Here is a 72,089-nt window from a genome sequence, read left to right as displayed (position 1 = left end):
GTCAAGAGGTGGAAGTCACAAGGGAAGAGCACAAGAGCGTAGACATCGCAATGGCTAAGTGTGGGGAGATCCCCCTTCCCAAGCCACCATCACCTAACATAACATTCAAGTGGGTAAAATTTCTATCCCTAAGCTTCACTTTCTCACTTGAATATGGTTTGATTGAAAATGATGGTCAACTTAGAGCTCTTTGTGGAATTAAGACTAAGAGGGAGTGGTGTAATGGTTGGAAAAAGAATGTTAGGCTCATTAAGGTTAAACCCTCAAGGCATAAATACTATGGTTGGAGGAATGCTAAATTGTATGGGTATAGAAGGAGAATTTGGTGCATAAAGGAGAATTCTATATGCCTATCACCCAAGTTGAATCATGATGATCAACTAGAAGATGGGTGTGAAAATAAGATATGGGATCCCGGATCACAACATGAAGACCAATTTTGGGAGCTCATATCTTGGGGAGAACCTCACCCAAGTTTGGTGAAGATGGTTGGAAACTCTATCAACCAATTGAGAGGCAAAGATCCTTAGAGATTCAAGGATGAGTACAAACATAAGCCACCATGACAATAAGCTCCTCAAAATGTCCAACTTAAGGACTTAAACTAAAAGTGCTAGGTGGGAGACACCCCACCATGGTAAACTCTTTCCATTCTCTTTTAGTTTTGTTTAATAAGTGATTTGAGTTGCCATTGTAGGTAGATTTTCATTTCATATTGAGTTGTTGGTAAAGATTGGTTGTTAGTATGTTATATTCATTAGTAGTAGATGAATAAATCCTAAAATCAAATTGCATTTTTGTGAATTGTTTGATATTTGATTGAATAAAGAAGAGTTTTGGACATTATAGGGAGCTCTTGGGTATTTTTCTGCTTTTTGGGCAAAAAAAAAACGACCATCGGCGCGCTAGCACGCTGTGCGCGCGCGCGCACATTGCACTTCCGCAACTTCTGGTACAAAAACCAGAGAGTTGTGCACGCGTTGTGCCAGCATTGTGCTGGGAGCACAAGCTCATCCACGCGTAAGCGCGCTGTGCGCGCGCGCGGATCGTCCCAACCTCATCGACGCGTAAGCGCGCTGTGCACGCGCGCGGATTTGCTCCCTGCTTTTCTCCTTCCTCCTTTCTCATTCTTTCCTCTTCTCTTCTTCTTTCTTTCTCATTTTTTTCTTCTTCCTCTCTTAAAAGATTTTTTTCTTTTCTCTTTTAAGAAAAAAAATTTAATAAAAAAAATATAATAATAGATAAATAAATAAATAAATAAATAAAATACTAAAAAAATTATTAAAAGTATAAAAAAAATTTTCTCTTCTTCCATTTCCTTTTGTCTATTACATTTGCATACTTTTATTCTTTGCATTTTAATTTTGTTTCTATAATTTGTTCTCATTTTATTTTCTAAATTTCTCATTTTAATAATGGTGTTGAATTCTCTCACTCAATTGTTGAGAATTTCTTGCATTTGTTTTGGTGCTTCATGACTTGTTACATTAATTGTAATATTTGTCAACACACAAGATTAGTGCTTTAGTCCTTCCTAATTCATTACCCTTTGTTTTTTTTCTTGTACCGCTTCATCATTGAGTTAGGATAGAATTAAATGGTTTCATGCGTATCACTAATCTTGTTTGTGTCAATTCTTATTTGATCTTGATGCTCAATATACTCTCCATGCTTTAACTTTACTCTTGCATCAAGTATCAGTTGATATGCCTTTTGCTTATATTGATTTCTCACTCACATGTTGTAGCTACCATGTAGTAGGGAATCATACTCTTATTTGGCATTAGTCCCCGCCTATGTTCTATTTGCCTTGATATCTTTGTTATAGGCTTAATTTTCTTTCCTTTTCTTTCCTTTTAGGTTGGCCACCAATAAGGGAAAAAGGAAAAGTTTTTAAATGGGGCAACAAACAAGTCATCCGCACAACCTTTTGAAGGAGCTCATCAATTGTAGCAACCCATCCACCTTGCTCTTCTTTGCATGCACCGAGGACGGTGCAATCTTCAAGTGTGGGGAGGTCGTTCGACCGATCTCCATGGGTAAAAATTTCCTTTTCAACACCAAATTTTTTATTTTCTTTGTTAGATTAGCTATTGCATTGCATGATAGGTTGCATGTTAGTTAGAATTTGTACATATTTTTACCACTTCTTTCTTATTAGGACTACTTGGTTAGGGTGATGATTTCCTTTCCAAGAAACTGTTTTAGGGCACCCTACCAATTTGAAAAAGAAAATTTGTGGAACTTGCTTGAAAGAATTTATTTTGGAACATGGATTTTGAGCTAAGAACACAAGCTAGTAAGCTTTGAGCCTTGTTTTGTGGCTACATCCTATAGTCACTTATTTTCCTTCTTGTGTGCAATTGTTTTCTTTCTATGATTGTAATCTTTGATTTGTTTGAATCTATATGTCCCATTATTCCTTGTATTCATGCATTTATATGATTGAGGTCATCATTTCATTAGCTCACTTATCCAGATAGCCTTACCTTTTACTCTCCTTTGTTAGCCGATTTTGAGCCTACGCTTAACCCACTTGTTCTTTAATTTAGCACATTACAAGCCTTAAAGCGGAAAACAATGAATGTCCTTTATTTGGATCTTTGATTGGCTTAGGCTAGTGAGTGTGAGTGTCATTCAAGAGTGGGAAAACTTTGGGACATTGGTTGGGATAAAAGGGTGTTTGTGTTTTGTATTTTTTATATTGGAGAATTGGGTACATACTCATGTATTGATTAAATGTATAGACCTTATGCATTGATGTTCTTGTATATAGTTTGAAAGAAAAAGAAAAAAATAAAAAAAAAGAAATAAAAGTGAGAAAGAAAAAAAAAAGGAAAAGAAAAAAATGTATATAGAAAAAGAAAGAAAAAAAAGAAAAGCAATAAAGGGGACAAAATGCCCCAAATTGAAGCTCAATAAGAATCAATGCATAAGTGTTGTGGAATGAAAAGAAAATGCATGAGTATGTGAAAAAGTGAGGAATGGGTAGTTAGATTAGTACTTAATTGTATAGGTCATTATATAGGTTAGGTGGAAAAGTTTAAGTTAATCAAAGATTCAAATCCTAAGTCCACTAGCCATATATGATCCTACCTTGACCCTAGCCCCATTACAACCTAAAGAAAAGACCTCATGATACATGTATGCATGCATTGAATAATTGTTGATTGTTAGAAGATAAAAAAATCTTGGAAAGCATGATTAGGGGAGAATTGAGAGAATCAACCCCAAACACCGAGCGACTAGAGTGCAAACACTTCCGGTGAGGGTTCGATGCTCAATTCCTTGATTCCCAGCTTTCATGAGCGTTCTTCTCGCAAGTCTACTTGAACATCATTTTGATATTCGAATTGGTAGGATTCATGAATCATTATATGATCTTGGCCCTACGTGTGCATGTATGACTTGGAGGATTGATTTATTTTTAACCAAGTAGGTAAAACCATTTCGCATTTAGTTGCATATAGTTTAGGTTGCATATAGTTTATTTGCATTGAATAAATGTTGATCCCTTTGCTTCTCTCTTGGCTTAAGCATGAGGACATGCTTGGTTTAAGTGTGGGGAGGTTGATAAACCCCATTTGTAGGGTTTATCTTGTATTGATTTTAGGGAATTTTATAACCTTTTACCCACATTTTTCCATTGAAATAGCATGGTTTTATAACTTCTCCTTTAATTGTGCTTAAGAGTGAAAACATGCTTTTTAGGTCTTAAAATAGCTAAATCTAATTCTCCTTGATTCCATTAGATGCCTTGATATGTTTGTTAAGTGATTTAAGGTTTAGGGGGTAAAGATTGGATCAAGGGAATGAAGAAAGAAGCATGAAAAGTTGGAGAACTCGTGAAGAAATGAAAGAACCGGAAAGCTGTCAAGCCGACCCCTTCGCACCTAAACGACCATAACTTGAGCTACAGAGGTCCAAATGATGCGGTTCCAGTTGGGTTGGAAAGCTAACATCCGGGGCTTCGAAATGATATAAATTTTGCCATATGTTGCTTCGCATTCAGGGGCGCGTGCACGTGCGCGCGCGCCGATTCTGTCTATGGCCCACTTTAATGAAATCGTCCCCAGCGGTTTTAGGAGCCTTGTGGGCCCAATCCAACTCATTTCTGATGCTATTTAAGTCAAGTATTGAAGGGGAATCAAGATACTTTAGATACTTGTCATCATTAGTCATAGTTTAGTTTTAGAAGTAGTTAGAGTTAGAGAGAGAAGCTCTCTCTTCTCTCTAGAATTAGGATTAGGAATTAGGGTTAGATTAGGATCTTATAGTTCTAGGTTTAATTCAAGTCTCCATCTACTTCTACCTTCAATTGATGATTGCTACAATTTGGTTCTTCTCTCTATCCCTATTCTCTTGTTGTAGTTTCTCTTATTTTGTTTCTAGGTTTTGTAATTGAGATATTCTTGTTCTCTTTACTTTCTTTCAATAATGCAATTTGAGGTAATTCATGATAATTGTGATTTCCTTGATTGTTGTTGTTAATTCTTTGTATTCAATTGTAGTTAGAATTCATTCTTGTTGTGATTTGCTATACTTTTCTTTTGTGCCTTCCAAGTGTTTGATTAAATGCTTGGAAGAATGTTAGACTAGAATTTCATGTTCTTGGTTTGAGAAGGTAACTTAGGATTTCTTGAGCCACTAGTGTCCAATTGATTGATAGTTGATAGTCATTAACTCTAGCCTTCATTAATCTAATTAGTGGAAAGCTAGGATTTATGGACTAGGATTGATATAACTCACTTGACTTTCCTTTGTTAATTGATTTAAGGATGACTAAGTGGGATTAATCCTTGCAACTACCATACTTGTGGCTAGTGATAATGATAAAGACCCTTGACAACCAAACCTTGCCAAAACCATTTTGTTAATAAAGTTTTCTTACCATTTACTATTCATATTTCTCATCCAAAACCCCAAAATAAACAAGGCCATAACCAATAACAAGAACACTACCCTGCAAGTCCTTTGAGAGACGACCCGAGGTTTAAATACTTCAGTTTATAGATTTTAGGGGTTTGTACTTGTGACAAACAAATTTTTGTATGAAAGGATTATTGTTGGTTTAGAGACTATACTTTACAACGAGATTTCATTAGTGAAATTCTAAACCGTCCAAAATCCAATCATCAGTCCACCACACCAACCACCATATCAACCACACCCAGAACCACCACCTCAATATACACCATTTCCATATCCTTATCAAGAGGAACCACCTCCGTGTTATGAACCTTTTCTCCCAACAAATGAACCCTCCTATCCACCCTAAACCTCCATGGAGAAAGCATTTGCCGATCTAAACTCTGCTATACAAGTTCTCACCGCCCAAATCGGACCACCAAATACCCCCAATATTCAACCCTCAAGCTCCACTGCACTTCTATCTCAACCACATAATGATCCACCCATCCCATCACCACCATCCATGGAAGAGCACCAACATCCATCAATCCAAGAGCAACATGATCCCATTGATACTATTGACATGGAACAACAGAATGAGGATCATCTTCGCGAATCCATACTTCATAAGGAGCTAGAGGAGGCACTAAAGGTAAAGGTAGTAGAGACACTTGAAGTTGACAACGCGATTGAAGAACTAGTGAAAGAAAACAACAAGGAGGATTTTATACTTGAAGGTGAAGAAATAGTCGAGCAGGAAATCATCAAGGATGAATACGATTTCATACTTAAACACCTGGATCAAGCAATAAATCGATTACCTTTCTGATGTTCGGACATTCAAGGAAATCCCATGGCTTCATGTGGAGATTCTACTGAAGAACGTAGCAGGAAGGAGAAGTTAGGCACTCCGGTGGATAGTGAGTAGCACGATTTGGTATTGGAACAAGTGGAGGAAGCCGGAATTATTGAAGAAAAAGAGGAGGCAGTGATTGAAGACTTAGGAGATGTTGAACCTCCATGGAAAAGTCAAGTTAAGAGCCTCCTTCAAAGACGTTTGAAACTGATGTTGAGGAGGGTGTACAACCTCCAAGGCATCTCATGGTTGAAGACTTTAAAGGGGATGATCAAGAGATGGATTCAATCATTGATGAATTCTTATATACATTTGAATCCTCTTCCGTTGGATTTGACATGGAGATTAAAGAAGAAGAAGCACAACCTCCCATGCCCTTGGTAAACAATGAAGAAGAGATTGAATTGGAAGAAAGCCACCAAGAGAAAGAGGTTGAAATTGAAGAAGCTTACAAAGAGGTGGAAGTTGTCAGAGAAGAGCACAAGGGAGTGGAGCTTGCAAGTTCATTAGAAACCCCTCCCCCTACGTTGCCGTCATCCTTCACAACATTCAAGTGGGTAAAATTCATATCCCTTAGCTTTCTAATTCCACTTGAATATGGGCTACTGGAGACGGATGGTCAACTTAGAACTCTTTGTGGCATTAAGAGTAAAAGGAAGATGGTTAGTGGTAAGAATTGTCCTGCAAGGTTCATTATGGTTGGAAGCTCAAAGTTTAAACACAAGGGTTGGTATAGAGCTCAACTGAATGGGTCTAGGAAGCTGTTTGGTGACTGCAGTGAGAATTTAACTTACTTATCACCCAACTGGAAAAATACAGATCCCGACAAAAATGGGTGTAAAAGCAAGATTTGGGATCCTGGAATCTGCTCTCACATTTGTCACCTCAGGAGCCTAAGAATCTGTTTGAAGCTTCTAAAGGGCTTTACATGCTTAGTTTGGGACCCCAGAGGTTATTGGAGATACAAATATTGGTGGAGATTCCTGGATGAGTTCAAACACAAGCCACCATAACAGGGAGCTCACCAAACGTCCAACTTAAAGACTTTAACTAAAAGTGCTAGGTGGGAGACAACCCACCATGGTATGATCGTTCTTTTTTCATTTTTATTTAGTTTTATTTATTTTTGAGTTCTATTTTATTTTATTGTATTGAACCTGAAGTTTTGCATAATATTCATATTAGCATTACATTCTGCATTCTGCATATATATATATATATATATATATATATATAAAGGGGGAGCTGTGACGCGACAGCGTTGCCGATGTGACCGCGTCGCAGGTGGCTCAAAGAGAATGATGAATCGAATAGAGAGTCATGCAAGAGCGTGGCTGGAGGCATGCCCGTGGCACATATCGCCCCACGCGACAGCGTCACTAACGCGTCCACGTCACCCACACGGCCGCGTGACCTGGTAATCGACGTGAAAAGGGTGCAAAGCCGAAAGTTATGCTGGAGTGGTGCTGGATTAGTGCTAGACGCACAATCCCTACCACGCGAACACGTGCCCCACGCGTCCGCGTCATATCCCAATATTGGCCACTCACGCGATCGCATGACCCACGCGATCACGTCACCCATATTTTGGCAAAATAAGATTTTTTAACAGAAAGTTGTGCGAGCGCGAGGCTGCCCTTGTGCCAGTCGCATAAAACGAGTCACGCGACCGCGTGACCGACGCGACCGCGTCGATTAACTTAAAGCGCAAGTCGCGTGAATGCGTCCTCCACGCGTCTGTGTCGCTTGCGCCGCACAACTTATCCAAATCAGCGCCAAAAAATTTATCTTTTCTCCCCCAATCCTAATTTTTTCCTTCCTTCTTTCTTCCTCACTTCTTTCTTCCCTTCTTTCCCTTCTCATTCTTCTTATCTTTTATTTTATTTATTTGCATATTTCATTCATTTCATCTTAATTTTGTGCACATTTTCATTTTCTAAATTCATTATTTTTCCTTTGGTGTTCAAATTTTCTTATTTAACTGTTGCATCTTCTCTTGAATTATTTTAGGTGCCTAGTGACTTGTTTTATTCTGGTTAGGTAATATTATTTAAATCAATGCCAATCTTTTATACATGTATTACTTTTGCATTGATATGAATTTATATTATCTCTCCTTACCCACACTTTCTTCTCTATTGTTGCAAATTTTTCACTCTTGATTTGCCATGTGCTTCTACTTTTTTTCGCTTGCATGTTGTAGCTACCATATAATTGAGACCGTTTTTATCTGGCATTCACACCCATATTTTATTTGTTTTCTATCTTTATTTTTGGGTTTCCTTCCTTCCTTTTTCTCTTCTTTCAAGATGGCCACCGAGGAAGGGAAGGGGAGAGCTTCTAACTGGGGAGACAAACACGTCCGTCTGCACAATCTTTAGAGAAAAGCATCAGTTGAAGCGATCCATCCACTTGCACATCTCAGTATGCACCGAGGACGGTGCAATCTTTAAGTGTGGGGAGGTCGACACCGATCTCCATGGGTTAGTTACCTTCTTCTTAACACCAATTCTTACTATTCTTTGTAGTTCATTGTTGCATTTGCATATTTGTTTGATTTTGTGCATTTAGTTACTACTTGGTTAAAGTAATGAATTTTTTTCCAAGACTCAATTTTATAATATTCCACTAACTTAAATTGAAAAAAAATTATTTTTTTATTGTGTTAAATTTGTTTGAAGATTGTAAATTGGAACATGGTTTTTGAGCTAAAGAACACACAACCTGTGAGATTTGAGCTTAATTGAATGGTTATATTATTTAACCATAATATTTTATTCTTGTGTGTTTTCTTCTCTATAATTGCAATCTTTGCTTATGATTGAGGCCATGTTTGATTATTAACTCACTTATCCCAAATAAAGCCTACCTTTTATGCCATCCTTGTTAGCCCCCTTGAGCTTTTAATCCCCTTCTGTTTTATAACCACATTACTAGCCTTAAGCAGAAAAACAAAATAAAAATTTCAAGTTGAATCCTTAGTTAGCTTAAGATAGATATTTTGTAAAATTTAAGTGTGGAAAATTTTATGGGAACATGGATAATAGAAAAAGTAGGAAATTAAATTGAATAAGTTATTTGAAAATTTGGGAAGCATGCTCATGTGAAATCAAAATAATTAAATTACCACGTGCATAAAAAAAATAAAATAAAATAAAATAAAATAAATAAATAAAATAAAAAAAATTTATTGAGTAATTAAATAAGGGGATACAATATATATATATATATATATATATATATATATATATATATATATATATATATATATATATATATATATATATATATATATATATATTGCCCCAAATGTAAAATAAAAAAAAATCAATGCACATGGAACAAAATTCAAAAATAAGTTTGATACATGAGCATGCAATACAAAAGTGGAAAAATTTGGGTAGTTAGGTAAAGTGTTTTAAATTGTATAAAGTATGTATATGTTAGGTGACATCTTAGACTAATCAAGGGTTCAATTATTAGCTCACTTAGCCTTATACATATACCCTTACCCTTACCCTTACCTTAGCCCCATTACAACCTTGAAAAAGACCTCATGATATTTGTATGTATACATTAAATATTTGTTGATTGGTTAGATGAAGAACAAAGTTTAGAAAGCATGATTAGAGAAGAGTAGAGTGAATTACCCTATACACTTGAGAGACTAGAGTGATATACACTACCAATGAGAGTTCAAGGCTTGATTCTATGTCCCCTGCTTTCATGAGCTATCTTCTTACAAGTTTACTTATCTTTCATTGTATAATTTGAATTAGTGGAATTTGATTCATATTTGTCTTGGAGAACTTATTTACTTTTAACCAAGTAGGTAGAAACATTTTTCATTTAGTTGCATTCATATAGATAGGTTGCATTTCATACATCCTACCATTCTGTCTTCACTCCTTTATGGCTTCTCTTGAGCTTAGCATGAGGACATGCTAATGTTTAAGTGTGGGGAGGTTGATAAACCACTATTTTATGGTTTATCTTGTGCTTAATTGAGTGGATTTTATCAATTTTTCATACATTTATTCATATGATTTGCATGGTTTTACATTCTCCTTCCTGATTTTGTGCTATGATTGAAAACATGCTTCTTTGGCTTTTATTTTCCTTTATTTGAATCCTCTCTTATTATCATTCGATGCCTTGATATGTGTGTTAAGCGATTTCAGGGATTACAGGGCATGAATGGCTCAGAGGATGCAAAGGAATCATGCAAAAGTGGAAGGAATACAAGAAGTTGAAGAAACTGCTAAGCTGTCTAGCCTGACCTCTTTGCACTCAAATGGTCATAACTTGAGCTACAGAGGTTCAAATGATACGGTTCTACTTGCGTTGGAAAGCCAACATCTGGGGCTTCGCAACGATATATAATTTGCTATAGCAGCTTTGAAGTTAAGCGACACGAACGCGTGGATGACGCGTCCGCATCGAATCTGCGAATCTCATTCCACGCAAACGCGTGGATGACGCCTCCGCGTCACTTTCCCACGACCTGTACGTACCAGATTTCGAAATTAGCAATTTATGGGTTATTTTTGACGCAGTTTTTGGCTCATAAAGCACAGATTATAGGCTATAAAGTGGGGAAATGCATCCATTCATATTCATGCTTTTGATAACACACAATTTTAGGTTTTAGATGTAGTTTTTAGAGAGAGAGGTTCTATCCTCTCTCTTAGGATTTAGGATTAGGATTCCTCTTAAAGGATTTAGGATTTATTATTATTATTTCAACTTACAATTCTTCTGAGCTCCAGGTTTAATATTCCTTTATTTTGACTTCTCTTATTTTAATGATTTATGTTGCCCAATTGGCTTATGAATATTTTCATGTTAGATTTGACTACTTTGAATGAATATTATTTGAGGTGTTCCAGATAGTTATGATTTTAATTTAGCTTTCTACATTCATGGCTTTGGTTAAGAAATCAGTAACTCTTGAGTTATCAAACTAAACGTGGTCGATAATCGCTATCTTTGCTAATTAGCTTGAACTTCTATAATCCCAATATTTTTCTAGGAATTAACTAGGATTTGAAGATCAAACTAATTAGCCATTTGACCTTCCTTTACATTAGCAAGGATTAACTAAGTGGAATTAAGATTCAATTTTCATCATCATTGATAAGGATAACCGGGATAGGACTTCCAATTTATCATACCTTGCCAAGAGTTTATTTTACAGTCATTTATTTATTTTATTTGTCATTTATCATACTTGTTCCTCATTCTCAAAACCCCCAATTTACAAAACTCATAACCAATAATAAGAATACACCTCCCTGCAATTCCTTGAGAAGACGACCCGAGGTTTAAATACGTCGGTTATCAATTTATTTAGGGGTTTATTATTTGTGACAACCAAAACGTTTGTAAGAAAGGTTGATTGCTTGGTTTAGTAACTATACTTACAACGAGAGTTTACTATAACTTATAAACTGTCAATCTTCAGTTCTTCAGGCTCATAGTTTATTGGTGCAGCTTTGCACAAGCACTCTCTGATGTCTTTAGCAATGCTAAGGTCTCATCATACATGTTCTATTCTTATAATACATATGTTACTAATGTCATTTATGCTAGTAGCTCAGAAAATAATTTTTAGAGATGTTTTTACAAGTGTTCCGATACATCTAATTTTAGTAGTAATACACCTGAGATATTTTAATATTATTTTAACTCACCTCCAAGCTAACCAATCACAACTCACCCTACACCCCCAAAACCCCCATGGCTGCCTTATTTGCTCATTGTGGCCGAAAATCATCAAGAGAAAAAGGAGAGAAAAGAGAGAAAACTTCATGAACACTTAATCTTCAAAGCTTGATTTCTTCTGAACTAAAACTCAGATCAAAACTCCGATTTCACCAAAATGATCCTCTCTTCTTTCTCTACATAACCATATAACATATCAATGGTGGAAATAAGGTGAGATGGCTGTCTCCCTCCCTCTTCAATTCGGTTTTCAAGGAAACATGCTTAAACATGTGTTTTCTTGATGTTATTCCTTAGGAATCATGCTTAACTTGACTTGAGAGAGATTTGGTTAGTTGAGGATTTGTGGATTTAAGGTTGTTCTTAATGTGATTTAGGAGGAAAAAGTGCTTAAGGACCACCTAAGGACATAACCGAATTTGGAGCAGCAAAACCAGGTTAGGTTTGACGAATTTAATCTTGATTGATTGTGTGTGAGTTGTGTGAATATGATATAGTTTGGATGTTTTTGAAATCGATGATTTATATGAGTAATTCTTGTTGAAAATTTGATGAAAATTTGATGAAATTTGATGAAATTCAAGCTATCAATTTGTGTTCTTGAGTGCAGCTGGAAACTGAAACCCTAGGCCTTAAATTGGGGTTCAATTTTTGTGAAAATCATGTAGAAAAAAATGGGGTTTTAGTAGCTGGGAATTTATTATGAATCATGGTAAAAATCGGTTGCTGAAAAGACTGAAAAATGGGTAAAACAGAGAAAGAATCTAAAGAATTTATGAAAAACACGAAAAACACTTCGAGTGTGGTGAAGAACAATGAAGAACAGGCTTTAGATCTTTAAAAGGGCAAGGAAGTAAAATTTTTGGTGTTTGGGAGGGGTTATTTGGTAATTTCTGAAAGTTAGGTTGGTTAAAGTAGAAATATTAAAAGTTACGTGTGGTAAAAAATAAATTTTAAAGGTTAAAAGTTAAAGTGGGGTAATTTTCAAAAATTAATGATAAAATAATAATAATAATAAAATATTAAATAATAATATCTAATTAAAAATAATATTTTAATAAAAATGATAAAATAATGCAGAAAAGGCAGTTTTTTATAAAAGCCTTAGAAAGATAACTTTAAGCGGAGAATCTCATAGTTACCTTCATAACACATGTTAGTGAGGTAAAGATAAAGGAAAGATAAAGAGTTAAAGAAGAGATAAAGATCGAAGGAAAATTCTGTAAAGTTTTAATGACAGAAAAACAAATAGAGATTAGTGAACGAACTAGGGCAACATAGTTAGTCCTTGAGTTGTGACTAGGGTTAGGTATTATATGAAAAGTTAAACTGTTTCAGTATATACTTAACAAACACATACCTGGGACAGGCTAACTATTCATACCGAAATTTACATAAGCTTTAAATACACACGTTAAGCCTAAACCCTAAACCACAAACACAAAAGCCTAAACCCTAAACTATAAAACCTAAATCAAAAACCATAAACCCTCAACCCCAAACCATAAACTCTAAACCATAAATTGTACACCCTAAAACCTAAACCACAAACCCTAAAGACTAAAGCATAAACGATAAACGCTCAACCCCAAACCATAAACCATAAACTCTAAACCCTACACCATAAACCATAAACAACAAACTCTAAAGCCTAAATCCTAAACCCTAAACCATAAACCCTAAACCCTAAAGCCCAAACACTAAACCATAAATCCTTAACCCTAAACCCTAAACCCTAAAGCCTAAACTACAAAACCTAAAGCCTAAACCCTAAACCTTAAAGCCTAAAACCTAAACTATAAACCCTAAACCCTAAAGCATAACCCCCAAATCCCAAAACATAAACCCTAAACCTTAAACCCTACACCCAAAACCCTACACCATAAACCATAAACCCTTAAACCCTACACCCTTAAACCCTAAACCATAAACCACAAATGCTAAACCCGAAACCATAAACCCTCAACCCTAAATTCTAACCCCTAAACCAAAAACTCCAAACCCTAAAACCTAAAGCCAAAACCTTAAACCCTACACCCTAAACCCCAAATCATAAACCCTAAAGCCGAAACCTTAAACCATAAACAGTAAAGCCTAAACCCTAAACTCTAATCCCTAAACCCTAAACCCTAAACCATAAACCCTAAACCCTAAACCACAAACCCTAAAGCCTCAACCCCAAACCATGAACCATAAACCATAAACCACAAAGCCTAGAGTCTAAACCCTAAACTATAAACCCTAAACCCTAAACCATAAACCCTCAACCCTAAACCATAAACCCTTAACCCTAAACATTACACCATAAACCCTAAACCATAAACAATAAAGCCTGAACCTTAAACCATAAACCATCAACCACAAACCATAAACCCTAAACCCTAAGTCCTACACCATAAACACTAAATCCCAAACACTAAACCCAAAACCCTAGAGGCTAAACCCTATGCCACAAGCTATAAAGTCCAAACACTAAACACTAAACCCTAAACCCCAAACCCTAAAGCCTAAACACTAAACCCTAAAGCCTAAACCCTAAACCACAAACACTAAAGCCTAAACACTAAACTATAAACCCTAAATCATAAACCATAAACCCTCAACCCCAAACCATAAACTGTAAACCCTATACCATGAACCCTAAAGCCTAAACACTAAACCACAAACCCTAAAGCCTAAACCCCAAACCATAAACCCTTAACCCCAAACACTAAACACTAAACACTAATGCCTAAACCCTAAACCCTAAACCCTAAACCCTAAAGCGTAAACCCCAAAAACCCTAAAGCCTAAACCCTAAACCACAGACATTAAAGCGTAAACCCTAAACTATAAACCCTAAACCCTAAACCATAAACCCTCAACCCCAAACTATAAAGCCTAAACAACAAAGCCTAAATCCTAAAGCCTAAACCACAAACCCTCAACCCAAACCATAAACGCTAAACCCTAAACCCTACACCCTAAATCATAAACAACAAACCCTAAACCGAAATCATTAAACTATAAACCCTAAACCATAATCTTTCAAACCCAACCCATAAACCCTAAATCCTAAACCCTACACCATAAACCCTAAACTACAAACCCTAAACCCAAAACCATAAATCCTCAACCCTAAACCTTACACCATAAACCATAAACCACAAACACTAAAACCTAAACCTTAAACCATAAATCCTAAAGCCTAAACCATAAACCCTCATCACCAATACATAAACCCTAAACCCTAAACCCTACACCCTAAACCCTAAACCACAAACCCTAAACACTAAACCCAAAACCATAAACCCTCAACCCTAAATCATCAACCCTAAACCCTAAACCCTACACCGTAAACCACAAACCACAAACCAAAAAGCGAAAATCCTAAACCCTAAACCATAAGCCCTAAACCCTACACCCTAAACCTTACACCCTAAACCTTAAACCACAAACCCCAAACCCTAAACCATAAACCCTCAATCCCAAACCATAAACCCTAAACCCTAAACCTTACACACTAAATCATAAACCACAAACCCTAAAGCTTAAACCCAAAACTATAAACCATAAACCCTAAACTATAAATCATAAACCCCAAACCATAAACCCTAAACCACAAACACTAAACCCTAAACCATACTCCCTAAACACTTAATCACAAACACTAAAGCCTAAACCCTAAATAAAAAAACCTAAACCCTAAACCCTAAATCCTCAACCCTAAACACTAAACCCTAAACCATAAACCCTAAAGCCCAAACACTAAACCCTAAACCATAAACCCCAATGCATAAACCCTAAATCCTAAACCCTAAATCCTAAACCCTAACCACATACACTAAAGCCTAAACCCTAAACCCTGAATCATAAACCCTCAACCCCAAACCATAAACCCTAAACCCTAAACCCTACACCCTAAACCCTACACCACAAACTCTAAAGTCTAAATCCTAAACTATAAAACCTTAACCCTAAACCGTAAACCCTCAATAACAAACCATAAACCCTAAACCCTATACCCTATACCCTAAACCCTAAACCACAAACGCTAAACCCTCACTAGAAAAAAAAGGCTTATGGCCACGATTTTTTTCTACGCTTTAAAAGCGTGGCCAAAAGTGGTCTATGGCCACGTTTTATGAGGGTGGTGATTAAATAAAGATTTGGCAACATTTTTTTGCTACACACAGCCACGCTTTTATGAGAGTGGCAATTGATACGAGATTTGGCCACATTTTTTTGCCACGCTTAAAAACGTAGCCGTAGAAAGAAACCGGCACGCTTTTAAAGCGTGGCAACAGGATTTTATTATTGTGGCGTTTATAAATCTACAAGCCTTTTGGCACGCTTCAAAAGTGTGGCCAAAAGGTTCACCCAAAGAAAAATAAAAGAGCTTGTACCCTTCAATTAAAATGTCTGAGTTAACTTCAAATTAAAAAAGCTCCTTCTTCATTCAAAGACCCATAAGCCCTGCAGTGCATGCCCTAACTCCTCCTTCACCATGCCTTGTGTGCCCTAACCCTAACCCTTATTCATTGTGCCTCGCCCACACTCCGACAAAGTACCACTCCAACGACACTCTGTGAAGAACGTCGCCGCGCTCGCAAAGCCTCTGCCGGGAATCCCTCTTCCAGCACAGTAACCCTCCTTCTACAGTGACTCTGTCTGGCGGTGACTCCCTCCACTCACTTGTCGTCGCAAACCCGCCATGGATGCTCCCTTTGCCACCACTACCTTCCATTGCTGCAAATCCCTACCCTCTTCCACGCCGCTCCCTTCCTTCTTCTTGCTTCTTTGTAAGACCTCTTCTTATTCCTTTCTTTTATTTCTTTTCCTATTTCACTTGGCCGCTCAGCAAATTTGATGGCTACATTGTGACGAAGCTCGGGACGACGAAGACCAGTGTTGAGGGTGTTCTTGCTGCCAGCAATGTTATGGACAAGAAGTATAAGCTAGCTATTACTGCCGTTGGCTCTGGTAATTTTCCTTACTAGCTCACTGTATCTTCGTTTTGGTGATTTTCAATTGGTTTCTGTGATGGTAGTGACTATAGATTCATTTGAGATATCGTGTCCTATGTCCTATAGTGTACTGAGTTTAATATAAAAAGTGTTATGAATATGATGTCTTTGTCTTGAATTATTAGATTATTATTACTGGATTTGGATACTAATTCTTGCCCATTGTGCCACTGTTTGTGCTTTTAATATTGAATTTTGTTAATTGGTGTATTTGGTTTGCTTGGTTTATGCTATTTGTTATTATTTATGTTAATGCACGCCAAGTGCTCTCTAATATGCCTCTTTGATATTTTGAAAGCTAAATTTCATGCTTACTTATGTATTATGTTGTTTAGGTTAATACTTCTATATTTGAAATAGAATTCTGGTTTTGAGAGTTGAAGTTTAATTTTATTTATTGGATTTAATTGTGTTAATTGAATTTACCGCGTTCAAATTAGTGACTTCATGGCTTTAAATATTTAATAATTATGATTGTTACTATTAGTGTTTTGGCTTTGATTATAATTTTAAATATCTTCACACGGTTAAAGCTTGGTGGAAATCACATTCCAAATGGCCTTGCCCTATAATAAGTTTGATAAATCAGAACTTAATAATGCCATTACATCTTTTCTGGGGAAAACTCTTAAATATATTGATATGTCTTTTTCCTACATTCACGTTGGATATTCCATAAAGATTGTTGAACATTTATGTGATTTCTTTAGGAGAAAAATAAGGTAAGATTGGTGCAGAAAACTGGTCTGCAATTAAAGTAGATTAATAATTTATTTATCAATCAGAGAAAGAGAAATTGGCACAACAATCTTTCTTTTTCTACTGTCTTGAAGAGCTAGTGCAAAGGTATTTTCTTAATTAAAGACAATGTTAATGATGTCAATGATATTTCTAAAATACATAAACATAACGAATTATTATTTGGCATTTGCTTTGAGCTAGTTATTTTAGTGGAATCAAGCATTCATGAATGAATCTGATTCTTTTTTTCTTTTCCAACGGTATATTTAGTTTACAACAAAATAAAAAATTAGAGAATGGGGTGAAAAAAAAAAGAAGAAAGAATTGCCCATCTCTCTCTTTTTTTTCTCTCTCTGTTTAATATTTAAATTATGCAGTATCTTATTAGAAATTAATTGTGCTGGTCCTGATGATTTTAGTTCAAATAGTTAATTTTGATAGTACAGAATTTGTAACATGACAAAGCAGCAAAATTATTATTATTACTATTATAAAGAATCATAATGATGATTTATGCTAGCAATATTGTTTATGATTTGTCCTGTCACGCATAGTCCTATCTTATTGAATTAAAGAATGGTGTGAGAAGTAGCTAGCTTTTGGATCTTATAATATATTTTAATTTATATGAGTGTGTCCCTTGTTCCAATGTGAAAAAATCAAGGATGTTTGTGTGGTAGGGTGCACACTGAAGTTGGGTGCATTTGAGGGGTTGGAACCCAGTGACGCCAAATACTACTAGTGTGTGAGTGTGGGCCACCACAATCATTATCACTATCACTCGGAATTGTGATAAACACCAAATTCTTATGTCAGGATTGTAATTTCTATTAAAAAAACAATGGCCTTTAATTATTCCAGCTACATTAGCCACAAGCAAGTGTTATTTTGCATGCACCGATTAGGCGTGTAAAATGCCCTTTGCATGCAATCCTGGTGTTTAATGCCAAATTGATGCTTGTTTCTGGCGTTAAACGTCAGTTCTATACTTGTTTTGGGCGTTCAACGCCAGTCTGTAGCATGTTTCTGGCGTTGAACGCCAGTTCCATGCTTGTTTCTGGCATTTAACGCCAGTGATAAACCACTATTTTACCCACTTATTCATATGATTTGCATGTATTTACAATTCCTTCCTAAAAATATTCTATGATTAAAAACTTGCTTCCTTAGATCTTTTAGTTGTATATTTTTTATCTTTCTTCATACCATTTGATGCCGTGATATGTGTGTTAAGTGTTTCAGGCTTCATAGGACAGGAATGGCATAAGGAATGAAGAGGAAGCGTGCAAAAATGAAAGGAACACAAGGAATTGAGGAGATGACCAGCGAGAAGTCACGCGGTCGCATGGATCATGCGACCGCGCGAAATGGAAGAAATCAGAGTGACGCGTTCGCGTGCCTGACGCGACCGAGCGGATTGGAAGTTGCACGAACGACGCAAATGCGTGGACGATGCGCATGCGTGGTACGAGAAACGCTGAGTGACGCGACCGCGTGGATGACGCGGCCGCGTGACGTGCGTGATCTGTAGAATTTTAGAAGTCACTAGCACATATTCTGGGTCGCATTTCAACCCAGTTTTCGGCCCAGAAACACAGATTAGAGCCAGGAAACATGCAGAGACAGGAGAAGAATTCATTCAGCATAGTTTCAAGTTTTTAGATTTGAATTTACTCTTCCCCTAGGTTTCTCACTTGAACATTCATAAATTAGGATTTTGACGATTTTGGCTTTAGCTTTTGAGAAGAGTCTACCTCCGGTACTAGTCACTATAGTTTGTTATTTACTTTTCATTTATTTTTCCATATTCTTAATTCCTCCAGAGTTGACATTGGATTATTTTTCATAGTTCATTAATACAAGACTATTTTTATTTTTAATTAATCTCTTTTATTATTACTTATTATGTCTTCTTTTATTTTCCTCATTGATTTTGTGAAGTCTATAATTATGATGAGTGAGTAGTTTCCCAACTTGATTGGGAGATGATTAAAAGGAAAACCTTGAGTTAGAATACTTAAGAGTTCAATTGTAATTGGTTTATTGTTGGTTGACTTGTTAGTCACTAACTCTAATCCTTCCCAAGGGAGAGGATTAGGACTTGTGAATAGAAGTTGACTTTTAATTTGACTTTCCTTCATTCGTTGAGGGTTAACTAAATTAAAACAATGACTAATTATTGATTGCTCTTGATAAAATTCTAACAAGGATAGAACTTCTAATTAATCTTCTCCTAGTCAAGATTTTAATTAAATCATATAAATTCTCTATTTTAATTTTCTGTTCAACAAATTCAAAACTCCTTTTGAAAACCTCTGATTGATAAAATAGCACATCTTCCTGCAACTCGTTGGGAGACGACCTTGGACTCATACTCCCAGTATTTTCTTTCTAAATTTTATGACAACCTTTTTTTAAATTGACGAGTGGATTTCTGCCGGTTAAGAACTGTACTCGCAACGCCATTTTTTCTAATTAATTCTTAATCTGCCAATTTCTGCTCACGTCAATTTTTGGCGCCGTTGTCGGAGTTGCAATAGTGTGCTAATTTATTGATTGGAATTTATTTAATTGCATTTTTCTTTTTTATTATTTGTTAAAATGAGCTACACGTTTCTTTCATTAATTGACGCGTTCACTTCCTGATCCAAGCTTGCCGGTATTTGACCCTGAGATTGAAAGAACTATTTCACGTATAAGGCAAGCTCGGCGTCGGCTAGTCTTCTCTGAGGACGAATCTAAAACATCATCTAAAGAAGAAACAAGCTCCCCCTCTACTGATCCAGTTGATTTACGTGCAGGTGGCATGGCAGCACCTAGGAGAGTCACTATCCAGGAGGCTGCAGCCCCTGATTTTACGCCACAACCATTTCAGGCACACCACCCAGCAGTGGTTGTGGATTTTGAAATAAAGTATGCACTACTCAACTTGATGCCCAAGTTTCATGGCTTACCTGCTCAAGAGCCTATCAAGCACCTTAGGGATTTTCAGACAGCTTGTTCTACTGTTAAGCGTGATAGTACCGACGAAACTTCTATTCTGCTAGAGGCTTTCACATTCTCTCTTGAGGGGAAAGCAAAAGAGTGGTATTACACTCAATCCGGAGCAACTGTTTCTAACTGGGATACGCTTAGAAGAGAATTTTTGGAGAATCTGTGCATATTACAGTCATTATACTGATCAGTGTCCACAACTCCAACCGGAAGACCACACTGTGGCAGCCACTCACAACTTCTATGACCGCCCTAATCAAGGGTACAATCAAGGTGGCGGCTACAACCATGGATGGCAAGATAACTCCAACCAAGGCTGGAGAGATAATTCTAATCAGGGTTGGAGGGACAATCACAACAGAGGAGGCAGGGATAACAATGGAAACCAGAGGTGGAATAACAATAACAATTTTAGGCAGCAGAATCAGAATCAGGCCTACAGAGCACCTCATCTAGGACAGCCTCAAGCATCTCAGCAGACCCCTCAGATCACTTATCCCTCTTCATCTCCTAATGATGAGTTGCTTCAATCTATTGGTCAGAGACAGCAGGCCATGGAAAACAATATTACTTCTACTCTAAATGATCTGAATTCTACCTTGCAAGCCCTTGTCTCACAGATTGGATCATTGAATAACTCTAACAACCAGTCTTTAAGCTCTGGTGGACTCCCCTCTCAACCATTACCCAACCCCAATGGTGGTATCAATGCCATTACCCTGAGATCTGGAACCACACTGCAAGAGAGGAATCCAGAGGAATCAAGCCCATCAGAACACGCCCCAGTTGTGGACGTGGTTGAGGTAGAGGATGTTGAAGAAGAAGATGAAGTACAGGGCATGGCTGAAGCAGAAGCAGCCCAACCAAGGAGTGTAGAACCCCAGCAAGCTGAAGCTATCGAAGACGCCACTCCTATTCCATTTCCACACCTTGCTAAGAAGCCCAGAAAGCAAATAGAACTAGATCCCAAAATGGTAGAGATTTTCAAAAAGGTTGAGGTAACTGTTCCCCTTTTTGATGTTATTCAGCAAGTGCCTAAATATGCAAAGTTTCTAAAAGAATTATGCATACATAAAGATAAAATTAATGAATTAGAAACTATTCCTTTAGGTAGTTCTATATCTACTTTAATGGGAAATATAGCTGAAAAATGTAGTGACCCTGGCCCATGCATGGTTAACTGTACCATTGGAGGTGTGATATTTTCTGACTATATATGTGATTTAGGAGCATGCGTGAGTATTATGCCCTTGTCTATATATAATGCATTAAGGCTCCCTCCCTTAAAAAGGTCGGCAGCTCGTTTTGTGGTAGCAGATAAAAGCATTATCACAGTGGTTGGAATTGCTGAAGATGTATTAGTGAGCATTAAGGGACTCACGTTTCCCATTGACTTTTATATCCTGGAGATGCCCCAAAATAAATCAAGGAGACCTTCATCAATCCTGCTTGGTAGACCATTTTTGAAGACTTCAAAATTCAAGTTGGATGCTTTCTGGGGTACCTACTCCTTTGAGGTGGATGGCAGAACAGTGAGCTTCAATCTAGATGAAGCTATGAAGCATCCCCCAGAAGATCACTCCATATTCCAACGTGACATCATTGATGAGATTATAGTTGTAACTCACCAGGAAGAAATGGAAGAGAGTCACAGGGAGCAAGATTCAAGTGTGGGAACACCCTCTGAACATACTGAAGATTCATCACCATTTTCACCAGCCCCATGAAATCCAGAACATAACCATGAGCGGAAAATGGAATTAAAGCCCCTTCCTCCACACCTCAAGTATGCATACCTTGAGGACAAGCAGAAGTTTCCAGTCATCATTGCAAGGGAGCTCACTTCCCACCAAGAAGAACAACTGCTTAGTTTATTGAGGACGCATAAGAAAGTAATTGGATGGAGCTTGGCGGATATAGTAACCAGAAGAACAACTGCTTAGAAGAAGGAGCAAAGCCTGTTCATCAACCTCAGAGAAGATTGAATCCCACCATCTTAGAAGTTGTCAAGAAGGAAGTAACCAGACTACTTGAGGCAGATATCATTTACCCCATTTCAGATAGCGAATGGGTCAGCCCAGTACAAGTAGTGCCCAAGAAGTCTGGAGTCACAACAATAACGAATTAGCAAGGAGAACTTCTGACAGAGTTTGCATTGACTACAGGCGTCTCAACCAAGCCACTCGCAAGGATCATTATCCCTTACCATTCATTGATCAGATGCTTGATCGCCTGTCAGGTAAATCTCACTACTGCTTTTTAGATGGTTATACAAGTTATTTTTAAATCCATATAGCTCCTGAGGATCAGGAAAAGACTACTTTTACATGTCCTTTTGGGACTTATGCTTATAAGAGAATTCCCTTTGGCTTGTGCAATGCACCAGCTACTTTCCAAAGGTGCATGATGAGTCTTTTCTCTGATCTCATTGAGACTTGTATGGAAGTTTTTATGGATGACTTTAGCGTCTATAGTGATTCATTTAACCTTTTGTTGGATAGTTTGTCTAAAGTATTGGATAGGTGTATTAGTTCAAACCTTGTTTTAAATTTTGAAAAGTGTCATTTTATGGTAAAACAAGGTATTGTTCTAGGACATGTTGTTTCTGATACAGGTATCTCTGTAGACCCAGCAAAGGTGGATGTTATTTCTAGTTTACCTTACCCCTCCTCTGTGAGGGAAGTCCGTTCATTCCTTGGCCATGCAGGTTTTTATAGGAGATTCATTAAGGACTTCAGTAAGGTAGCACTACCCTTATCCAAACTACTGCAGAAAGAGATTGAGTTCGAGTTCAGTGAGGATTGCAAGCAAGCGTTTGATAAGCTAAAGACCGTTCTGACTCAACCTCCGATTGTGAGGGGACCAGACTAGAGTCAACCATTTAAAATCATGTGTGACGCCTCCAATCATGCAGTGGGAGCAGCACTGGCTCAACACGAAGGTAACGACTCTTTTGTAATTGCTTATGCATCTAAGACTTTAGATGCTGCTCAATTTAATTACACTACTACTGAAAAAGAGCTTCTAGCTATTATTTTTTCTCTGGATAAATTCCGAACCTATTTACTTAGTACTAAGGTAGTAGTGTACTTAGACCATGCAGCTCTAAAATATTTATTAGCTCAAAAGGAGTCTAAACCAAGGCTAATATGTTGGATGCTACTGCTGTAAGAATTTAATCTGGAAATTAAAGATAGGAGTGGTAACCAAAATTTAGTGGCTGACCACTTTAGTCGCCTTGAGCACATTAAAGATGACTCCATTCCTATCAATGATAATTTCCCATTAGATAGCTTACAGAAAGTATCTGATGTAGCCCCTTGGTATGCACTTGTAGCTAATTATCTAGTTAGACATACTTTTCCTCCTAATTTTACTAAGCATCAGAGAGACAAGTTGAAAAGCGAGTCCAAAGACTATGTATGGGATGACCCATATCTATGGAGGTGTGGCGCTGACCAGGTAATTAGATGGTGTGTACCTCAATCAAAATTCCATTCCATTTTAGAGGCCTGCCACTCATTTGAGAGTGGAGGACATTTTGGCCCTCAACGAACTGCTAGAAAAGTTTTAGACTGTGAATTCTGGTGGCCTACTCTTTTTAAAGATGCTGCTGATCTTTGTAAATCTTGTCCTCCATGCCAAAGGTTTGGTAATATATTCCAGAGGGATGAAATGCCTCAGCAAATTATGCTTTTCTGTGAAATTTTTTATGTTTGGGGCATTGACTTCATGGGTCCATTTCCAAATTCTAATGGCCACCTTTATATATTGTTAGCTATAGATTATGTTTCTAAATGGGTGGAAGCAATTCCTACCCGTACTGATGATGCTAACACCGTTGTTTCCTTTGTTAGAAATCATATTATTTGTCGCTTTGGATCACCACGAGCAATCGTGAGCGATCAAGGCATTCACTTTTGCAACAGGAGACTAACAGGTTTATTGAAGAGGCACGGGATCATTCATAAAGTATCAACCACTTATCACCCCAGACTAATGGGCAAGCAGAGGTGTCTAACAGAGAGATAAAGCGCATACTGCAAAAGGTAGTCAAGCCTCATAGGAAGGACTAGAGCACCAGGCTCCAAGACGCACTCTGGGCATATCGGACAGCATACAAGACACCGATTAGGATGAGTCCTTTCCACTTGGTTTATGGAAAGGCCTGCCATCTTTCAGTCGAGTTAGAACACAAGGCCTTCTGGGCGGTAAAGGAATGCAACATGGACTATGAGAGAGTCGGAGCTGAACAAAAGTTGCAACTGCAAGAATTAGAGAGCCTTCGCCTTGAAGCTTATGAAAACTCCAGGCTGTATAAAGAGAAGGTGAAGGCTGTGCATGACAAGAGCATTAAGAGAAGAGAATTCCAACCAGGGGACTTAGTCCTACTTTACAACTCTAGAATGCGACTCATGCCAGGCAAGCTGAGATCCAGATGGAATGGTCCCTATCGAGTAGAGAAGGTGGAACCATATGGAGTCTTTCACTTGAGCCATCCTTCAAGCTCTGAACATATCAAGGTCAATGGACATCTCTTGAAGCTATTCCATGGTGAAAAGTTGGCAAAAAACCAGGAACTAGAGATCTTCCTCTTGGAAGATCTGCCCACAGCAGAAGACTGAGCTAGTGGAGCGTCCAACTTACGAACGTTAAAGTAAAGTACTGGGTGGGAAACAACCCACCATGGTATGATCGTTCCTCCCTCTCTCCTTATCTTCCCTCATCTATAACTCTTCCCAGTACTAATGCCTATATCTTGCATTTCATCTGCATACTGCATTTGCATTTTTATAAAAAAAATGGTTTACGGCACGCGACACGCCAGCGTTACTGACGCGCTCGCATCGTTGTGCTTTCGCATCATTAAATAAAAGAGACAGAAAGTTGCGCAGGTATGTGGCTGGAAGCATGCCCCTGGCACCAGTTGATCCACGCGTCCACGTGGATGACACAATCGCGTCATTTGTAACATGGCCTCCCCACGCATCCGCATCAGCCACGCGAACGCATGGCTTTTCAATTCGGCGTAAACAAGGTGTATGGCAAAGCGTTGCGCTGGAGCTGGCTGCACTTGTGCTAGTCGCACAAGCCCTGTCACGCAAACGCATGCCACACACGTCGGTGTCGTTTTCTCAATCTAGCCATCCACGCAATCGTGTCAACCACGCGATCGCGTCACCCTAAATTTTGGCATAACATAATTTGAACAGAGAGTTGTGCGAGCACGAAGCTGCCCTCGCGCCACTAGCGCAAATCATGTCACGCGTCCACGTCATTTCATTTAAGGGCTTTGCATGCGACCGCGAGCTCCACGCATCTGCGTCACTTGCGCTGCCCAACTCATTCAAATATGCCAGATTATCTTTTCTTTTCTCATCCCATTCCCATTTTATTTCCCCTCCTCTTCCTTCTTCCTCCCTTATTTCTCTCTTCTACCCCCTCTTTCCTACCACCTTTATCAAGGTTTTTTTTTCTTCTCTTCTTCCCTCCCTACTTTTTCTTTCCTCTTCTTATTTTCATGTTTTCTTTTTCTTTTTCTTCTACTTTCTTTATCCATGTTTTCTTTTTATTTTCTTCTTCCTTCTATTAGTGTTAGAAATTTATTTGGGTCATTATTTTTATTTGTTGCTTTTGGATTGTTTAGGACTTGTTTAACAATTATATATTATTTTCTAAGGGTTACTTGCATGTTCAAATTAATATTCTCCATACCTTATTTAACATGCATGCTATGTGTTTGTGAAAATGCCCATATGGCATTTTGCACTACTTCTTCTTTTTAGATTTCTTTTAAATCTACTACTCTAAATGCCTGCTTATCACAACACCCCTTTTATATTTTATTAATTAAAGATAATTGTTTTTACAAACATATTATTAGTTTGAAAGACTTGGTAATCTAATTTGGACATTGAATGCTTGCTCTATGCTACTCATGCCCTTTGTCGGCATGCCAATAAACGCCTTGCATTTAATTGTCATCACATGCACTTGCTATATTTTCATTGTTGATTTGCCACATGTAGTCATGACCATGTGTTCACTTCATTATCCCTTCATGTGCATTGATTACCACCTTTCCCATTCTTTTCCTTGCTATAACCCTTGAAATATTCATATCTTTACTCGTTTCCTTTCAGGATGGCCACCCAGAAAGGCAAGGAGAAAGCTACCCCCAAATCCACAGCAAGGAAAGGAACAAAAAAAGCATTCCTGGCAGAGCCTTCTTCAACTGCAGTTAAGCCCTCAACCAAAAGAATTAAAAGGATTATTAAGGTCGATGAAAAGGAAAGAGCCTTCCCAGCAAATGACACTGCTCGATTTCCCAATCGCTACTGTGAGCAGATGTTTCCCATTCTGGCAGCTCGGAATTACAACAATGAACACCTTCTTATCCTTTCACCCCGTATTGCTGAATTTGTTGAGCCACAAATTGCACAAAGACATTGGGGATTCCTATAGAGACAGCCACGACAGGTTAACCTTTCTTAGGTAGTTGAGTTCTACTCCAATTTCCACCTGCCGACCCTGCAGTCTTTTGGTGCACGAAATTGTGATCAATACTTTTCACAACTCAATTAATCCCCGGTGATGAACCCAAAAATTTGGTGTTCAATACCATGGCATAAACACAACTTCGCACAACTAACCAGCAAGTGTACTGGATCGTCCAAGTAATAAACCTTACGCGAGTAAGGGTCGATCCCACAGAGATTGTTGGTATGAAGCAAGCTATGGTCACCTTGTAAATCTTAGTCAGGCAAACTCAAATGGTTATGAATGATGAATAAAACATAAAGATAAAGATAGAGATACTTATGTAATTCATTGGTGGAAATTTCAGATAAGCGTATGAAGATGCTTGGTCCCTTCCGTCTCTCTGCTTTCCTACTGTCTTCATCCAATCCTTCTTACTCCTTTCCATGGCAAGCTATATGCAAGGGTTTCACCATTGTCAGTGGCTACCTCCCATCCTCTCAGTGGAAATGTTCAACGCACCCTGTCACGGCACGGCTATCCATCTGTCGGTTCTCAATCAAGCCGGAATAGAATCCAGTGATTCTTTTGCGTCTGTCACTAACGCCCCGCCTTCAGGAGTTTGAAGCTCGTCACAGTCATTCAATCATCGAATCCTACTCAGAATACCACAGACAAGGTTTAGACCTTCCGGATTCTCTTGAATGCCGCCATCAGTTCTAGCTTATGCCACAAAGATTCCGGTTAAAGAATCCAAGAGATATCCACCCAATCTAAGGTAGAACGGAGGTGGTTGTCAGGCACGCGTTCATAGGTGAGAATGATGATGAGTGTCACGGATCATCACATTTATCAAGTTGAAGAACAAGTGATATCTTAGAACAAGAACAAGCGGATTTGAATAGAAGAACAATAGTAATTGCATTAATACTCGAGGTACAGCAGAGCTCCACACCTTAATCTATGGTGTGTAGAAACTCCACCGTTGAAAATACATAAGAACAAGGTCTAGGCATGGCCGAATGGCCAGCCTCCCAATGATCAAAATATCTAAAGATCAAAAGATTCCAAAGATCAGAAGATTCCAAGATTCAAAGATGAAAATACAATAGTAAAAGGTCCTATATATAGAGAACTAGTAGCCTAGGGTGTACAGAGATGAGTAAATGACATAAAAATCCACTTCCGGGCCCACTTGGTGTGTGCTTGGGCTGAGCATTGAAGCATTTTCGTGTAGAGACTCTTCTTGGAGTTAAACGCCAGCTTTGGTGCCAGTTTGGGCGTTTAACTCCCATCTTTGTGCCAGTTCCGGTGTTTAACGCTGGGAATTCTGATAGTGAATTTGAACGCCGGTTTGAGCCATCAAATCTTGGGCAAAGTATGAACTATCATATATTTCTGGAAAGCCCAGGATGTCTACTTTCCAACGCCGTTGAGGGCGCGCCAATTGGGCTTCTGTACCTCCAGAAAATCCACTTCGAGTGCAGGGAGGTCAGAATCCAACAGCATCTGCAGTCCTTTTTAGTCTCTGAATCAGATTTTTGCTCAGGTCCCCCAATTTCAGCCAGAAAATACCTGAAATCACAGAAAAACACACAAACTCATAGTAAAGTCCAGAAAAGTGATTTTTAACTAAAAACTAATAAAAATATACTAAAAACTAACTCGAACATACTAAAAACATACTAAAAACATACTAAAAACAATGCCAAAAAGCGTATAAATTATCCGCTCATCACAACACCAAACTTAAATTGTTGTTTGTCCTCAAGCAACTGAAAATCAAATAAGATAAAAAGAAGAGAATATGCAATGAATTCCAAAAATATCTATGAAGATCAGTCTTAATTAGATGAGCGGGGCTTTTAGCTTTTTGCCTCTGAACAGTTTTGGCATCTCACTCTATCCTTTGAAATTCAGAATGATTGGCTTCTTTAGGAAATCAGAATCCAGATAGTGTCATTGATTCTCCTAGTTAAGTATGATGATTCTTGAACACAGCTACTTTATGAGTCTTGGCCGTGGCCCAAAGCACTCTGTCTTCCAGTATTACCACCGGATACATACATGCCACAGACACATAATTGGGTGAACCTTTTCAGATTGTGACTCAGCTTTGCTAGAGTCCCTAATTAGAGGTGTCCAGGGTTCTTAAGCACACTCTTTTTGCCTTGGATAACAACTTTATTTCTTTCTTTTTCTTTCTTCTCTTTCTTTTTTTTTCTTTCTTTTTCTTCCCCATTTTTTTCGACTTTTATTTAATTTTTTTTTTGTATTCACTGCTTTTTCTTGCTTCAAGAATCATTTTTATGATTTTTCAGATCCTCAGTAACATGTCTCCTTTTTCATCATTCTTTCAAGAGCCAACATTCATGAACCACAAATTCAAAAGACATATGCACTGTTTAAGCATACATTCAGAAGACAAAAGTATTGCCACCACATCAAAATAATTGAACTGTTATAAAATTCAAAATTCATGCAATTCTTCCCTTTTTCAATTAAGAACATTTTTCATTCAAGAGAGGTGATGGATTCATAGGACATTCATAACTTTAAGGCATAGACACTAAGACACTAATGATCACAAGACACAAACATAGATAAACATAAGCATGATTTTTTGAAAAACAGAAAATAAAGAACAAGGAAATTAAAGAATGGGTCCACCTTAGTGATGGTGGCTTGTTCTTCCTCTTGAGGATCCTATGGAGTGCTTGAGCTCCTCAATGTCTCTTCCTTCTCTTTGTTGCTCATCTCTCATGATTCTTTGATCTTCTCTAATTTCATGGAGGAGAATGGAATGTTCTTGGTGCTCCACCCTTAGTTGTCCCATGTTGGAACTCAATTCTCCTAGGGAGGTGTTTAGTTGCTCCCAATAGTTTTGTGGAGGAAAGTGCATCCCTTGAGGCATCTCAGGGATTTGATGATGAGAGGGGTCTCTTGTTTGCTCCATCCTCTTCTTAGTGATGGGCTTGTCCTCATCAATGGGGATGTCTCCCTCTATGTCAACTCCAACTGAATAACAGAGGTGACAAATGAGATGAGGAAAGGCTAACCTTGCCAAGGTAGAGGACTTGTCCGCCACCTTGTAAAGTTCTTGGGATATAACCTCATGAACTTCTATTTCTTCTCCAATCATGATGCTATGAATCATGATAGCCCGGTCTATAGTAACTTCGGACCAGTTGCTAGTGGGAATGATTGAGCGTTGAATAAACTCCAACCATCCTCTAGCCACGGGCTTGAGGTCATGCCTTCTCAATTGAACCGGCTTTCCTCTTAAATCTCTCTTCCATTGGGCGCCCTCTTCACAGATGTCTATGAGGACTTGGTCCAACCTTTGATCAATGTTGACCCTTCTAGTGTAAGGATGTTCATCGCCTTGCATCATGGGCAAGTTGAATGCCAACCTTACATTTTCCAGACTAAAATCCAAGTATTTCCCCCGAACCATAGTAAGCCAATTCTTTGGATCCGGGTTCACACTTTGGTCATGGTTCTTGGTGATCCATGTATTGGCATAGAACTCTTGAACCATTAAGATTCTGACTTGTTGAATGGGGTTGGTAAGAACTTCCCAACCTCTTCTTCGGATCTCATGTCGGATCTCCGGATATTCACTCTTTTTGAGTTTAAAAGGGACCTCGGGGATCACCTTCTTCAAGGCCACAACTTCATAGAAGTGGTCTTGATGCACCCTTGAGATGAATCTCTCCATCTCCCATGACTCGGAGGTGAAAGCTTTTGCCTTCCTTTTCCTCTTTCTAGAGGTTTCTCCGGCCTTGGATGCCATAAATAGTTATGGAAAAACAAAAAGCAATGCTTTTACCACACCAAACTTAAAAGGTTTGCTCGTCCTCGAGCAAAAGAAGAAAGAAGAGAGTAGAAGAAGAAGAAATGAAGGAGATGGAGATGGCCTTGTGGTTCGATCATGTATGGGTGGGTTTGGGTGGGAAAGTGGTTTGAATTTGAATGGTGAGGTAGGTGGGGTTTTATGAAGGATGGATGTGAGTGGTGAAGAGAAAGATGGGATTTGATAGGTGAAGGGTTTTTGGGGAAGAGGAGTTGAGGTGATTAGTGAATGGGTGAAGAAGAGAGAGAGTGGTGGGGTAGGTGGGGATCCTGTGGGGTCCACAGATCCTGAGGTGTCAAGGAAAAGTCATCCCTGCACCAAGTGGCGAGCAAAATTGCTCTTCATGCCAATTCTGGCGTTAAATTCCGGGCTGGTGCCCCTTTCTGGCGTTTAACGCCAACTTCTTGCCCTTTTCTGGCGTTTAACGCCAGTCTGGTGCCCCTTTCTGGCGTTAAACGCCTAGAATGGTGCCAGACTGGGCGTTAAACGCCCATCTGCTAGCCTTACTAGCGTTTAAACGCCAGCAAGATCTTCCTCCAGGGTGTGCTATTTTTCTTTCTGTTTTTCATTCTGTTTTTGCTTTTTCAATTGATTTTGTGACTTCTCATGATCATTAACCTACAAAATAAAAACATAAAATAACAAAGGAAAGTAGATAAGATATAACATTGGGTTGCCTCCCAACAAGCGCTTCTTTAATGTCAGTAGCTTGATAGTGGGCTCTCATGGAGCCTCACATATGCTCAAAGCAATGTTGGAACCTCCCAACACCAAACTTAGAGTTTGAATGTGGGGGTTCAACACCAAACTTAGAAGTTGGTTGTGGCCTCCCAACACCAAACTTAGAGTTTGACTGTGGGGGCTCTGTTTGGCTCTGTTTTGAGAGAAGCCCTTCATGCTTCCTCTCCATGGTGACAGAGGGGTATCCTTGAGCCTTAAACACAAAGGATTCTTCATTCACTTGAATGATCAATTCTCCTCTATCAACATCAATCACAGCCTTTGCTGTGGCTAGGAAGGGTCTGCCAAGGATGATGGATTCATCCATGCACTTCCCAGTTTCTAGGACTATGAAATCAGCAGGGATGTAATGGTCTTCAACTTTTACCAGAACATCCTCTACAAGTCCATAAGCTTGTTTTCTTGAGTTGTCTGCCATCTCTAGTGAGATTTTTGCAGCTTGTACCTCAAAGATCCCTAGCTTCTCCATTACAGAGAGAGGCATGAGGTTTACACTTGACCCTAGGTCACACAAGGCCTTCTTGAAGGTCATGGTGCCTATGGTACAAGGTATTGAAAACTTCCCAGGATCCTGTCTCTTTTGAGGTAATTTCTGCCTAGACAAGTCATCCAGTTCTTTGGTGAGCAAAGGGGGTTCATCCTCCCAAGTCTCATTTCCAAATAACTTGTCATTTAGCTTCATGATTGCTCCAAGGTATTTAGCAACTTGCTCTTTAGTGACATACTCATCCTCTTCAGAGGAAGAATACTCATTAGAGCTCATGAATGGCAGAAGTAAGTCCAATGGAATCTCTATGGTCTCATTTTGAGCCTCGGATTCCCATGGTTCCTCACTGGGGAACTCATTGGAGGCCAGTGGACGTCCATTGAGGTCTTCCTCAGTGGCGTTCACTGCCTCTTCCTCCTCTCCAAATTCGGCCATGTTGATGGCTTTGCACTCTCCTTTTGGATTTTCTTCTGTATTGCTTGGAAGAGTACTAGGAGGGAGTTCAGTAATTTTCTTGCTCAGCTGTCCGACTTGTGCCTCCAAATTTCTAATGGAGGACCTTGTTTCAGTCATGAAACTTTGAGTGGTTTTGATTAGATCAGAGACCATGGTTGCTAAGTCAGAGGTGTTCTGCTTAGAACTCTCTGTCTGTTGCTGAGAAGATGATGGAAAAGGCTTGCCACTGCTAAACCTGTTTCTTCCACCATTGTTATTGTTGAAACCTTGTTGAGGTCTCTGTTGATCCTTCCATGAAAGATTTGGATGATTTCTCCATGAAGGATTGTAGGTGTTTCCATAGTGTTCTCCCATGTAATTCACCTCTTCTATTGAAGGGTTCTCAGGATCATAAGCTTCTTCTTTAGATGAATCTTCCTTAGTACTACCTGGTGCATTTTGCATTCCAGACAGACTTTGAGAAATCATATTGACTTGCTGAGTCAATATCTTGTTCTGAGCCAATATGGCATTCAGAGTGTCAATCTCAAGAACTCCTTTCTTCTGATTTGTCCCATTGTTCACAGGATTCCTTTCAGAAGTGTACATGAATTGGTTATTTGCAACCATTTCAATGAGCTCTTGAGCTTCTGTAGGAGTCTTCTTCAGATGAAGAGATCTTCCAGCAGAGCTATCCAAAGACATCTTGGACAATTCAGACAGACCATCATAGAAAATACCTATGATGCTCCATTCAGAAAGCATATCAGAGGGACACTTTCTGATCAATTGTTTGTATCTTTCCCAAGCTTCATAGAGGGATTCTCCTTCCTTCTGTCTGAAGGTTTGGACTTCCACTCTAAGCTTACTCAATTTTTGAGGTGGAAAGAACTTTGCCAAGAAGGCATTGACTAGCTTTTCCCAAGAGTTCAGGCTTTCTTTAGGTTGTGAGTCCAACCATGTCCTAGCTCTGTCTCTTACAGCAAAAAGGAATAGCATAAGTCTGTAGACCTCAGGGTCAACCCCATTGGTCTTGACAGTGTCACAGATTTGCAAAATTCAGCTAAAAACTGATGAGGATCTTCCAATGGAAGTCCATGGAACTTGCAATTCTGTTGCATTAGAGAAACCAATTGAGGCTTAAGCTCAAAGTTGTTTGCTCCAATGGCAGGGATAGAGATGCTTCTCCTATAGAAGTCGGGAGTAGGAGCAGTAAAGTCACCCAGCACCTTCCTTGCAGTGTTGGCATTGTTGTTGTTTTTGGCTGCCATGTGTTCTTCTTCTTTGAAGATTTCTGTTAGGTCCTCTACAGAGAATTGTGCCTTAGCTTCTCTTAGCTTTCGCTTCAAGGTCCTTTCAGGTTCAGGATCAGCCTCAACAAGAATGCTTTTGTCTTTGCTCCTACTCATATGAAAGAGAAGAGAACAAGAAAAAATGGAATCCTCTATGTCACAGTATAGAGATTCCTTGAGGTGTCAGAGGAAAAGAAAAATGGAAGGAAAAGGTAGAAAATTTGAACAAGAAAGATGGAGTTCGAATTGTGTATTAAGGAATAGTGTTAGTCCATAAATAGAAGGATGTGAGAAGAGGGGAAGAAATTTTCGAAAATATTAAAAAGGTTTTAAAAACATTTTGAAAAACTTTAATTGATTTTCGAAAACCAAGATTGAGAAAGAAGTAAAGTGATTTTTGAAAAAGATTTTGAGATTAGAAATCAAAAAGATTTGATTGAAAACTTTTTTGAAAAAGATGTGGCTAAGAAGATATGATTAGTTTTAAGAAGATTTGATTGAGAATATATGATTTGAAAAACACTTTCAAAAGATTTGATTTTGAAAATTAATGACTTAGCTATCAAGAAAAGATATGATTCAAACATTAAACCTTTCTCAACAGAAAAGGCAACATACTTGAAATGTTGAATCAAATCATTAATTGATAGCAAGTATCCTTGAAAATAGAGAGAAATTGATTTTGAAAAAGATTTGATTGAAAAGATTTGATTTGAAAAAGATTTGATTTTGAAAAGATTTTGAAAACTTGAAAAAAAATCTGAATTAAAAACAGAATCTTCCCTCTTGTGCCATCCTGGCGTTAAACGCCCAGAATGGTGCACATTTTGGCGTTTAACGCCCAAACTACTACCCTTTTGGGCGTTAAACGCCCGGCCAGTATGTTCCTCTGTAGTATGTTCTGAATCTTCAATTCTCTGTATTATTGACTTGAAAAGACACAAATTAAAAATATTTTTGGATTTTTAATATGAGGAATAATCAACATGCAACTAAAATCAAATAACAATGCATGCAAGACACCAAACTTAGCAGTTTGTATACTGCTGACACTAAAAATGAGAATGCATATGAGAAACACAAACACTCAAGTCAAAAGAAATTAAAGATCAGAGTAATGAAGTCACAAGAACATCTTGAAGATTAATGAAGACACATGCATGAATGCAAAAAGAACAGAAACATGCAATTGACACCAAACTTAACATGAGACTCTAGACTCAACAAGAAACATCAAATATTTTTTTGGTTTTTTATGATTTTGCAAAAATTTTTTTTGTGCTTTTTCGAAAATTAAGTGGAAAAGAAAATAAAGATATCAAAATTCTTAATGAGAATTCCAGGAATCATGCAATGTTAGTCTAAAGCTTTAGTCTAAAGAAATTAGACATGGCTAGCCAAGCTTCAGCAGAACATTGCATTCAAGAGCTAAATTGATGAAGATCAATCAGCTTTGGTGATGATAAGAACATCACCTTGAAACACTAGAATTCATTCTTAAGAACTCTGAAGAAAAAATACCTAATCTAAGCAATAAGATGAACCGTCAGTTGTCCATACTCGAACAATCCCCGGCAACGGCGCCAAAAACTTGGTGCACGAAATTGTGATCAATACTTTTCACAACTCAATTAATCCCCGGTGATGAACCCAAAAATTTGGTGTTCAATACCATGGCATAAACACAACTTCCCACAACTAACCAGCAAGTGTACTGGGTCGTCCAAGTAATAAACCTTACGCGAGTAAGGGTCGATCCCACAGAGATTGTTGGTATGAAGCAAGCTATGGTCACCTTTTAAATCTTAGTCAGGCAAACTCAAATGGTTATGAATGATGAATAAAACATAAAGATAAAGATAGAGATACTTATGTAATTCATTGGTGGGAATTTCAGATAAGCGTATGAAGATGCTTGGTCCCTTCTGTCTCTCTGCTTTCCTACTGTTTTCATCCAATCCTTCTTACTCCTTTCCATCCAATCATTGAATCCTACTCAGAATACCACAGATAAGGTTTAGACCTTCCGGATTCTCTTGAATGCCGCCATCAATTCTAGCTTATACCACGAAGATTCTGGTTAAAGAGTCCAAGAGATATCTACCCAATCTAAGGTAGAACGGAGGTGGTTGTCAGGCACGCGTTCATAGGTGAGAATGATGATGAGTGTCACGAATCATCACATTCATCAAGTTGAAGAACAAGTGATATCTTAGAACAAGAACAAGCGGAATTGAATAGAAGAACAATAGTAATTGCATTAATACTCGAGGTACAGCAGAGCTCCACACCTTAATCTATGGTGTGTAGAAACTTCACCGTTAAAAATACATAAGAACAAGGTCTAGGCATGGCCAAATGGCCAGCCTCCCAATGATCAAAAGATCTAAAGATCAAAAGATTCCAAAGATCAGAAGATTCCAAGATTCAAAGATGAAAATACAATAGTAAAAGGTCCTATATATAGAGAACTAGTAGCATAGGGTGTACAGAGATGAGTAAATGACATAAAAATCCACTTCCGGGCCCACTTGGTGTGTGCTTGGGCTGAGCATTGAAGCATTTTCGTGTAGAGACTCTTCTTGGAGTTAAACTCCAACTTTGGTGCCAGTTTGGGCGTTTAACTCCCATCCTTGTGCCAGTTCCGGCGTTTAACGCTGGGAATTCTGATAGTGATTTTGAACGCCAGTTTGGGCCATTAAATCTTGGATAAAGTATGGACTATCATATATTGCTGGAAAGCCCAAGATGTCTACTTTCCAACGCCGTTGAGAGCGCGCCAATTGGGCTTCTGTAGCTCCATAAAATCCACTTCGAGTACAGGGGGGTCAGAATCCAACAGCATCTGCAGTCCTTTTTAGTCTCTGAATTAGATTTTTGCTCAGGTCCCTCAATTTCAGCCAGAAAATACCTGAAATCACAGAAAAACACACAAACTCATAGTAAAGTCCAGAAAAGTGATTTTTAACTAAAAACTAATAAAAATATACTAAAAACTAACTAGAACATACTAAAAACATACTAAAAACAATGCCAAAAAGCGTATAAATTATCTGCTCATCATCTGTGTATGTCCGTCAGAAGCAAATCCCCATTACAGAAGAGGCCATTCAGTGAGCCTTAGATCTTCCCCCTACTCCAGAAGGACTGGACGCCTTTCAATAAGCCGCACTCAAGCGCCAGGCGTACAAATTTGACTGGGACGTTGTTCTCAGAGTTATAGCACAACCTGGCAGCAAATGGATCTTCGAATACCATCGTTCTCGTCCTAAGGGAATTTCAGCTTCCGCACTCACCTTAGAGGCTCACGCATGGGCACAGATTATGTCCCATTACGTCTTTCTAAGTACTCATGAGTCCTCCTTCACCGCAGACATGGCCGTTCTACTATGGTGCATCCTCACAGACCAACCTGTAAATCTACCAAGACACATCCGGAATGCCATGGGACACGTGCAAATCACGGGAAACCTTTCTTTCCTTGCCTTGGTCTCAGATCTTGTCTTAGTAGCCGGAGTCTCCTACAGAGTTGGGGACACCAAGGCCATACTTCCACGGGATGATCAGTACGTCCCTAACGGGAGATATCTTAGGCCACCACCTGCCACTACCAGCCAGTCCACAGATGATGCTGCAGACATTCCACCTTCTACTAGTCAGCTACTGCATCAAATACTGAAGAGGTTGGACCAATAAGACCAAAAAGCAACGCTCTGAGAGCGCCACAACCACCGCTGATTCAAGTACCTCAAGGAGCTACTCACAGGCAACCACAGACCTGACGAGAACCCAGGCACTCTGGACTCCACTTCCTTCACCAGCACAGGGAGCCATGACGGCCCCGACTGTGGAGACACTGCCACCAGCCCACCCTTGTTCCTGACAGATGGCACCATGGACGGTGCAAAGCCCTAAGTGTGGGGAGGTCAGACAATACTTGACTTTTGGATGTAATACTTTCCCCCTAACACCAATTTCTTTCTTCTATAGTGTAGAATAGATTGCATATTAGTAGGTTAATTACATGCATGTTCTACCTGATTGAAAAGACAATAAGTTTCTTTTAAGACCATATATTTTTAAAAATTTCACTAATTTAAATCAAAATATTTATGTTAAATTTGTTTGAAGTTGAAATTGGAACATGATTTTTGAGCTAAAAGAACACACAACCCGTGAGTCTTTGAGCCTAAATACATGGTTACACTATTTAACCATAAACATTCTTATTTCTTGTGTGTTTACTTCTCTGTGATTGTAATCTGAATTTTGTTTTATCCTATATGTCCAATGTTAATGTGTTATGTGCATGCATATGATTAAGGCCATTGTTTGTTTAGCTCACATGTCCCAAATAAGCCAACCCTTTTAATTACCTTTGTTAACCACTTTCTGCCGTTGTTAATCCCAATTATTCTATATTTTATCACATTACTAGCCTTAAGCAGAAAAACAATGAAAAATCCCAATTGAATATTTGGTTAGCTTAAGATAGAATGTGTGTTAGCTGAGTTTGGGAAATTGTGGGAATAAAGGGTAATAGGAGAATATGTCATGATGAAATAAAGGGAAATTGGGTACCTATTAATATGAAACCATAAAAGAACATTACAAATCTATGTGCATTGATAAGCTATATAAAAAAAAGGAAGAAATATTTTCCTTTATGTTAGTAAATAAGGGGACAAAATCACCCCAATGATAAGTCAGAGTTTAATAATCAATGCACATGTGATAAAATTAAAATAAAGGTTGATGCATGAATATGGAATGTGAAAAGGAGATTTTGGGTAGCTAAGATGAATGTTAAAATTATATAGAATATATGTATGTTAGGTGAGAGCTTAGGTTAATTAAAGATTTAATGTATAAGCTCACTTAGCCATATGTGTATCCTCACCATTACCTTAGCCCCATTACAACCACAAAAAGACCTCATGATGTTTGCATTGGCACTTCAAAATTGTTGATTGATTAGGTGAAAAACAAAATTGTTGGAAGCATTATTAGAGAAGGATAGAGTGATTACCCATATACTAGAGATGATTAGAGTGCACACGCACCAACATCAAGGGTTCAATGCTCAATCATGTACTCCCTGCTTTCACGAGTTATCTTCTTACAAATTTATCTGCTTTTACAATATGAATTGAATTAGTGAAATCTGCCCCATGTTTTGTCTTAGAGAACTTATCTATTTTTTATCATATAGACAAACTCATATAGTTGCATTCATATGTATATAGGTTGCATTGCATTACATGAGTCTTACATGTTCCTATTCATTCATATTTATCTCCTTCAACTTAGCATGAGGACATGCTAATGTTTAAGTGTGGGGAGGTTGATAAACCACTATTTTGTGATTCGTATTGTGTTTAATTGTGTGGTTTTATCAAGTCTTCACCCAATTATTCATATGATTTGCATCTATTTACAATTGCTTCCTAAAAATATTCTATGATTAAAAACTTGCTTCCTTAGATCTTTTAGTTGTATATTTTTATCTTCCTTCATACCATTCGATGCCGTGATATGTGTGTTAAGTGATTCAGGCTTCATAGGGCAGGAATGGTGTATGGAATGAAGAGGAAGCGTGCAAAAATGGAAGGAACACAAGGAATTGAGGAGATGACCAGCGAGAAGTCACGCGGTCGCATGGCTCACGTGACCCCACGAAATGGAAGAAATCAGAGTGACGCGTTCGTGTGCCTGACGCGACCGCGCGGATTAGAAGTTGCACGAATGATGCAAATGCGTGTATGACGGCACGCGTGGTACGAGAAACGCTGAGTGACGCGACCGCGTGGACGACACGGCCGCGTGATGTGCGTGATCTGCAGAATTTCAGAAGTCGCTGGCACAAATTCTAGGGCGCATTTCAACCCAGTTTTTGGCCCAGAGACACATATTAGAGCCAGGGCACATACAGAGATAGGAGAAGAATTCATTCCGCATAGTTTCAAGTTTTTAGATCTGAATTTACTCCTCCCCTAGGTTTCTCACTTGAACATTCACAAATTAGGATTTTAAAGATTTTGTCTTTAGCTTTTGAGAAGAGTCTACCTCCAGTACTTGTCACTATAGTTTGTTATTTACTTTTCATTTATTCTTCCATATTCTTAATTCCTCCAGAGTTGACATTGGATTATTTTTCATAGTTCATTAATACAAGACTATTTTTATTTTTAATTAATCTCTTTTATTATTACTTATTATGTCTTCTTTTATTTTCCTTATTGATTTTGTGAAGTCTACAATTATGATGAGTGAGTAGTTCCCCAACTTGATTGGGAGATGATTAAAAGGTGAACCTTGAGTTAGAATACTCAAGAGTTTAATTGTAATTGGTTTCTTATTGGTTGACTTGTTAGTCACTAACTCTCATCCTTCCCAAGGGAGAGGAATAGGATTTGTGAATAGAAGTTGACTTTTAATTTGACTTTCCTTCATTCGTTGAGGGTTAACTAAATTAAAACAATGACTAATTATTAATTGCTCTTGATAAAATTCTAACAAGGATAGAACTTCCAATTAATCTTCTCCTGGTCAAGATTTTATTAAAATCATATAAATTCTCTAATTTAATTTTCTGTTCAACAAATTCAAAACCCCTTTTGAAAACCTCTAATTGATAAAATAGCACATCTTCCTGCAACTCGTTGGGAGACGACCTGGGACACATACTCCTAGTATTTTATTTCTAAAATTTGTGACAACCTTTTTTTAAATTGACGAGTGGATTTCTGCCGGTTGAGAACTATACTCGCAACGCCATTTTTCTAATTAATTCTTAATCTGCCAATTTCCGCTCACGTCAGCCAGCTCTCCTAAGGGTGTAATCCTGTTGTTTGAACGTCAGACTGGTGCTTATTTTTGGCATTCAATGCAAGATTCATGCTCTGTTCTGGCATTGAACGCCAGCCAGATGCTCCTCACTGGCGTTTAAATGCCAATAAGCTCTTCCTCCAAGGTGTGCTTTTTCTTCAGCTGTTTTTATTTTATTTTTAATTTTTGTAATTATTTTTTGACTCCACATGATCATGAACCTAATAAAACATAAAAGAACAATAAAATATAGATAAATAAAAATTGGGTTGCCTCCCAATAAGCGCTTCTTTAATGTCAATAGCTTGACAGTGAGCTCTCATGGAGCTTCACAAATCATCAGAGCATTGTTGGGACCTTCCAACACCAAACTTAGAGTTTGAATGTGGGCGTTCAACACCAAACTTAGAGTTTGGTTGTGGCCTCCCAACACCAAACTTAGAGTTTGATTATGGGGGCTTTATTTGACTCTGTATTGAGAGAAGCTTATCATGCCTCTTTTTCATGTTTACATATGGATACCCTAGGGCCTTAAATACAAGGTAGTCCCCATTCAATTGAAGGACTAATTCTCCTCTATTAACATCAATCACCGCTCCTGCTGTGGCTAGGAAGGGTATTCCAAGGATGATACATTTATCCTTCTCCCTCCTAGTGTCTAGGATTATGAAATTAGCAGGGATGTAAAGGCCTTTAACCTTTACTAATACATCCTCTACCAATCCATAAGCTTGTCTTATTGACTTGTCTGTCATCTCTAATGAGAAAGTGGCAGCTTATACCTCAAAGATTTCCAGTTTCTCCATTACAGAGAGTGGCATAAGATTTATACCTGACCCAGGTCACATAGAGCCTTCTCAAAAGTCATGGTGCCCATGGTACATGGTATTAAGAATTTACCAGGATCTTATTTCTTTTTAGGTAAAGTTTGCTGAACCCATGTATCTAGTTTACTAATGAGCAAGGGAGGTGCATTGAAAAACCACTATTTTATGGTTTACAATGTGTTTAACTGTGTGGTTTTATCATGGTCTTTACCCACTTCATATAATTAGCATGCATTTATATTTCCTTCCTAAAATTATTAAATGATTGAAAACTTACTTCCTGGAGACCTTTAAGTTAGTATTTTAATCCCCCTTTATTCCATTCGATGTCGTGATCTGTGTGTTAGGTATTTTAATCCCCCTTAGTTGCATGCATGTTCTACTTGATTGAAAAGACAATAAGTTTCTTCTAAGACTGTAATTTTTTTTGGAACAAAAATTTCACTAATTTTAATTAAAATTTTTATGTTAAATTTGCTTGAAGCTGTATTTGGAACATGAATTTTAAAGCTAAAGAACACACAACCTGTGAGAATTGAGTCTTTATGCATGGTTACATTATTTAACCATATTTGTTTTATTCTTGTGTGTTTACTTCTCTATGATTGTAACCTATATTTTGTTCCATCTTATATGTCCAGTGTTTAATATATTTATATGCTGCATATGATTGATGCCATTAATTGTTTAGCTCACTTATCCAAATTAAGCCTACCCCTTCAATTACCTTTGTTAGCCACTTTGAGCCTTTAAATCCCATTTGTTCTATAATTTACCACATTACTAACCTTAAGCAGAAAAATAATTATATACCTCAATTTGAATCTTTGGTTAGCTTAAGATAGAATTGTGTGTGCTAATTAAGTATGGGAAATTGTGGGAACAAAGGATAATAAGAGAGTGTATCATGATAATATAATGGGAATTTGGACACCTACTCATGTGAAACTATAAGAATAAAAAAAATTATCTATGTGCATTGATTAGCTATGTTTATTTTTATGTTAGGTTAAAAAAAATATTTATTATTGAATAAATAAATAAGGGGACAGAAATGACCCCAATGCTGAGTTAAGAATCCAAAGATCAATGCCTGTATGAGAAAATTAAAGTAAAAAGTTGATACATGAGTATGGAATGTGAAAGAATTTTGTTCAGCTATGTACGAACTCCAAGGTTATATAAAATATATAGAGGTTATGTTAAAGCTTGGGTTAATTAAAGATTCGATTTATAAGCTCACTTAACCATATATGTATCCTTATCTTTACCTTGGCCCCATTACAACCTTGAAAAGACCTCATGATGTTGCATTGGTATATTAAATGTTGTTGATTGATTAGGAAAAGAACAAAATTTAGGGAGCATGATTAGAGAATGATAGAGTGATTACCCTATACATTGGAGAGATTAGAATATACATACATCATCGGTGAGGGTTCAATGCTTAAAATTCTATGTTCCCTGCTTTCATGAGCTACCTTCTTGCATCTTTATCTGTTCTTACTATATGAGAATTGAATTAGTGAAGCTTGATTTGTAATTATTTTGAGGAGCTTATTTATTCTTGATCAAGTGGATAAGAATCATATAGTTGCATTCACATATATAGGTTGCATTGCATTACATGAGTTTTTACATGTTCATACTCATTTATTCTATCTCCTTCAACTAAGCATGAGGACATGCTAATGTTTAAGTATGGGGAGGTTGATAAACCACTATTTTATGGTTTACAATGTGTTTAATTGTGTGGTTTTATCATGATCTTTACCCACTTATTCATATAATTAGCATGCATTTATATTTCCTTCCTAAAATTATTACATGATTGAAAACTTACTTCCTGGAGACCTTTAAGTAAGTATTTTAATCCCCCTTTATTTCATTCGATGCCGTGATCTGTGTGTTAACTGTTTCAGGCTTTATAGGGCACGAATGAGTGGGAGATTGGGAAGGAAGCTTGCAAAAATGGAAGGAATACAAGAAATTGAGGAGATGACCAGCGAGAAGTGACGCGTACGCGTCAGGGACGCGACCACACGGAAGAGAGAAAATCGCAGTGATGGGCCGCATGAGTGACGCAGACGCGCGGATTGGAAAAACAGAAGCGACGCGGAGGCATGGACGACGTGCCCGCATGGAAAAGCAAAACGCCGAATGACGCGTCCGCGTGCATGACGCGGCCGCGTGACGTGCACGATCTGCAAAATTTTAGAAGTCGCTGGCAGAATTTCTGGGCCGAATTTCAACCCAGTTTTTTGCCCGGAATTACAGATTAGAGTTAGGGAACATGCAAAAACGAGAGACACAATTCATTCTGCATAATTTTTAGTTTTAGATCTGGATTTACTCCTCCCCTAGGTTTTTCACCCACTTGAGCATTCATAATTAGGATTGGAAGATTTTGGCTTTAGCTTTTGAGAAGAGTCTACCTCCGATATTAGTCATCTTATTTTGTTATTTATTTTTTATATTTATTCCTCCATATTCTTAATCCTTCTAGAGTTGACGTTTGATTATTTCTACAAGTTATTAATATAGACTATTTTTATTTTCAATTAATCCTTTTATTATTATTTATCATGTCTTCTTTTATTTTTACGATTAATTCTGTAGAATTTATACTTATGATGAGTGAGTAGTTCCATGACTTGATTGGGGATGATTGAAAGGAACCCTTGAGTTGAACTACTCAAGAGAGAAATTATAATTGGGTTTATTATTGAATCACCCTCTAATCATTAACTCTAGTCCTTCCCAAGGGAGAGGATTAGGACTTATGACTAGAAATAGATTTCCAACTTGCTTGACTTTCCTTTACCTAGTAAGAGTTAACTAAGCAGAGTAACTTCCAATTATTAATTAATCTTGAGAGTATTTCAACAAGAATAGGGCTTCTAACTAATCTACCCCCAGTCAAGGCTTTTATTTAAAATTAATTAAATTCTCTAATTTAAATTTCTGTTTATCAACTCAACCATTTTTGAAAACACCCGATTGATGAAATAGCACATCTCTCTGCAACTCGTTGGGAGACGACCTGGGATTCATACTCCTAGTAATTCAATTTTCAATATTGTGACAACCCCTTTTAAATTGATAAGCAGATTTTCGGCTGGTTAAGGACTGTACTTGCAACGTGTCCCTATTAATAAATTCTTAACTCGCTAATTTCCGCCACGTCATGCATCTTCCCAAGTCCCATTACCAAACAACTTGGCATTCAACTTCATGATAGCTCCTAGATATTGAGCAACTTGCTCTCTAGTGACATCTTCATCCTCTTCAGAGGAAGAATAGTTTTCAGAGCTCATGAATGGCAGAAGGAGGTTTAATAGAATCTCTATGGTCTCTATATGAGCCTCAGATTCCTTTAGGTCCTTAATAAGGAACTCCTTCTTGTTTGGGAGACGTCCCATGAGGTCTTCCTCATTGGGATTCACGTCCTCCCCTTTCTCTCTAGGTTCATCCATGTTGATAATATCAATGGCCTTGTACTCTCTTTTTGGATTCTCTTCTGTATTGCTTGGAAGAGTACTAGGAGGAGTTTCAGTGACTTTCTTACTCAGCTGGCCCACTTGTGCCTCCAAATTTCTGATGGAGGACCTTGTTTCACTCGTGAAACTTAAAGTGGCCTTAGACAGATCAGAGACTATATTTGCTAAGCTAGAGGAGCTTTGCTCAAAATTCTCTGTCTGTTGCTGAGAAGATAATGGAAAGGGCTTGCTATTGCTAAGCCTGTTTCTTCCACCATTATTAAAGCTTTGTTGAGGCTTTTGTTAATCCTTCCATGAGAAGTCTGGTTGATTTCTCCATGAAGAACTATAGGTGTTCCCATAGGGTTCACCCATGTAATTCACCTCTGCCATTGCAGGGTTCTCAGGATCATAAGCTTCTTCTTCAGAAGATGCCTCTTTAGTACTGTTGGATGCATTTTGCCATCCATTCAGACTTTGAAAAATCATGTTGACTTGCTGAGTCAATATTTTGTTCTGAGCCAATATGGCATTCAGAGCATCAATTTCAAGAACTCCCTTTCCTCTGAGGCGTCTCATTACTCACAGAATTCCTCTCAGAAATGTACATGAAATGGTTATTTACAACCATGTCAATGAGTTCTTAAGCTTTTGCAGGCATTTTCTTTAGGTGAATGGATCCACCTGCAGAATGGTCCAGTGACATCTTAGAGAACTCAGATAGACCATAATAGAATATATCCAAAATGGTCCACTCTGAAAGCATGTCAGAAGGATACCTTTTGGTCATCTGCTTGTATCTTTCCCAAGCTTCATAGAGGGATTCACCATCTTTTTGTTTGAAGGTATGAACATCCACTCTAAGCTTGCTCAGCTTTTGAGGAGGAAAGAACTTAGCCAAGAAGGCCGTGACCAGCTTATCCCAAGAGTCCAGGCTATCTTTAGGTTGTGAGTCCAACGATGTTCTAGCTCTGTCTCTTACAGCAAAAGGGAAAAGCATGAGCCTGTAGACTTCAAGATCTACTCCATTAGTTTTAACAGTCTTACAGATCTGCTAGAACTCAGTTAAAAACTGGTAAGGATCTTCTGATGGAAGTCCATGAAACTGGCAGTTCTGTTGCATTAGAGCAACTAGTTGAGGTCTCAGCTCAAAATTTTTTGCTCCAATGGAAGCGATTGAGATGCTTCTTCCATCAAATTTGGAAGTAGGTGTAGTATAGTCACCAAGCATCCTCCTTGCATTATTATTTTTGGCTGCCATCTCCTCTTCCTTTTCGAAAATTTCTGTAAGGTTGTCTCTGGATTGTTGTAATTTAGCTTCTCTTAGTTTCATCTTCAGAGTCCTTTCAGTTTCAGGATCTGCTTCAACAAGAATATTCTTGTCATTGCTCCTGCTCATATGAAAAAGAAGGGAATAGAAAATAATAATAGGGATCCTCGTTACCACAGTAGAGAGATTCCTTTATGTTAGTAGAAGACGAAAAGAATAGAAGAATGAAAAGAGGAAAATTCGAACTCAAAGAGGAAGAGGGGGTTCGAATTTTAGGATGAAGAGAAGTGTTAGTAATTAAATAAATAAATAGAAAGAGATGAGAGAGAGAGAATTTCGAAAATTAATTTTGAAAAAGGGTTAGTGATTTTCGAAAATTAAGAGAAGAATTAAAATTAAAATTAAAATTTAAAACAATTAGTTAATTAAAAGAATTTTGAAAAAGAGGAGGAAATTTTCAAAAATTAGAGAGAGAAAAGTGGTTAGGTGGTTTTGAAAAAGATAAGAAATAGTAAAACAAGCAAAAAGTCAGTTAGTTAGTTGAAAAAAAATTTGAAAATCATTTTTTGAAAAGATAAGAAGTTGGAAAAGATTTTGAAATTGATTTTGAAAAAGATATAATTTTGAAAAGATATAATTGAAAAAGATATTTCGGAAAAGATTTGATTTTTAAAATTAAAATTGATTACTTGACTAACAAGAAACTAAAAGCTATGATCCTAAAATTTTAAAGATTGAACCTTTCTTAACAAGGAAGTAATAAACTTCAAATTTTTGAATCAATCACATTAATTGTTAGCAAAGTTTTCGAAAATTTGAAATGAAATTAAGAAAAAGATTTTTTAAAAAATATTTTCAAATTTTCGAAAATCATAAAAAAATGAAAAAGATTTGATTTTTTTGAAAAAGTTTTGAAAAGATAAGATTTTTAAAATTGAAAATATGACTTGACTTATAAGAAATAGCTAGGTTTTAAAAAATTTTTGACTAAGTCAACTCAAATTTTCGAAATTTATGAGAGAAAAAAGAAAAAGATATTTTTTTATTTTTGAATTTTTTAATGAGGAGAGAGAAAAACACAAATATGATCCAAAGCATGAAAATTTTGGATCAAAACACTTAATGCATGCAAAAACACTATGAATGTCAAGATGAACACCAATAACACTTTGAAGATCAAGATGAACATCAAGACTTATTTTTGAAAAATTTTCAAGAAAAGAAAAACATGCAAGACACTAAACTTAGAAATTTTTAATGCTTAGACACTATGAATGAAAAAAATGCATATGAAAAACAACAAAAGACACAAAACAAGAAAATATCAAGATCAAACAAGAAGACCTACCAAGAACAACTTGAAGATCAGGAAGAATACCATGCATGAGTTTTCAAAAAATGCACAAATTTTTAAAGACATGCAATTGACACCAAACTTAAAAATTGACACTAGACTCAAACAAGAAACACAAAATATTTTTTTTTCGTTTTATGATTTTGTAAATTTTTTGTATTTTTTTTCGAAAATAAATTTTGGAAAAATGAAAAAGAAAAATTTAAAAAAAAATTTTGAAAACTATTTGAAAAGAAAATTACCTAATTTGAGCAACAAGATGAACCGTCAGTTGTCCAAACTCAAACATTCCCCGACAACGGCGCCAAAAACTTTGTGCACAAAATTCTGATCATCAACAATGGCGCGAAAAACTTGGTAGCGCTCTCAAACGTGAATCACACTTTGTCACAACTTCGCACAACTAACTAGCAAGTGCACTGGGTCGTCCAAGTAATAAACCTTACGTGAGTATCTTATTAGAAATTAATTGTGCTGGTCCTGATGATTTTAGTACAAATAGTTAATTTTCATAGTACAGAATTTGTAACATGAAAAAGTAGCAAAATTATTATTATTACTATTATTAAGAATCATAATGATGACTTATGCTAGCAATATTGTTTATGATTTGTTCTGTCACGCATAGTCCTATCTTATTGAATTAAAGAAAGCCAAGTCTTTGGTGGCTATGTCTATGGTAACTAGTGGTGGCTAAAGCTACACTTTTAACTTAAAAGTGTAACTTATCACAAAGAAAAGTGTCACCTAATGGAAAAAAGTAAATTAGAAGATTTAAGAGAAGAAATAATTAAGTTATCAAAATTAATAGATCAAAAATTAATGATTTTAACTAATGTTAACTGTAATGACACCGAATTCTTAAAATCAATACAAAATGATTTTTTCTCAAAATCTTTATTTTACTATAAGTTTTATTGAAGGACTTCAAAAACCTGAAAAAACTTATTTTTCACACGGAATTTCTATATCATACTTTTATATATCATACTTTTAACCCACAATTAAATTCTATAATAGATATGCTTGAAGAAATATTAACATCCATAAAATTTCAAAGAAATAAAGAAAAAGAGAATCCCAAGGAAGAAAAATTTCAAAACATAATTAACATAACAGATTTAAAAGTAAAACCACCACTAAAATTATGAATATTGAAGAAAAATTAGAAGAAGTTACAATGCTTTTTAAACAATTAAAAATGGCTCAAGAAAATAATATTATGGAACATGGTTTTCAAATAGAGGAAGAATTAGTAAATTCTGAAAATATAGAAAATGAAGAACACATTCTAGATTATTCAAGTGACGAAGAACCAGCTATTCCAATACAAGTAAAAAATGAAGCTGGAACATCTAAGGATAATCAATCTCAATTTAAATGGGAATCAGGTTTTGATAATTATGCTTTTAAAAAAGGGTTTATAAATAAAGATTCAAAATATACAAAAATACCATCAAAATACGTTCCTAAAATCCCGGAAATGGAAGGAGAAAGAATGCTCGATTTAGACTGCAAAAAGAATGAAAAAGAAATTTTCGAAAATTGGTTGAATTCCTTCTTATTAGAAGCCTTTACTAATCCAAAACTTGGTGAAATGTCTGGAACGGACATTTGGAATTACATAGGGTTTCATACTAAAGGAACTATAAGAGATTATATGACATCAATAAAAAACCAAATAATAGAAGAATTAGAAACAAAAAGAACAGCTTATGATAAGATATTATATATAATGATGATTCTATATAAAGAACTTTTTGGAAAAAATATTATAGATCATAGACAAGAAGTCTATAATAAAGAATATCAAGAAGCAAAAAACCATTTAGCTAATATTCAGATATATGATTTATGTAATGTGGAGTCTTATATATGTGAATATAGAATACATTATTACAAATTAAAAGAAGAAGATAAAAATCATTATCTTAGTATGTACATAACAAAACTTCCATATCCTGCTAATGAATTTATAATGGGAAGATTTATAAGAGAAATAAATAGAGGAACAATTGAAAATAACTTTGGTGGAGCAACCTCTGCTATAAGAGAGGAAATAAAAGAACGTTGTATGCAAGAAGCAACTCAAAAAAGATTTGCAAATATAATCAGAATTTGCTGTCAGGATAATGAGGAGATACCTCAAAAATATGGTCTTAATAAAAATTTTCAAAGAAAAAGAAAATATCAATTTAGAAAAAGAAAATACTATCCAAACTGGAGAAAAAAGAGATATTTTAGAAAAGAAAATAACAATAAAAACAAAAGACAAAGAAATAACTATTGCCCGAATAAAAAAGAAAATTGTAAATGTTGATATTGCCAAGAAGAAGGACACTACGCAAATGAATGCCCGAAAAAGAAGGATAAAAAGGATCTTACTAAACAAATAGAAATTGCTAAGTCTTGTTTCATGGAACCATTAGAAGAATCTGATGATAACTTAGACTATATTTTTGAATATGTCTCGGAAACAGACTTAGAGACTGAGTAATAATGCTACATTTATTACTATAAAAATAACAGAAAAGTTTATAAATGCTTTCATAGACTCTGGGGCAACACAATGCTTTGCTAGTTCAAATATAAAACTTGATTGGAAAAAATTAAAGAAACCATTAAGAGTTAGAATAGCTAACAAATCAATACATAAAATTGACCAAAAAGCAGAGATGGTTGAAATTTTTATTCAAAATTATAGGTTCATTGTTCCATCTATATATATGTTAGATTCTGGAATGGATTTTATCATAGGAAATAACTTTTTAAAGCTATATCATCCATTTATTCAAGAATTAACATATATAGTTTTAAAAGCTCCACACGATTCTTCAATAAATCAAAAATCAAAACGTATAAAAATACCAACTACTACTATAGATAAGATTTTAAAATTTAAAATATTTTCTATATTAGAAGCATGTTATTTAAATCTATACTTTTAGATAAATATTCCAAAAAATAATCTTGAAATAAAAATAGAAGAACTCTTGGATGAAATTTGTGCTGAAATCCTTTAGATATTAAAAATACAAATAACGAATTAGTAAGCATTAAATTAAAAGATCCCACAAAAGAGATAAATGTTCCAAATAAAATTCCTTATTCCGCAAGAGATAGAGAAGAGTTCTCATTAGAGTGTAAAGATCTTTTGGAAAAAGGAATTATAAGATTAAGTAAAAGTCTTCATGCGGCTCCAGCTTTTTACGTTGAAAACAATAATGAAATTAAAAGTGGAAAATGAAGAATGGTAATAAACTATAAGAAAATGAATGAAGCAACTATTGGTGATGCTCATAAACTTCCAAGAAAAGATTCTATTTTAGAAAAAATCAAAGGAGCAACTTGGTTTCCATCTCTTTATGCAAAATCAGGATATTGGCAACTTCATTTAGACGAAGAAACAAAGAAATTAACTGCTTTTACTTGCCCAACAAAAGAATCAACAAGTGTGTTGCTTTATGAATGGAATGTATTACCATTTGGATTAAAGCAAGCCCCAGGTATTTATCAAAGATTTATGGAAGAAAATCTAAAAGAGTTAAATGAATTTGTTTTAGTATACATTGATGATATACTAATTTTTACAAAACAGGATAAAGAAGATCATCTTCAAAAATTATTAATAATTTTAGAAAGATGCAAGGAAAAAGGATTAGTTCTTAGTAAAAAGAAAGCAAGAATAGCAAAACAAGAAATAGAGTTCCTTGGATTAATTCTATCCACTCAAGGAAAGCTAAAACTTCAACCAAATGTTCTAGAAAAGGTAAATTTATTTCCTAATAAAACAGAAGATAGAAAACAATTACAAAGATTTTTAGGGTGTATAAATTATATTTCTGATCAGAGATTTTTAAAGAATATAACAGAATACACTAAAAGCTTATTTCCAAAAATAAGTACTAAAAAAGTATGGAAATGGGATGAAAAGGATAGTATACAAATTCAAAGAATTAAAGAATTATGTGAAAAACTTCCAGAACTTTATATTCCAGAAGAAAATGACTACTTAATAGTAGAAACAGATGCTTCAGACATAACCTGGTCAGGATGTCTAAAAGCTAAGAAAGCTATAAAAAGTTTGGAACAAGAAAAAGAATCACTAGATTCTAAATATCCCCCAAAGGAATTACTTTGCAGGTATATTTCAGGGACTTTTACTCCAACAGAACAAAGATATACTACTCATGAAAGGGAAACTCTAGCAGCAATTAAATCTCTTAAGAAATGGAAAATTGATTTACTACCCAAAGAATTTACATTAAGGACAGATTCAAGTTATTTAACAGGTTTCATACGATATAATTTGAAAGTTGATTATAATCATGGACGATTGGTAAGATGGCAATTATTTTTGTTACAATATCCAATAAAAATTGAATATATTAAGGGTGACAAAAATGTTATTGCAGATACATTAACAAGAGAATGGAGTTCGTCTACAACGCATTAAATCAAGAAATTCAAAAATACGAACAAGAACTCGAAAAATGCAAGCATTGTCAGCAAATAAGGACACAGATCCAATCCCTCAAGAAGGCCATCGAAGCAATGAAATCAACACAACAACCAAAACCATCAGAGTTAAGCCAGCTAAGCGTGGTGGACAAATTAGGTGAGGAAAAAATTCCAAAAAATAAAATAATTGCTGAAATTATCAAAAAATCCACCCAGGATAAAAAATATTATGTAATTTATAATGGCCCTATGAAAGGAGTATATGATGCCTGGGAAAAAGCAGCACCATTTACACATCAATCAAGGATAATTCATAAAGGAGGGTTTTTAACACTGGAAGAAGCAAAGGAATCCTTCAGAGAATATGAAGCTCTTCATCTAGAGCAAACCCTAAAAAGAGCAGATAAAGCTCCAATTCAAACCCAGAGAACAGGGATAATAAGAAACATTCCTACAAGGGCTGAAATCAAGGAAAAGAAAAGGGTCTGTAGATCAAATCTCAGAGAAACCCTTAACATAGTCCTAAATTGGACTGAAGAAAAGAGGGCAATCTTGGGATATTATCCTATTGCCAAAGAACAGCTAACAAAGCTGGTTATATTTCCAGAGGCTTCCCCATCTGACACCTATCAGTTTTTCCAGTATGGATTAATTGATACAATTTTAATTTTTAATGATTTGAAAATTATTAGTGAGTTTCCTGCAGGATTTGTTGATGTAGTAAAGAGATTTAAAAATATGATTGACAACGTAAATCCAAGGGATATATCCCTAAAATTTACAAACAGTCAACCTATTTTTAATGAAGAAGAAGAATGCTTGGTTCCAGCACATCAAGTAATATTCATGTCCGTCTTCCCAGGAAATTTTCAATAAATTGATCAAGTTCAAGATTTAACAATCTACAGTCATGAAGGTAGACTAGCCAGCACACTAGCAAGGGTCTTCGAAAGAACTCAAAAGATAACAAGGGAATCTCACACAAGAATCAATTATAAAAGCAGAAATACTCTACTTGTGTCCAGTAAAAGAAATGAAATTGAAGAAAGAGAGATGAAACTCTTAGTGGAATTTGAATCAGCATTCTACAACTTATTTGGACTCTTAGAAAAGTTCCCCGAAGGGATAAAGAGGAATCTCTGCTATTTGATAAAAGACAGAGAAGACCACAAGTGCCAGCTGTGTGTCTCAGAAATATCTGAAGAAAGTAATAATGAAATGGGATCCACCCACATGATAAAAGAAGAAGACAGCGCATCCACCCACATAAAAGAAGAGGACAGCGCATCTGAAGCATCCCTCGACATTATTGCATAATGACGTAAGCGCTTAGGTCATAGAGCACCAACAATGTAGCTGGTGCAAGATAATAAACAATGACGTAAGCAATGACGTCATAAGAAGGGTAAGGATGGAAATTGTCCATCAGAGCCAACCATTATAAATAGATTGCCTAGGCAATTGTAGAAGGCATTAGACAATAGAAAGCAGGAGGCTAAGAGTACTCATATGCTAGGAGAGCAAGGAGGAAGCTGCCGAGGCGATTCTATAGTCTGAAGAAGAATTCCCTTAGGAAAAACCAATTCTAAACTCCCCTCTGGAGTTAGTATCTATAATCTCCCCTCTGGAGATAAAAACATCTTATGTAAAATATTCTAAATAAAGGAAGTTTTTCTCCAGAAAGGTACGCCTTTATCCTAATCTCTTAGTTATGAATTATTTAGAAAGTTTAGAATTAACGGAAGAATCTGATTATTATAGATTATCTGCCTTATTAGATAATGAAAAACAGGTTGTTCTAAAAACAGAATTAAATCTCAAATCAAATGAAAATTTTAATAAACAAAATCTTTTAAAAGAAGTTTTTAATAAGAAAAAATATAATATACTATGGAAAAATTCAACTTGAAGCCCCTATAAAGATAAAATTCGCCAATGGAGAACTTGAAATAGCTTTGATAAATGATGAAGAATTGAGTAAACAGATTGAGAAAATTAAGGATCAACAAAAAAGATCTAAAATTGGATGGATTCATATTAGTACTATACAAGTCTTGATCAAATCTACATATATGAAAGGAATTAATTCACCAATAAGCTTAGCAATCTGTGATAAAGAATTACTGATGACCCAATAGATCAAATAATTGGAATTGTTCATGGAAACTTGGCAAACGTAAATGTTAAATTCAATGCCCATCTTGGATACGCTATACCTTTATCAACTGAAAATCTTGGAAGATCTATAAGTTTAGCTTATAAATTTCACAGAAAGAATCTAATGGAACAAGATGATGAACCATTCTCAATTACATATGCAATAAATTACGCTTTAACAAATAGCCATCATACTATAATATTTAAAAACAGAGAAAGGATTTATGTTGATGAATTATTTCAGAAAATTGTAAAAACAGAAATACCAAAATATAAAGCTATTGAAAACCCAGTCTTATTACTAAAAGAACCATCAGGAAAATTAGTTTCATCAAATTTTCAAAGTAGAGAATCTAAAATTAATAGCCCTTTAAGTTTATCTAAGTTAAAAATTAAAGAAGAAAATTCTGAAATAAAAGAACTAACAAAAAAGGTCAAAAAATTAAATGAGGCCATAAACACTAAACTATGACAATAAATAAAGAAGAAATATATGTAACTTATCAAGACAAGAAACAAGAGCTCTTTGAAAGAGAAAATTGTTTAAATTATTTATAGTTTTCTGAAATAAATCAAAGAGCATTTGAAGCCCTAAAAATAATCTATGACAAGTTGAAAAAAGAAGTTGAAGAGCTAGAAAAATTAATAGAATCTCTAGAAAATAGTGATGAATCGATGATAGAGATTGCGGAAATTTTAAATAATGAAGCATAAAAAGATTGAAAAACCAGAAAATAAAATAAAAAGAAATAGAACGAGAAAATTAAAAAGTAAAATAAAGAAGTATAAAAGGGAATTAAATAATCTTCAGATTGAAATTAATGATCTTATAATAAAAAGGATAGAAATAAAAATAAATATAAACAAGTTGAAATTAAACTTAAAAAATTTATAAATGCCTGGAAAACCATATTATGACTTAAAAGAATTAAAGCTGCTGAAAGAAAAAATGGAGAATGAAATTGAAAAATTAAACACATATTTAGAAACAAGTGAAAGTGTAGAAATAAAAGAAGTTATTGAGGATTTGAGAAATTATATTAAAGAAAAAGACAAACAGATAAAAGATTTTATATACAGTAATCCATGCAAAAAAGAATATTATAAACTAAAACAAGATTAAAAAGTTATAAATCAAAATTATAAATATACATTAAAGACTAGAGAAATAGTAGAAATGGTCAATACTTTAGAATTTACAAATTATTTTTATTCAAAGTTAAAAGTAAAAAATTTGGTATCAGAGCCAAGTTAACGATTAAGAGTAACACTTTCTCTTTAAACAACACTTTTAGTAATACAGTTTTAAATTGAAAAAAAAAAGGAGTCAGATGTTCACATTTAATTGGTAGGTTGCTTGTAGTCACCATAGCCATGGTAACATAATGGGTACCACAGAACGCACCATTAAAGAATGGTGTGAGTAGTAGCTAGCTTTTGGATCTTATAATATATTTTAATTTATAGGAGGTGTCCCTTGTTCCAATGTGAAAAAATCAAGGATGTTTGCGTGGTAGGGTGCACACTGTAGTTGGGTGCATTTGAGGGGTTGGAACCTATTGACGCCAAATAGTGCTAGTGTGTGAGTGTGGGCCACCACAATCATTATCACTATCACTCGGAATTGTGATAAACACCAAATTCTTATGTCAGGATTGTAATTTCTATTAAAAAAACAATGGCATTTAATTATTCCAACTACACTAGCCACAAGCAAGTGTTATTTTGTATTTTGGAGGCTAATTGAGAAATTTTTGGTAATGGTAAACAAACACATGCACCGGAGCAAGTGGGATTCGAACCTGATGTTAACCAAAGCTCTCTTCTAGGTTCTCCTTTTCTTTTTCCAGAACCATATGTTAACCAGAAACTCTTTTTTCCTTATTGCTGTAACTTCATAATTGTAGCTTTAGGTTTATAACAGTTTAATCATACAAGATGCAAAAATGGATTATCCCTATTTTGAACAGTTTCCACTCTTTCAAGTGTACTCTTGCTAATTCTTCAATTCACTGTGGTTCTTCTAAATTATTTGTTTAACTTGGAATTTCCCATTATGTTTTGTTTAACCTGGCACAAATTATGCTTGGAATGGTGCAACCACCTCAAGCAGTATTTTTTTCTAATTTTGTTGGTTCCCTTGGTCTTGACATGATGTTCAGAACATGTATTGTATAGGTGAGATGCGTAACGATCATTGAGCTGATTTATCCTTGAGCAATGCTATTTTGAAGATGGTGAAATGAATATCTTCTAAAAGAAAATTAATCAGTTCAATTTATGACAAATAAAGCTCTTGTATTGGTGGTAATAATTTTGAACTTTTGAACTTCTTTTTTTATTTCTCTATTTAATTGGTATCTGTTGCTTTTGCAGTGGTTTTAAAGCATTTTCTAGTTATGCTACTATTTTTACCATTATTCCTTTCATATCAGGCTAAAGAGGTATTTGGAGATGAGAGGTGCTGATGGAGGGCTATGGAAAATGTTATGTGCTTTACCAGTTGGTGCATGAAATTGTGATCATCAACAATGGCACCAAAAACTTGGTAGCACTCTCAAACGTGAATCACACTTTGTCACAAATTCGCACAACTAACCAGCAAGTGCACTGGGTCGTCCAAGTAATAAACCTTACGTGAGTAAGGGTCGATCCCACGGAGATTGTTAGTATGAAGCAAGCTATGGTCATCTTGTAAATCTCAGTTAGGGAGATTATAATGGTTATAAAGGTTTTCGAAAATAATAATAAATAAAGCATAAAATAAAGATAGAGATGCTTATGTAAATCCTTGGTGGGAATTTCAGATAAGTGTATGGAGATGCTGTATTCCTTCTGAATCTCTGCTTTCCTACTGCTTTCATCCAATCCTTCTTACTCCTTTCCATGGCAAGCTGTATGTAGGGCATCACCGTTGTCAATGGCTACTTCCCATCCTCTCAGTGAAAATGGTCTAAATGCTCTTGTCACAGCACGGTTAATCATCTGTCGGTTCTCGATCATGTCGGAATAGAATCCATTGATTCTTTTGCGTCTGTCACCACGCCCAACAATCGCGAGTTTGAAGCTCGTCACAATCATTCAATCCCTGAATCCTACTTGGAATATCACAGACAAGGTTTAGTGTTTTCGGATTCTCAAAAGTGACAGCCAATAATTCTAGCTTATACCATGAAGATTCTGATTAAGGAATCCAAGAGATATTCGTTCGTTCTGAGGTAGAAGGGAAGTGGTTGTCAATCACGTGTTCATAGGTGAGAAAGATGATGAGTGTCATGGATCATCACATTCATCATGTTGAAGTGCAACGAATATCTTAGAACAAGAATAAGCTGAATTGAATAGGAAATAGTAGTACTTTACATTAAAACTCGAGGTACAACAGAGCACCACACCCTTAATCTATGGTGTGTAGCAACTCCACTGTTGAAAATACATAAGTGATGATCCAGGCATGGCCAAATGGCTAGCCCCTATAAACGTGATCAAAGGATCATCAGGTAATCCAAAAATAATCCAAAGATTTCTAATACAATAGTAAAATGTCCTATTTATACTAGACTATTTACTAGGGTTTACAGAAATAAGTCTAAATGCAGAAATCCACTTTCGGGGCCCACTTTGGTGTGTGCTTGGGCTGATCTTGAGCTTTACACGTGCAGAGGTTTCTCTTGGAGTTAAACGCCAAGTTGTAACGTGTTTTTGGCATTTAACTCAGGTTTGTGACGTGTTTCTGGCGTTTTACTCCAGAATACAGCATGGAACTGGCATTGAACGCCAGTTTTCGTCGTCTGGATTCGAATAAAGTATGAACTATTATATATTGCTGGAAAGCTTTGGATGTCTACTTTCCAACGCTATTAAGAGCGCGCCATTTAGAGTTCTCTAACTCCAGAAAATCTATTTCGAGTGCAGGGAGTTCAGAATCCAACAACATCAGCAGTCCTTTTTCAGCCTAAATCAGATTTTTGCTCAGGTCCATCAATTTCAGCCAGAAAATACCTGAAATCACAGAAAAACACACAAACTCATAGTAAAGTCCAGAAATGTGAATTTTGTATAAAAACTAATAAAAACATCCCTAAAAGTAGCTAGATCCTACTAAAAACGACCTAAAAACAATGCCAAAAAACGTATAAATTATCCGCTCATCACCAGCACTTTGGGTGAGTGGCACTAAACATACTACTCCAATTATCTATACAAAACTATTTTAAGCATTAGCTTAGACAAGCAGGAATCATGTTTTTAATATGTCGCCATAAAGCTTTTTAACGTGTTTATTTAGATATTCAAGCCTTTTCTGTTTATCAAAGGGTTTGGAAAATATATTTTAAGCATTAACTTTTAATTTGAGCATTCTTACTCCAACCAATAAAAGTAGCACGTTGCCAAAACATATTATCCTTTCTATTATTGTAAACCCATTTATAATGAACTATCAAAAAGGGCTCTAAGGTTACGGGATCAATCGATTCTCACCAAACATCCAAAATTTATTTGCAGTTTTAATTCTCTCATGTGAATTTACGTTACACTTTTCAGGCTTAAAGGAATGAATTACTTGTATACAAGCAATCCTCCCATTGTCCATCGAGATTTGAAGTCTCCAAATCTTCTTGTTGACAAGCATTGGGTTGTTAAGGTATTCATAGTTTCATACTTGATTCCTTGTTTTGAGTTTGTTTGACAGCTTATACTATAGGAGAGGCAAAGAGAGAAATAAAATTAGAAGAGTGAAATTGTGCAACTAGGCTCAACTATATAAGTTGGTGATGACATGTCATCATGTCATGTTTTTCTATGCTTTTTTATACAAGAAATTGATAATTAGTGCTTAAATATTGCATTCTTTTGTGCTTAAATGGTATATTTCTTTGATCTTTTGATTGATAAACTTTGTAGGAAATAAGAAGAAAAAGAAGCAAAAAAGCACAAAATAAGCTAAAAAGGAGAAAAAAAAATTTGGGACACACTTTGAAGTTTGAGCACGCTTTGGACATTAGGCCACGCTTTAAAAAGCATGGCCCATGAAAATAAAGCGTGGCACTCTTAAGCTCGGAAGCAATGCATCAAAGCTGGCTCTGCTAGAGAGCATTAGGAGTAGGATTAGAGTAGGAAACTCTCTTTGATGCACTTTTATCTTTCTGCATTTTTACATCTCAAGTATTGAATTGAATTTGGCTTATGCAAATTTCAATTTTCTTCTCTGCTACAATTTCCTTTTCTGCTATAATTTCTTTTTCTGCAATTCCACTTTCTGCAACTTTACATTTGAAGTTTGTTGTGATCTGAATTTACTTTTCCTACAATTTAATTCCTCTACAATTGTTCTAAGCTTTGATTTACTGCTTTCATTTAATTTTCAGCACCCAATACACTTTACATTTGCTGCAATCTACATTTCTTGCTCTTTAAGTTTCAGTCAATTTTACTTTCTACAATTTATAATTCCTGCAATTTATATTCTTTTGGTTACTTTTCACCGAATTCACCAATGTTAGTTTGACTAGACTAATCACCCACTAAAGTTGCTTGATCCATCAATACCTGTGGGATCGACCTCACTCTTGTGAGTTATTACTACTTGATGCGACTCGGTCCACTTGCTAGTGAGTTTTGTGTGGAAATCTGATTTCCACCCATCAGTTGGTCATTCTATAATCAGGCTCAATTGTAGGATTTTTAACTCCCAAGAAAGGTGCATTTAGGATTTTTTGGCCAATTTGTGAATGTAAAACAACAAAAGTAATTAAAAATAAAAAGAAAGTAGAGGAGGCTTAGCCAAGGGACTAATTATATATACAAAAATATATAGAAATATTTTATGCAACTATTTTATGTACGTTAGTTCTATGCATGAGTGCAAATAATGTATCGTCAATAAATAATAATTCGGGGTTTTGGTAACTTGAATTGGCAAGCTGCAACATATACTATATGCTGATCTTATATTATCACTTAATCCTTTTCTTATTTATGGTTGATAGCAACTGAAGAGGAAGCTACTGAGGCATATGATATACCAGCTATAAAGTTCCGAGGCGCAAATGCTGTAACTAACTTTGAGATAAGCAGGTACGATGTTGATGCCATAATGAAGAGCACACTTTTAAAACTAACTTTGAGATGAGCAGGTACGATCTTATATTATCTCTTCAAGTTTTATTTTGTATTTAAGTATTAGTTTTCTAATGTATAAAACAATTATAGAAAAATTATGTCACTAATTACTCCTTGATTTGTCTTATAATAAAAACTGCATACTATATTTATAAGTTTGGTAATAAAAAAGGACTAAAAATTTATATTGTACACCGATAAAGGTAAAGTCAGAAAAATTTTTTCTTTGAATTTCATAAGGCTATTGGCACACTTTTAAAGCGTGGCCATATCTCGCTACCGTCACGCTTTAAAAGCGTCGCCATATCATTTGCGATTTTTCCATACCTTAAAAGCGTAGCCATATCTCTAGCTATTGGCATCATTTAAAAGCGTAGCCATATTTTTCATTATTGTCACGCTTTAAAAGCGTGCCAATATCGTCTTGCATACGGCCATGCTTTAAAAGCGTGGCAATAGATAAAAGTGTGGCAACAAAAAAAGTGTGGCCATGGGCCACTAAAAGCGTGGCAATAGAGCAACCTGCATGCTAGCAGATGTGACCCTTTCAAAAGCGTGCCAGTTGCTCAAAAAGCGTGGTGAAAAGCTACAGTTACGCTTTTTCCCGCTTTTTGCCACGCTTTAAAAGCGTAGCAAAATCTTGGTTTTCTTTTAGTGCCTAAACAATAAACCCTTAACCCCAAACCATAAACCCTAAACCTTAAACCCTACACACTAAACCATATTCCACAAACCCTAAAGCCTAAACCCTAAACTATAAACCATAAACCCTAAACCATAACCCTCCTCCCCAAACCATAAATCCTAAACCCTAAAACCTACACCCTACACCCTAAACCACAAAGCCTAAAGTGTAAACCCTAAAACATAAACCCTTAACCCTAAAACATAAACCCTTAACCCCAAACCATAAATCCTAAACCCTAAACCTTACACCCTAAACTATAAACCCTAAACCATAAACCCTAAACCCTATACCCTAAACCCTCAACCCTAAACCCTAAACGCTAAACCACAAACACTAAATCCCAAACACTAAAGCCTAAAGCTTAAACCCTAAAGCCTAAACCATAAACCCTAAATCATAAATGCTACACCTAAAAATAAACAACAAATCCTAAACCGAAACACTAAACCCTAAATCATAAACACTAAATCCTAAACCTAAACCCTAAACCTTAAACCCTAAACCAAAAACACAAATGCCTAAACCCTAAACCATAAACCCTCAACCCCAAACCATAAACCCTAAACCCTAAACCCTGCATCCTAAACCATAAACAAGAAACCCTAAAGCCTAAACCCTAAATTGCAAACCCTAAATCCTAATTCCTAAACCATAAACCCTCAACCCCAAACCATAAACCCTAAACCCTAAACTGCAAACTCTAAAGCCTACAGCCTAAACTCTAAACCCTAACCTTAAAGCCCAAACACTAAACCATAAACCTTAAACCATAAATCCTAAACCCTAAACCATCAACCCTAAATCACAAACACCAAAGCCTAAACCTTAAACTATAAACCCTAAATCCTAAACCATAAACCCTCAACCCCAAACCATAAACCCTAAACCTTAAACTCTACTCCCTAAACCCTAAACCACAAACCCTAAAGCCTAAAGCATAAACCATAAACCCTCAACCCCGAACCATAAACCCTAAACCCTACACCTTAAACCCTAAACCCTACACCCTAAACCATAAACCACAAACCCTAAAGCCTAAATCCTAACTATAAATCGTAAACCCTAAACCATAAACCCTCAACCCCAAACCATAAACCCTAAACCCTAAACCTACACCGTAAGCCCTAAACCACAAACACTAAGCCCTAAAGCATAAACCTTCAACCACAAACCATAAACCCTAACCCTAAACTCTACACCATAAACCATAATCCATAAACCCAAAGCCTAAACCCTAAACCCTAAACCTTAAACCCTATACCCTACACCCTAAACCACAAACCCTAAAGCATAAACCCTAAACCATAAATCACAAGCGCTAAAGCCCATACACTAAACACTAAACCCTAAACCCTAAACCCTAAAGCCTAAACCACAAACCCTAAAGCCTAAACCCTAAATCCTAAAGACTAAATCCTAAACCACAAAAAAATTCTTAAACCCTAAACTGTCAACCCTAAACCCTAAACAATAAACCCTCAACCCCAAACTATAAACCCTAAACCCTAAACCCTACACCCTAAACCCTAAATAGGCTACGCTTTTCTCCATGTTGCCTTTTTATAAGAGAAAAGGATACACAATTGTGGCATCATTTAAAAAGTGTAGTCTTAGGTATTTTAGAAATCACTTATAAAGCATAGCCATAGGTTGATATCTATAGGTTCACTTTTCGTATCAAAGAGGACCCTTTTAGAGGGTAGCCTATTTGTTAAGTTTTGGGTGCATTTTAAAAGTGATGCCTAATGTATCTAGAGCTAAAAAATTAACACTTGGTGAATTTTTTCCCTTTTAACTTTTTCCATCGTAATAAGGATGCACACTCACCTCACACTTAGTGAAAATTTTCCCTCCAAGAGAAGAAAGCACTTTCACCTTTCACCTTTCAGAGAAGAAAACCCTCAGCTCACACTCAACTCGTCATCACCCTTTCACCTTTCAAAGGAGAAAACCCTCAGCTCACACTCAACTCACACTTAGCTCGTCATCACCCTTTTACCTTTCAGAGAAGAAAACCCTCTAAGAGTTACTACTCACCGCGCAATGAAAACCCTTTCAAAAAACCCTCCTGCATCGCGTGAATCGAAAACCCTCACCATTGTGAAGATTGCACCCAGTTACCACTGACCCCCACACACCACTCACCGCCACACACCACTCACCACTAACCATTGACCGTCGCTCCAAGTCGCCCTCCTGCACTGATCGCTCCACGCCGCCCATACCGTCGTCAATCTCTGCGCTTCTCGTCATCTTCTCTGTGCTCACGTTGTCGATTAGGTATGTATTAATCACAAACACAACAACTATGCTCTTACTGTTAAAAGTTCCAATCCAATACCCAATTCTGCATGCAAATTTATTGTCTTACTATTAAAAGTTCCAATCTTTATGGATTAATTAAAATGAGTTTTGGTGTTGTTGCTATGTTAATTTTCATTTTTGCTTGATTCTAGCTCATTGTTAGTTCGGGAAATTAGTTATGGGTTTGGAAATTTAAGCTTTGTGTTATAAAAAAACTAGATTTGAAGCCCTAGAATTGCCTAAATTCCATATAAGTTAGGTTTTGTGTGTGACACATTGGTCAATGGAGTAAAATTAATGATCTATTTAATCCTAAATTTGTGTTGTGAGGTTAGCTACTTGATTGTACGTTGTGAGATATATTGAAGCTTTGTAAGTAACTGCTTGAATGTGCTTTGATGTAAAGGGTTTTTGAATTGATGACATGGTATTTGTGATTGAAATCAAATAAGTTTTTAGTAGATTATATCTAAATCAAATAAGAAGTTAAGCATTTATATATTATACCCTTTATGATGTGGAGCATAACCAAGAAACATTAACATAGAATATTTATATGCAAACTTTGTAGAATTATACGGCTTAAGGCAAGGATAACAAGCACACCCAAATGTTTTTAAAAAATTTTAGTTTGGTTTTTGTTTATGTAGTACTTGATAAGGTGACATGTGATTAACAACGTTGGAAGATAATCTGTTTACGGTTTTTAAAAAATTGTAATCTGGTTTTTGTTTATATAGTAATTGGGACAAGGTTTGAAAGCTTATGCTTATGTCTTGAGTGCTATCCATTTCTATAAACACAGCCTGCAGACTCCCATAGATTTCTGATTTGCTGTCTTTCTGCTTTATGCTTTCTTCGGCACTTTTAATCATCATTCTTCTTATCAACTACAATTAAAAATTATAATATCAAATCTTAGATTCATTAATAAGACTTGCTGCTACCGACTCTAAACTTTGGGGCCTTCTTAATTAGTAATAATAGGATTATTTTTCATGGGGTCAATGAGATCCAATACACAATTCTGCATGCAAAATTATTGTCTTACTGTTAAAAGTTCCAATCTTTATGGATTAATTGAAATGAGTTTTGGTGCAGTTGCTATGTTATTTTTTATTTTTGCTTGATCCTAGCTAATTGTTAGTTTGGGAAATTGGTTCTGTGTTTGAAAATTTGAGCTTTGTGTTATAAAAATACTAGATTGGAAGCCCTAGAATCGCCTAAATTCCATGTAAGTTAGGTTTTGTGTGTGACCCATTGGTCAATGGAGTAAAATTGATGATCTATTTAATCCTAAATTTGTGTTGTGAGTTAGCTACTTGATTGTACATTGTGAGATATATTGAAGCTTTGCAAGTAACTGCTTGAATGTGCTTTGTTGTAAAGGGTTTTTGAATTGATGACATGGTATTTGTAATTGAAATCAGATAAGTTTTTTCTTGTAGTACTACTGAAAAGCGAAAGAGGAACTGATGTTAGTTTTGAAGTGAATGGAGAAATTTTTACAGCCCATAAGTTAGTACTAGCTGCCCGGTCACCCGTTTTCAGAGCCCAAATTTTTGGTCGTATGAAAGATCAAAATACTGATTGTATAAACACTGTGGCTACAACTTTAGTATTAGCAGAGCAGCATCATTGTTTTCAGCTGAAAGTAGTCTGTCTCAAGTTTATTGCAACCTCCGAAAACCTCAGAGGTGTGTTTTTTCTTCCATGGATTTCTTCCATGGATTTTTAAAATGTTTATTTATTTTTCAGGTGACATTTTCATTGATATGTATTTAGTTAATTAGATTCGAGTAATTTGTTTAGTGTTTTGTTCACGGCATCTAAGGCAGCTAGTTTTGGAATCTGTTAGTGACACTTACTGTGTTCCCTTCTCTTCCCTTAAATTGTAATTCCCTTCTGGTTCTGTTAAAAATAACTTATTTTAAAAAATAAGTGTGGCCTATTATTGTGCCTAACATAATAAGACACTTTATACAATAGTAATATAAATGACTTATATTGAACATTGTTTATGTTTAAAAGTAGAACTGGTAACTTATTATTTATAAAAGCTACTATATTCCTGATATATTTGTGTTTCTTTAACTGAATATTTGTGGATTAGTGTCTGACTCTGGTCATGCAGGATTTCTAAGGCTACAATAACTAGGATTAGAGAAGATTGAGGCCATTGCATCCAAACTACTTAACTTTAAGGTGTGTATTTCTAATCTCTTATTTTTACTTCAGGGAGATTATTAGAATGTAAAAATCTTGGATGCTACCTATAAAGTTACTTTTTTCTGTTCCAACAAAAGATGGAAATTCAAACTATATGAAGATGGAATTTGCGCATTTGAATTTTTGATAAAGAAAGGGATTCTCATTTTCATTTTGGTTCTAATTTCTAAATTTCTGAAAAATTAACTATGCTCTATAATTACTACCCACTCAGCTAAATAAACATCAAGAGCTTTTTTGAACATTGGCAGAAATAAAAATATATAGTATATGAAAGGTGTATATAAAAACTTCATTGCTTGAATTTCATCACTTGGTTAGAATGAATCATGAGGCACAAAAATGGGCTCCTTTTGATTTGTTTACCATTCTTCTGTATATCCTATTTTATCTTGGTGGAAAAGCTAGATTGCAATATTAGCCGTTTGACATTGCTGCTCTTTTACTCAGCCTTATGTATATCCCAAATCTGTTTGATTACATCAATTTAATGCTTGCTAAATGATGATTGTGCTGAATTTGTGGTTAAATGGTTTCAAAATGCTTTTTCTTAAATCTGATAATAAAATTTGTTGATTAAATATTTATATTTTTATTTTAAAAAACTCCATCCTAAATTGGATTTTTGTGGATTGTTTTGATCACATTCTCTCTGGCTCTTTGATCTCAACAGAAAATGCAGTGTTTGCTCAGTAAGCCAGGTAACTTCTCATTTCTCAACTCGATTATTGTGGTTGCATGCTGGTATGCAAAATTGTGATCACACTTTTCACAACTCTGCATAGCTGGCTAGCAAGTGCACTGGGTCGTCCAAGTAATACTTTACGTGAGTAAGGGTCGATCCCACAGAGATTGTCGGCTTGAAGCAAGCTATGGTCATCCTGTAAATCTCAGTCAGGCGGATTCAAATGGTTATGAGGTGTTGATAACTAAAAGATAAATGAAACAGAAAATAAAATACAGTTACTTATGTAGTTCATTCGTAGGAATTTCAGATAAGCGTTTGGAGATGCTTTGTTGCCTCTAAACTTCTACTTTTCTATTGTCCTCATCCAATCATGCGTACTCTCTTCCATGGCAAGATATATGTCGATGGATCATCGTTGTCAATGGCTACCATCCGTCCTCTCAGTGAAAACATGTCCTCTACGGTTTCCTACATGGCTAATCAGCTGTCGGTTCTTGATCGTGTCGGAATAGAATACATTTATTCATTTGCACACTGTCACTGCACCCAACAGTCATGAGTTTGAAGCTCGTCACAGTCATCCCATCCCAGATCCTACTCAGAATACCACAGACAAGGTTTAGACTTTTTGGATCTCAAGAATGCTGCCAATTGATTCTAGCTTATACCACGAAGGTTCTAACGTCACGGATTCGAATGCTCTGTTGTCAAGAGAGGTGATTCAGATCCATGGATCAGAGACCAAAGAAAGTATACTTCAGCTATCATCCAATGACTACGTTGAATATCATGTAGACCGCTTTGTGGTTGTCAGGCACACGGATCTTGGCTAAGCGAGTAACGAAGATTGGGTGATTGTCACGGGTCACCCCTTGATTCTTACTTAACTGAATTAAGTACAAGAGTATATCTTGGAGGAGAAGTAGGCGTGAATTGAATAGAAAAATAATGATACTTGCATTAATACTCGAGAAACAGCAAAGCTCCTCACCTTAATCTGTGAGGTGTAGAAACTCCACCGTTGGAAAATACATAAGAGCAAGGTCAAGGCATGGCCGAATGGCCAGCCTCCCCAAATAGCATAATACATTCGAAATAGGGTTCAAAGACCTGATCAAAGGATCAAAAAGTGGTCCAAAGATGTGAATAAAATAGTAAAAAGTGCTATTTATACTAAACTAGTAAACTATGTTTACAGAAAATGAGTAGATAGTGCAGAAATCCACTTCCGGGGCCCACTTGGTGTGTGTTTGGGCTGAGCATTGAAGCTTTCACGTGTATAGGCTCTTCTTGAAGTTCAAACGCCAGTTTTGGTACTAGTTTGGGCGTTTAACTCCAACTTTGGTGCTAGTTCTGGCGTTTTAAGCCAAAAAAGGGGTCTCTAGTGGGCGTTTGGACGCCAGTTTGGGCCATCAAATCTCAGGCACAGTATGGACTATTATACATTGCTGGAAAGTCCAAGATGTCTACTTTCCAACGCAATTGAGAACGCGCCAGTTGGGTTTTGATAGCTCCAAAAAAATCACTTCGAGTGCAGGGAGGTCAGAATCCAACAGCATCTGCAGTCCTTTCTCAGCATCTGAATCAGATTTTTGCTCAGGTCCATCAATTTTAGCCAGAAAATACCTGAAATCACAGAAAAACAAAAAAACTCATAGTAAAGTCCAGAAATATGATTTTTGCATAAAAACTAATAAAAATATACTAAAAAATAACTAAAACATACTAGAAAATACCTAAAAACAATGCTAAAAAGCGTATAAATTATCCGCTCATCACATGCATAATTTGAAGTTTCCCCTCTTGTGTGTATTGATTTGAAAGCTCTTACCTATTAAATTCGTAGTACTTGTTTAATTTGTATGATGGTGTGAGTTGAACGTTACCTTAGTAATAGTGATCTGTTCAAGGTTTTATATAATTATTTGTTGTTATGTTCTGCTAAAGTTTATTGGTAGAATGGTAATTGTCCTATTCTATATGTGGCCTACTTAATGAAAGGATATTGATTATTTGAGTGATGAGGTGGCATTTGATGCTGCCCATTATAGCCATTTTTCAATAAGGAACATACATTGTAAATTTTGTGCATCTGTCTTGCGCATCTATCTTTTTTTTTTAATTATTGTACCCTTTAGTTTATATAATAGAATAGAGGACAGTTTGCATCACTCTTTCAAGAAATCAGAATGAATATATAAAAGAAATGAAACTATCTATAATTCTATATAGTCTTATGCTGGCTTGGATCGTGAGCTTCTGCATATAATGCTTGCCTTTTAAATTTTTTTGCCCCAACTGAAAGGCATCCCTAGAAACTAGAGCTATGATTTTATCACATTAAATGGTGCTAGATTTTGTACATAGCAACAAGTCAGAATTTCAATTGGCTCCCAATTTCTTTTAAGTAAATATAATATTTACTAATAAATGTAAACAAAATATATATAGTACAAACGAAATATATGTTTTAAAAAAACTTAAACATATTTTATTTACAAATATATATTATTAGTTTGCAGTGTTGCAAATATCGATTTGAATAAATACTATAATTATTTTATTTATTTAAAAAATCCAATTCAAATTGTTCTCTTAAGTAAAAACAAAATAAATATCTAGATTTAAGGAAATTCATTACCGTGAAGTAATTTCTGTTGTCTGAATTTTATTGATTTTTTTAAACTTTGTTTACAATATATATAATGATGTTATTAGGTTTTATTATAAGATATAAGTTTCAGGTGCAACAATATTAAATAAGTTTGAAGAAAACTTCTATATATTTTGTAAATAAAAAATTTCCCAAAATTTAAAAGAAATCTCAGGACGCTCGTTTAATCCTAAATATTTTCAAAATTTGATTGATTGCTTTAAACATTTTTACTGCAAATTAAAGGCTGTGTATTATTATTGTGATTGTCTTGTTCTGCATGCCAGTTACATCTTTCCAACATTAAAATGTCTATTTTCTTATTATTATCACTTTCTTCGTATGGCCCAATGTCCTTTTTCATCTCTTTTTCTTTATTCACAAATTCAATATGTGATAAACAAAATTCTAATTAATAGCCATATTTATACACTAAGAATTTTTTTGTTTTGCCGTTATCTCTTGAATGATTTAATTGCTGCACTACTGCTGCTGAGTCTTAAATCTGTTTGATTATATCAATTTAATTCTTGCTAAATGATGATTGTGCTGAATTCGTGGTTAAATGGTTGCATATGGCAATTACAATTTTTTGTCTGTAATTTTTACAGTTATTCGTGGTTAAGATTGAAGGTGGAAGTTTTTAGTTAAGGTCTTCCTAGTAGATTTTGTCAAAACGTTGATCGTGTGTTGGCAAGGTACAATGCATACTTTCATTCTTTTGATTTGTTAGTTTTGGCGTTGCAATTTAACTTATTATATTTGTCCTATAAATTCTATGTTTCTCTTTTTTTGTTTTACCTCAATGGGTTTCTATAGAATTACTTCTAAGACTAGGAACTATTTTCCAACCTAATTACAAGGCTTTAAAAGTCCTTTTCATTACCTATTCCCTTTATAGCGAATAACACCATTCCTTCTCTATTCTTGTTATCTTCACTTTGCGACCACTTATAAATTTTTCTCCTAAAAAATTTAATAATTATCATTAGGTTTTGTGATATGCCAAAGGATTGGATGGATCTACTGAGGTTAGGGGTGGCAAAGCGAGCCGACCCGCCCCATTCCGCTCCGGCCCGCATAGACCTGCTCCCAAAACGGGGCGGACCGGCCCGCCCCACTAACTAAAATGGGTTTAAAATGCTAGCCCGCCCCGCTTTATGGTGGATTGGCGGGTCGGCGGGCTAGCCCGCTTGACTTTTTTTTTGAAAAATAAAATTCATTAAAATTAACCAAAAAATAAAAATTAAAAAATTAAATACAAATAAAAAATAATTAAATTATAATATAATTTTTTCACTATTTTTTTTAATTTTTAACTTCAATAAAATTGTTCAAAATAATATTTGTCAATAGAATCATCTTTATTTTAAAAAATAAGTCACATAATTTGAACATATATACAAAATTGTAAAATAAAATAAATACAGTTAATAACTAAAAGAAGAATATAAACAAAAAATGAAAAAAAGTGTTTAAAAGTTCTATAATTATTAATTTTATAATAGTAACCACTCTTTTATTTAATAAAAAAAGGAAAAAAATATCTTTGGCCCGGCGGACCAGCCCGCCTCGCCCCGCCAAAACCCGCTAATTTGGTGGTGCGGGTTTGGCAGGTTTTTTTAATTTGGCGAACTCCAAATCCTAGCCCGACCCGCCTTTTTTAGCGGGTTTAGCGGATCGGCCCGACGGGTTCGACCCGTTTTGCCATCCCTAACTGAGGTATAGCGAAGAGTATATCAATGGTGTTATTAGTTTTTTAGACTTTGCATACTCCGAGGGAGAACCGGACGAATGACAAATTCAATATCCTTATAAGAGGTGTTGTAACATTAATTGGTATAGAAGAGATGCGCTATTTGACCATTTAATAGCCGACGGATTTGTTAAGGGATATAGAACATGGATTAATCATGGCGAATGGACAATCCCAATGGCAGTTGACGATGACACGGATGATGAAGAAGGTGCACCGATGACATTGAAAGACTATATAATGATGCATATGGAGATATATCTCATGCTAAGGGTGTTACTGTAGGTCAAAATGAAGAGGCTAAAAAGTTTTACAGTTTAATATATGGGGCAAGTCAAGAGTTATAACCGGGTTGCAAGAATTTTGTACATTATCTTTTACCATCCGACTGTACTTGTTAAAGTGTTTGCACGGTTGGAGCAATGCCTCCTTCACTTAATTTCTTGAGCTACTGAAAGAGGCAATGCCTGACATTAACATACCTTTATCTTTCAATAAGATAAAGGCTATGATAAGAAATTTAGGTCTAGATTATAAAAAAATTGATGCTTTTCCTAATGATTGCCTCCTGTATCGAAAAGAACTAAAGGATGAAAAACAATGTCGTGTGTGTGGATCTTCTCGATATACTGAAAATTCTAGTGATAATAGCAAGAACCAACCTGACAAGAAAGGTCGTCCTATTCCTGCAAAGATCTGAGATACTTTCCTATAATTCCAAGACTTTAGAGATTATTTTTGTGCTCAAAGACGGCAGCTAGTCTGAGGTGGCATGATGAGGAGAGCGTAAAAGATGGAACCTTAAAACATCATGCAATGGAAGAACGTTGATGAAATGGATGAAGAATTTGCAAAAGAATCTCGCAGTATTAGACTAGGCTTGTCAAGTGATGGGTTCAATCCATTTCGTAGCATGAACATTTCATGGAGCACGTGGCACGTGATGTTGATGCTATACAACTTGCCTCCATGGATGTGCATGAAACCCAAATATTGTATGCTTTCTTTGCTTATTCTTGGGCCACAATCACATGGTAAAGACATTGTTGTGTATCTACAACAATTGATAGAAGACTTGAAGTTGTTGTGGAAAATAGGGGTCGAAACCTACGATGCGTCAAAGAATGAGACCTTTCAAATGCGGGCAGCTCTTTTATGGACAATCAACAATTTTTCTGCTTATGCTATGTTGTCTGGGTGGAGTACAAAGGGAAAATTGGCTTGGTCTTGTTGCAACAAAAATACTTGTAGCTTACAACTAAAATATAGTCGGAAGACAGTTTATATAGACCATCGTGTTTTTACCCATGAATCATCCATGGAGAACCAATACAAGATCCTTCAATGGGAAGGAGGAATTAAGACCCCCTCCACCTGTTATAGAAGGAACTGAAATTTTTGAGATGCTACAAAATGTTGAGAATGTCTTTGGGAAGAAGCAAAGTACATCAAATAGTTTCCCATGGAATTAGATAAAAAGATCAATTTTCTTTGAATTGCCTTACTGGCACAAGAACCTACTGCGTCGCAACTGAGATGTCATGCATATAGAGAAGAACATATTTGACAGTGTAATTGGAGCTCTCTTGGATATCCCAGGTAAGACAAAGGACCATTTGAATGCTCAATATGACCTAAAAGATTTGGGTATCTGGACAAATCTTCAACCAAAAGAGGTGAATAATGGCAAGAGAAAAAAGTTGACAAAGGCATGCTTTTCTATGACTGCTGTAGAGAAGTCATTTTTTG

At 36.1% G+C, this 72,089-nt stretch overlaps 2 non-coding genes across 2 annotated transcripts; both read left to right on the top strand.

Annotated features, from left to right (window-relative positions):
• Positions 1-32,990: 32,990 nt before the first annotated feature.
• On the top strand, positions 32,991-33,098 carry LOC112718707 (small nucleolar RNA R71). Its single transcript, XR_003161035.1, has one exon. It is a non-coding gene; the product is annotated as a small nucleolar RNA R71 (small nucleolar RNA).
• Positions 33,099-45,417: 12,319 nt separating this feature from the next.
• On the top strand, positions 45,418-45,525 carry LOC112719545 (small nucleolar RNA R71). Its single transcript, XR_003161843.1, has one exon. It is a non-coding gene; the product is annotated as a small nucleolar RNA R71 (small nucleolar RNA).
• Positions 45,526-72,089: the final 26,564 nt, after the last annotated feature.

The sequence above is a fragment of the Arachis hypogaea genome, chromosome 10 (genome assembly GCF_003086295.3).
Source record: "Arachis hypogaea cultivar Tifrunner chromosome 10, arahy.Tifrunner.gnm2.J5K5, whole genome shotgun sequence".
NCBI classification, from domain to species: Eukaryota; Viridiplantae; Streptophyta; class Magnoliopsida; order Fabales; family Fabaceae; genus Arachis; species Arachis hypogaea.
The sequence above is the reverse complement of the archived record's forward strand: the minus strand, read 5'-3'. Positions and strand labels throughout refer to the sequence as shown.